The following is a 72089-nucleotide window of genomic DNA, read 5'->3' on the forward strand; positions in this document are numbered from 1 at the left end:
TCTCCATCACTCTAAAATTATTAGTGATCTTCAGGTACTTGAAAAAGTAAACTTCTGGCCAGTTGCGGTGGTTCACACCTGTAATCCCAACATTTTGGGAGGCCAAGGCGGGTGGATCACTTGAGGTCAGGAGTTTGAGACCACCCTGGCCAACATGGTAGAACCCCATCTCTACTAAAAGTACAAAAATTAGCCGGGTGTGATGGCGCGCACCTGTAGTCCCAGCTGCTTGGGAGGCTGAGGCAGGAGAATTTCTTGAACCCAGGAGGAAGAGGTTGTAGTGAGCCGAGATCACGCCACTGCATTGTGACAAAGCCAGGCTCCATCTCAAAAAAAAAAAAGAGTAAACTAAACTTTTTATTGAAATGTAATGCACAGAGAAGTATACAACTCTCTCCAAACCTTATTAAAAAAAAAAAAAAAAGTATATGTGCCCCAGCATGCTTCCTTGTTATGAACTGTGCACAGGTAGCACTCTGCTAACATTATGTAAATTATAAAACACATACAAACAGGACAGGAGAGAAAATGAGGAAAAATCAACAGAAATAGGAGTTCTAATTTTTACTTTGTATACTTCTTTTTTTTTTTTTGAGACAGAGTCTCGCTCTGTCACCCAGGCTGGAGTGCAGTGGTGCGATCTCGGCTCACTGCAAGCTCCGCCTCCCGGGTTTACACCATTCTCCTGCCTCAGCCTCCCGAGTAGCTGGGACTACAGGCACCCGCCACCACGGCCGGATAGTGTTGTGTTTTTTTTTTTTTTGTATTTTAGTAGAGACGGGGTTTCACCGTGTTGGCCAGGATGGTCTCGATCTCCTGACCTCGTGATCCGCCCGTCTCGGCCTCCCAAAGTGCTGGGATTACAGGTGTGAGCCACTGCGCCCGGCTACTTTGTACACTTCAATGGGCCAGTCTTGCATAAAACTTTAGAAATCACAGCTTTAAAGACAGTGGCAACACGCTGCATCCACAACCAGATTGACTGGAGGCTCTAGGAAGGGCTTGGTAGCTTCTGGCCTCAATTGTATGACATCAATTCAATCTCCAAAAATACACTGGACAGAAATCCAGGCTGTCCTAAAAGTTTAGAACTGTGGCCACCATGTCTGTGATATCCAAGGGTTGTAAATCACATTGCATGTCTTTATCTGCAATGGCAGTCTTCTAGGAAAATGGCGTTTGGGGAAGGAAGACAGTGGATACAAGTATACTTTCTTCCTCCTTTGTGATAATCTAAAATGAATTGCAGAAAAGGTATGGGTTGGCTCTTAACTGTTATTAAAGATTAAAATTATCTTGGTCCAAGGGAAATAGAAATTAGGTTCTCCAAACTTTTAAAACGTGTTTCTCAGGTTTACAGTTGAGGTGAAATAATTGTTTAGCTGACTGTGGATGAAGCAATGAAATAACTCTAGTTTTAACGCACTGGGTAACCATTAGGTAAATTTCTGCATCTGTAAAAACTGTGTTACATTGGATGTGCCTACAACACTGAGTATGATGTGTGACTAGCACCACCTAGTGGACATTCATATGGCAATACGTGATAAGGGAAGCTGCATGGCCAGGATGGAAAAGCTGCTGGTCACGGTAGCAGCATAGGGCTTAGCTAGTTCTTCCTGGCAGCCTCCTCAATAATTCATAGTTTACTGAGAATCATATATCAAATAGTTTTAACTCTTCAGAAGAAAATGAAATTTATAATTAACTGCATTGCCTGGGCGCAGTGGCTCACACCTGTAATTCCACCACTTTGGGAGGCCGAGGTAGGCAGATCACAAGGTCAGGAGTTCCAGACCACCCTGACCAAGATGGTGCAACCCCATCAAATACAAAAATTAGCCGGGCATGATAGCACACGCCTGTAATCCCAGCTATATAAGAGGCTGAGGCAGGAGAATGGCTTGAACCCGGGAGGCAGAGGTTGCAGTGAGCCAAGATCGTGCCATTGCACTCCAGCCTGGACGACAGACTCTGTCTCAAAAAAAATGTAACTGCATTATGACAGACTTTTTTCCTTTTAGCAATTGAAACTGGCATCCCAAGGATGCTGTAGATACAGTCATAAAGATAATGCTTACTGCATCTCTCATCACTGGCTTACTTGGAAAAGAACAAAAAAAAAAAGTTATAAAGAAAATCTGCCTGGATCACGAGCGATGGCTCACATCTGTAATCTCCGCACTTTGGGAGGCCAAGACAGGAGGACTGCCTGAGGCCAGGAGTTTGAGGTCAGCCTGGCCAATATAGCGAGACCCCAGCTCTATTAGAAAAAAAAAGAAGAAGAAAATCTGCCTGATATTGCCTGATAAAGAGCTAAAGAAGCAGCCTTAAGCTACTAGAGCCACAAGCACCCTTGGAACTGTGCACTCAAATGGCACTGTCTTTAGCACTAGCGTAACTGGGTGAAAGGAGCACCATCTCTGTAACCTATAACTTGAATGGTGCTTGCTCCCTTGGAGTTGTTCAAGGAGTCTAGACTGACCAAAGCAGGCAACCAGCCTGGCTTAAACTAACTATGCTTGGAGCTTTGGGCCTTGAGGCTAAGAGGTGTGTTGTACTATTTCAGCATGTTTTATGAATTAGTTCCACAGTGCTGTTGCAGCACAGCCAAATTTTATTCTTCAAAAATCATCCTGAGTAGGCCACTACCTGAAACAAATTAATGCAGGAACAGAAAACCAAATACCACATGTGCTCACTTATAAGTGGAAGCTAAACCTTGGGTACTCAAGGACATAAAAAGATGGCAACAACAGACACTGGGGACTACTGGAAGGGAGAAGTTGGCAAGGGTTGAAAAACTGTTAGGTACTGCGCTTACTATCTGAGTGACAGGATCACTCACACCCCAAACCTCAGCATCATGCAATACACCCAAGTAACAAACCTACACATGTACTCCCTGAATCTAATACAAATCATTCCTTCAAAAAATCATCCTGAGAGCCTATCTTGGCCACCCTCTGGATTTCAACATACTTTTTGTGCAGCTTAATTATATCTGGCACCGTTTCATGCCCTCTATACAATTTCCCAATCCTGGGATTCATGTGCTGCCAAAGCATAATAATCTTGTAGTGAATACATATTCTTCTTTAAGCACTGAAACCTAAGAAAGCTTTGAGCTTTTTTATGGGGGCAGGGGGGTGTTGCTGATGTGAATTGTTTAAGACCTTTCCTGTGTTCATCGTAACTACAGATCAAAAAAGTTTTCATTCTTAGCATATGCAATTAGACTTCGTTGCTAAAGATTAAAGAACAAATGAGGGAACAAGCTTATCATTAGGTGCTTATCACTGTGCACCTATTATAGGCCAGGCCCTCTATGATCCTCATTTTACTCTTACTACAGCTGTGTTTGGTATTATTTCCTTCACTTACAAAGGAAATGAGCTCAGAGAAAAATTATCAAAGATCATAAAGCCAGTAAGTAGCAAAACCAGGATTTAAATTCAAGTCTCCTGACTCTAATTCCATTGTTTATTCATCTATGCCCTGGTGATATTAACTAAAAAGGTCATGTGCCAAATACAACCCTTAACCCCTATCCACTACATACTTACTTCTGAATACAAAATAAAAGTCACGTGCAATTAAATGACAAGAAAAAAGCCCCACAATCTTAGTATGCCACGATTCTCAACAAGGACTTGATGATTCTAGCCACTTGATTTCTCAAGCATCAAGGGACTACTTAGAACACTTAGTAGGGCCTTGTACACAGGTGCTCAATGAAAGGTTGTTTTGAAAGTCTCACAGTATTACCCCACAGATTATTTTGTTCATTTACAAAAGAAAAGATATATACTTTAAAATGGAAAAAGATCTGGTGATCTTAACTCAGTGATTAATCTTAGCATCACCAACAGTGGGACTACTTGACATTGTGTGCTTCTTGACATGATGCAGTAACAGAGGCACCACACAATCTATGCTATATCCTTGCCAAAAGTAAAATCCAAATCCACTAAGAAAACAACCAAGTCTGGACAACACAGTGAGACCCCATCCCTACCAAAAAAGAAGTTAGCCAGGCATGGTGGCACAGGCCTGTACTCCCAGCTACTCAGGAGGCTAAAGTAGGAGAAATGCTTGAGCCCAGGCGTTCAAGGTTACAGTAAGCTATGATCATGCTGCTGCACTCCAGCCTGGGAAAAGAGGGATATTGTCTCAAAATAAAATATAAATAATAATAATAATAATGAAACATAGCCAGAAAAATCCAGGATAGGGGACATTATACAAGACAATTGGCTTGGACACTTCAAAATGTTCATTGCCATGGGGGGAAAAAAGCAGAGGACTATTCTAGATTAAAAGAGGAAAGATATAACCAAAAGTATGCCTGAACCTTGACTAGACCCTAGATGAGGAGAAAATGTTTTAAAAGACACTTTGGGACGATGGGGACAATTTATTCCATACGGATCTATCATATTGGATATTGAGTTATTATTAACCAGCTCACATATGGCAATGACATTATGGCTAGGGAGGAGAATATTCTTATTCCTAGATGAATGTGTATTCAGGGGTGAAGTATCATGATGTTACAATTTACTTTCAAATGATTCAGCAAAAGAAATTAGATAAAGCACATATGGTAAAATTTTGCATTTGTGGATCTAGTTGAAAGTTATACTATTATTCTTTCAACTTTTTGGTGTACTTAAAATTTCTTCAAAGTATTTTTTAACATTCTTGAATAAAATTCATCAAGACAGTTGAGATAAATTCAACTCTTCTATGAACATGATTTCTGAAAATACCAAGTTGTAAGCAAGTGATCAATAAAAATATTTATTGTGACCCTGCTATTAATATATCCTAATCAACCCCTCTGGGAGCTGTAGTGGTGACTAAACAGACATGCTTCATGCTCTCTTGGAACCCATGTAGCATGTTATTTTGTACGTGTGTGTGTGTTGGAAGAAAGAGGAATTATTCTGGAATGCTTCCCCAAGTGATGCCTCAGCTTAAACGTGAAGGATAAATAAGTAGGTGTTGCTTAGTTACAGGATGGTGGGGAAATGGGTCAGAGAAAACAAACAGAAGATGTGAAGGCACTAATGATGGAGTTGGCCAATCTGGAGAGTGAGAATATTTACTCGTACTGCTTCCTCCAGGTCCCCACTCTTTTTAGATAGCCTGTTGGTCTCCTGTATCCATTAACCAACTCCCTCTACTCAATCTTCAGACCCAGGAGTAGTAGTAACAGGACTCCAATATTACTAGTCCCAAGAACTGTACTCACCCTGAGGTTTCCCTATACCCTACATACAACTTTTTAAAGGTCCTTTTATTAAACTTTGAAATTATCCAATTTCGGTAAGCCATCTATTTCCTGCCAGCAGGACTGATAAAAATCTCTAGAGACAGATATGGGAGATGTCTGCATATTTCATATTGTATCTACCTGGGCCAGTGAGCATCTGAAGTCCAAGGAAAACCTGGAAACTGTGTTTTCAACCAAGAGTATTTCAAGAAAGAAACTGTCAATCGTATTAAGCACTGTGGAGAGGCTGGGTAAATAAGATAAAGGCTTTGGAATGTCCCATGAAGAAGCCATCAGTGACAGATCAACATTGAAGAGATTTGTAAAGTTAATTGGAGGCCAAGTATACACTTACTTGAGATTTAAAAAACACTATGGCCAGGCATGGTGGCCATGGGTCACGCCAGTAATCCCAGCACTTTGGGAGGCTGAGGCGAGCAGATCACTTGAGGTCAGGAGTTCGAGACCAGCCTGGCAAATGTGGTGAAACCCTGTCTCTACCAAAAAATACAAAAATTAGCCAGGCATGGTGGCACATGCCTGTAATCCCAGCTACTCGGGAGGTTGAGGTGGGAAATCACTTGAACCCAGGAGGCAGAGGTTGCAGTGAGCTGAGATTGCACCACTGCACTCCAGCCTGGGCTACACAGTGAGTCTCTGTCTCAAAAAAAAAAAAAAGGGAAAAAAACCAACAACAACAGTATAATTGTTCAGGTTTCTATTTTAACTCTACCAGGAACTTATTAAATAATTTAAGATTTTTTTAGTTTTAATTATTTTGAGATTTACATATAAACGTAAGCAAAAATGATCTTTCTCTTTTATTTGCAAAAAGCCGATACCGGCTGGGCGTGGTGGCTCACGTCTGTAACCCCAGCACTTTGGGAGGTCAAAGCAGGTGGGTCACCTGAGGTTAGAAGTTCAAAACCAGCCTGGCCGACGTGGTGAAACCCCGTCTCTACTAAAAATATATAATTAGCTGGGCGTGGTGGCGGGCGCCTGTAATCCTAGCTACTCGGGAGGCTGAGGCAGAAGGATGGCTTGAACCCAGGAGGCGGAGGTTGCAGGGAGATGAGATCGCGCCATTGTACTCCAGCCTGGGCGACAAGAGTAAGACTGTCGAAAACAAAAACAGAAACAAAAAAGGCCAATACCTGGAGCCACAGTTCAGCCAATATAAGCCATAGAAGTTTAGAGAACAAATGCTGTAAAACAGAATAAGTCATTTTCCCCTTTCAGACAAAGAGCAGACTTTGGCAAAAAAAAATCTTTTGTCTCTCTCTAAACTGAATGACTAAGTTCTTTTACACTAAAGCTTGCAACTGAGTTTGTCTAAGATTCCCTAGTCAACATACAATAACAAGCAGTTTCTAACCAGGGTGTAAGGTATTTGATACCTAAGGCATTCTCATGAGTACAATGAGTAACCAAACTCCACAGCTTGAGAAATTGTTAGACAGAACCCACAGATCCCTTTCTTTGAGAACATGAGCCTGTGAAATTATCTATCTTTGATCCAATTTGGCTTTCTCCTCCCTTCCGAGTTCACTGAACATCACACAAAAATGATTGCCTGGCCACTGCAATGCTAAATCTGGGGCACTAGGAAACTGTTCTAGGGACGTTGAATAAAAGAGGCTCCCAGGGTACCTTCTATTTGTTCACTGCAGAGCAGCTACCTTGATGAATTGTTTGAAGATACCGTTTCACTAAGCCTCCAGCAGTTTTCTCCACAAAAAGACAGATAATATGTACTTTGAACATTACCAAAATTAAAAAACAAAATTTGATTAAGTTATAGATCAAACTATCTGCAAAAGTTAAACTTGCCCCTCATTTCAGCCTTCAGAAAGAAGGGAGGCAAGAGACCCAGGAATAGTTTCCAATGAGGGTTAGGACAGCATTACTATAGCAGACAGGGGACAGTTTGGAGAACAAAGGCTTTCAAATAAGAAGAGCAGATTCTTTCATTCAGGTTACATGACCACCTGGCACCTCCACTTACCTGTAAATAGACTTGTTTTACTTTGCAGGGTTACTTAAACAAAGTTTAAAAGTGCCTGGCCCCACAGTAGGTCTTTTCCTTTCTTTTTTTTCTTTGGAGATGGAGTCTCACTCTGTCACCCAGACTGGAGTGCAGTGGCCTGACCTCGGCTCACTGCAACCTCTACCTCCCAGGTTCAAGCAATTCTCCTGACTCGACCTCTAGAGTGGCTGGGACCACAGGCGCATGCCACCATAACTGGTTAATTTTGTTTGTAGTAGAGATGGGGTTTCCCCATGTTGGCCAGGCTGAACTTGAACTCCTGACCTCAAGTGATCCACCCGTCTGGGCCTCCCAAAGTGCTGGGATTACAGGCATAAGCCACGGTGCCCAGCCAGGGTTTTTCATATTGTGAAAGCCATTTTTCTTTTTACTTGCTACACAAAGCATTTGCATTGTAGGGCGAGAGAACCAATTTAAAGAGATTCAGTTTAAAAAAAAATGCTGTGACAAACTCTAGGTGCCTTCCCATTAGCCCCACCCCCAGCTTTTGGTGTCCAGTCCTTTACATGAGCCTCTCCCCCTTGGATATGGGCAGGACCTGTGAAGACCCCTCTTGCTGGCAGCTTGGCTCTCGACACTTGGTGGTAGTGATAGTAATCATGGCAGTGGTCCAGTCAGCAGCAAGGCCATGCAGGGAGCACCCAGCTGGCAAGGAACTGAGGGGGAGCCTCCAGCTGACAACCAGTGAGGTCTGAGCACTCAGTCCTGCGGTGCAAGAACTGAATTCTGCCAGCTGAGTGAGGCTGAATGAGTTCTTCCCAAATCACCAGGTGAGAATGCAGATGAGACCAGGAGCTTTCTAAAGAACCTATCTACACCATGCTCAGACAGAAACTGAGACCCATTTGTTTTAAGCCACTAAATTTGTGGTAATTTAGGACATAGGAATAGATAATACAGGTACTGTCAACTTCCTTAGTTACATTGTTAATTTCATAGCAACTGTATTAGGTGGCAGCCAAATCATCCAGACTATCCCAAAGCAAATTTAAATACTAACAGTAGTATAAAAAGTCTGGACCTTTATTACCTTTCCCAGGTAATAAAACAACTGGTTTCTAAAAGTTTGATATGGATTACACCTCTTAGGATTCCTCATAATCCTGTGAAGTAAATATTCCCATTAATTATTTAACTCAAATGACTAACAAAGAGCAGCGCTAGGAACTTGAGAACCAGGGTCCACCCCCTGATGCCACTACCCTTCCAACTTTTCTAGTTTCCCTAAAGTCTCAACTATGTTTCCCATATGCCCATAGACAGTAATAAAACCACAGACAGTAAAAAGTACTGGGAACATTTTGTTCTTCCTTTTAAATCCATCTTATCCACTAGATTAATAATTGTGCACATCAGTTAAAATGTCTTTTATTCGAAAGTCTATGTCTCAGTACAGAGGAATTTATTCCCTTCATGGCTTGTTATTAATACTAAGCACTTAAACTGAGTATATGTGAAGGCCAAAAACATTATTCTTACTGAAGACCTGTCAAACAAAGCCACAAAACAGCTCCTTTTATTTTCTAATAAGACTAGATTTATTCAATACCCTAGTAAAAGTTTTGATTATAAGTATCCAACAGTATAAAAAGTACAAAACAGATCTGTAGATTTCTAATATATTAATACAAAGTGCATGACTACATACAGTACATCCTACAGGCAGAGAGGTGGAAGGGGAAAAAGAAGACTGTGGTTGAGGTCTAGTAATAAATAAATAAATACAGAAGTAGAGATGATCCATATTATAGTATATTCTACCACCAATACTGCAGCCAAAATGTACAAAAAAAAATCATTTCAAAATAACTCAGGAGGATGATAATGGCTGGACTTTTGTAATTCGCCTCAAAGACTGTGGGAGAGCCAACTCAACTCACTGTATAGTCTGTGCATATGGTGGCTTGTAGCATGTAGGTTTTTTCCAAAAGAAGGAATTATAAAATGTTTAGATTAAGAACTATAAAACTACAGGGTGCCTATAAAAGGTGGCTTACTCCTTGTTGTTATTATACTACCCAATTTTTAAAATGCAGTTTAAAAAATAAGCACTGAGTCTTGTTCTGACAAGGCAGGCAAATGCTTCTCCCTCATTCTGAAAAGACTGAACTGGCGATGCTTTTGCTGACTATTCAGAAAAGAGGCAGTAAGAGCACACTGTGGTTTGGGTTCCAGTGAGAGGCTTTTCATGGGTATCTTAGGATTGAAGAGTGCGAAGTTCAGGATATCTCAATGTTCAGAAAGCCTGACTAAAAGAAGCCAAACCAAAACCATTTAACATGAACACAAACCTCTTTTCTTTTAGTAAATTTTACTTTTAATACAGAGTGAAAGAAAATAATAAAAACTTAATAGGCTAAAACAAGTCAAACACCCATTCTACACAGATAAAAACCTTCACAAAGGTCAACGGAAGTAATCCAGAGCTGAAACTGAATTGTGCAGATTTTCAATGGTCATCAAAGTCAGGTAACACAAACAAAAGTCAATTATATTTACACACTCAGCAACCCCTCTAAGAAATGTGCCCCAAGAAGCATTAACCTTTGTTTTGTGCCATCCTGAAGACTTGCACATTTTATTTTTCAGATAGCTTAACATTTTTAATAGAGTGTGCTCTCTACCATGCGGTAATGCTTTGGTACTATTCATACAGGGTCTCGCCTGTCCTAAAGACTTGCCATTTCCCAAAGAGGAGCTTTTGATTCTGCTTTAGAAGTTTTACATAAATTAAAATCTTTATCAAATATTAATATGAAGGGAGGCACAGGATGCAACATATATAGTCAAGTTACCTCTCTGTACATTTAGAAATTACTTTCTCCTCCAAGGTATTTGCAACATAAAGCTCAGTCTGTCCTGCTTAATAATCAGTAGTACAGGTTTGAATCATCAGAAGCTTGGCAAGACGTTAATACTTCAGAATTATCAACAACTACCTCTAGGGGCAAGTCCATGTTACTGAGTTATGACAAATTTATTATCATGAGGGAAAACAAGAGTAGCCAGCCATCTTAAAAAATGCCCCAACCACTGCTTCTCAATACAGAAAGACTAAAAACTACATACAGTTTATCATACAACAAATCCCATCTCTGTCCCCTGAAATTCCCCTAGTTTCATTCATTAGAAGGGAATTTAAAAAAAAAAAAAAGACTTAAAGAGCACTTTACAGCAGCATTCAGCTTTCCTATGAAATACTCAGCATCTTAAATATTATGTACAACTCTTTTTTAGTAAGCTAGACACTGGCTTCAGAGTTTGTGGGACTGAGGGAAATCAACCCATTCAAAACTACTCTAGAAATTGTCTTTTGGCAGAATAGCAGATATCCAAGTTAAAAATAGGAGGGTCATTTGAGACCAGCCTGGCCAACGTGGTGAAACCCCGTCTCTACAAAAACTAAAAAATTAGCTGGGTCTGGTGGTGGGCACCTATAAACCCAGTTACTTGGGAGGCTGAGGCAGGAGAATCACTTGAACTCAGGAGGCGGAAGTTGCAGTGAGCTAAGATCATGCCAGCCTAGGCAACAAGAGCAAAACTCCATCTCCAAAAAACAAAAACAAAAACAAAAAAAAACAGAGGGTCAGTTTGTTGCTTTGTGGTCTTTTCAAAATTTAGATGTTTTTTTTTTTTGTTCCCCTTCTACAGAAAAACCTCAGTCACCACTCCTGAGTGGAGATGGGCAGGGGTTCTGGCCCCTGCTCCTCTGGCTTCTCGGCAGCTGCTTTCTTATTGCTGCAGCAAGGCTTGAAGAGATGTGTGTCAATGAGGACTTCCCCAAAACGGCCTTTATAGATGATCCCACAACATATCTTCTGTCTAAAAGAAAAAAATGGAGAACAAGATACATTAAAAAGGAAGAAAAATAGGAATACAAAAGAAATATATTATTATAACTGCTCAAATATAACCAAACAGTTGTGCTTCTACAATCTTGCACATTCCAAGTGAAAGGGCTCCTAGAATAACCCCAGTTAGCTAGAGAAGGGGAATTACCCAGGTCCCTTAAAGGCTGGAATCTTCTCAAATATTGAGGAAGATGGCATTTTGAGAGACAGCAGTCAGTTTCAAAAGCTGCCCCTGATGTTGTTAACTACAAAATCACCAACTCTTGAAAAAAAAATCAGCCACCATAAACAGGTTGATGCAGCTAGCAGTTTTTTTATATATTTAATTTTTTTTTCTTTATCCATTCCTAAGTGCTTGAGTGGTAATTTTTAATTAAATACTGACTAGATAAAAATACATGTGTGGGCCAGGTGCAGTGGCTTACACCTGTAATCCCAGAAGTTTGGGAGGCTGAGGTGGGCAGATAACTTGAAGTCAGGAGTTTGAGACCAGCCTGGCAGACATTGCAAAACTCCATCTCTACCAAAAATGCAAAAATTTGCCAGGCGTGGTGGCACGTGCCTATAGTCCCAGCTACTTGGGAGACTGAGGCAGGAGAATCACTTGAACCCAGGAGGCAGAGGTTGCAGTGAGCTGAAATCACACAACTGCACTCCAGCCTGGGAGACAGAGCAAAACCCTGTCTCAAAAAAAAAAGTGTGTGTGTTAGCAAAGGCATCAAAAATGACAACACAATAAGAATGCCCGCAGATCACATATTCTAAGGGAAAGAAGATCATTTCCTATGAAGCCCCCTGCAGGCCCCTCCCCAGTCCCATCCCACCTCATCTCATCCTCTCCCCACTTAATTTTAGGTTTATCACTCCCTTTTCTTTATACTTATGCTTTCACCATATGTTGGTATCTCTAATCATACTGCACAGTTATCCACTACACACACACACACACACACACACACACACACACACGCAGAATCACAATGTATTCTGCAATGTTTTGGTCAACATTGAGATCCATACATACTGTTATAGAGCTTTATTTCATTTTGACTTATGTATAATATTCTACCCTGTGAATATATAACACAGTTTTATTTAGCTACTCTTAATATATAAATCAGTGGATACATTCTAAAGTTTTTACTAGTTTATATTGCTACCATTTAGGAATGGGAACATCTTCAACTTTACTCAAAAACGGCCATTTATCTACATGGTTATAACTGTTTACACCTATAACTGACAGTGTTCTCATCATTCTATACCCTCTCTCCAACATTTGGTAATAGATTTTTTATTTTAGTTTTTTCATCAACCTAATGAGTGTAAAACGGTATCTCACTGAAATTTTAATTTCTATTTCCTTGATTTTCAAAAAGTTTGAACACATTATCATTTAATGAGTTATTTCGTGATTCCTTTCTAAGTGTGCCCATTTTTCTGTTGATTTATCTTTTTCTTCCATTGTAGTTGTCTGTATATTCCACATACTAACACTTTGTCAAATATATGTGCTGGATATCATTTCACTTTCTTTATGGTGTTATTTGATGAATTTAACTTCATAATTATAATGTAATCAAACCTGGAAGTTTTTTTAAATGCTTAGTACTTTGTCATAAAAAATCCTTTTCCACTCAAAAGTCATATTCTATTTTCTACTTTAATGCATCTGTAATTGGTGTTTGTCTACAGTGTGAGGTAGGGAACCAAGCCCAGTTTTTTTGCATGAATAACCATGTTGTTTTTAATATCCTAGCAACACTTATTGAACAGACCATTTTCGCCCATCAATCACCCCCACATCATGTATCACATAACAAGTGCTATATACATATGTGGGCTTGTTTCCAGGCTCTCTATACTATTCCACTGGTTTATTTTTCTATTCCTAGTCCCAAAACACATTAATTACTATGGCTTTATAATGTCTTGATTTCTGTTAGGGAAAGTTTATCGACATCTTTCTTTTTCTTCTGAAGATGCCTATTTTGGGCCTTTTGCTTTTCTATATAAATTATAAATTAGCTTGTCAAGTTCCATAAATATGTTGGGGTTTTGACTGTAATTACCCTGAATCTACAAAGTGATCATCTCCCTAACAGTCAGTTTAATAATATCTATGAATGTGCTATACCTCTCAATTTATTTAGGTGTCTTTAAATGTTATTCAATGGCCAGGCGCGGTGGTTCATGCCTATAATCCCAGCACTTTGGGAGGCCGAGACGGACAGATCACCTGAGGTCAGGAGTTCACTATCAGCCTGGCCAACATGGTGAAATCTCATCTCTACTAAAAATACAAAAATCAGCAGGGTGTGGTGGTGCACGCCTGTAATCCCAGCTACTCCGGAGGCTGAGACAGGAAAACCGCTTGAACCCAGGAGGTGGAGGTTGCAGTGAGCCAAGATTGCACCACTGCACAGCCTAGGGTGACAGAGCGAGACTCTCTCTCTCTCTCTCTCTCTCTCTCTGTATATACATATATACACACACACATATATATACACACACATACATACATATATATATGAATGTTCTTCAACAATATTGTATGATTTTTACATGACTCCTCCAAAGGGTTTTTGATATTTTACTACTACGTTATTTTATATTTCCTAACACTAGGGTAAAATGTATCATTCTAATGCCAAACTGCCTAGATTTAAATCCTGCTCTACTTATGGTGTAACCTTAAACAAAGTACTTCCTCTTTGTACCTCTGTTTTCACATAATGCTTCACAGAACTGTTGTAAAGACTAAGTAAGGCCAGGTGCAGTATCTCACACCTGTAATCCCAGCACTTTGGGAGGCCACGGCAGGCAGATCACTTGAGGCCAGAAGTTCAAGACCAGCCTGGCCAATATGGCGAAACCCATCTCTACTAAAATACAAAAGTTAGCCAGGCATGGTGGTGCATGCCTGTAGACCCAGCTATTTGGGCGGCTGAAATGGGAGAATCACTTGAACCCAGGAGGCAGATATTGCAGTGAGCCAAAATAACACCACTGTACTCCAGTCTGGGCTACAGAGTGAAACTCTCAAAAAAAAAAAAAAGATTAAATAAATGCATATATTTAAACCATCTATAAAGTACTCATACTATGCGCTAGGCACTGTTCTAAAGCGTTTACTACTACTGGTACTACCACTATCACTGCTACTACCAATATTGTATTGGTTAGAACCTTCTGTATAATGCTGAATAGAAATGGTAATAGTCAACACTCTTGATTTGTTCCTGATCATAGAGAAAATGCTTTCTTTTTATCACAGTTATGTATTATGTACTTTGGTACTTTTTGTAAGATTCCTGTTGTCTAAGTAAAAAAGTTTCCTTCTATTCCTATTTTGCTAATTGTTTTAAACCTTAAAGGAAAGTTCAGATTTGTCAAACTCCTTCTTTGCACCACTAAGAAGACAACACCTTTCTTTAGAACCTATCAATGTGGGCTGGGCACGGTGGCTCACGCCTGTAATCCCAACACTTTGGGAGGCTGAGATGGGTGGATCACCTAAGGTAAGGAGTTCGAGACCAGCCTGACCAACAATGAAACCCCTTTTCTACTAAAAATACAAAAATTTAGCCAGGCATGGTGGCATGCGCCTGTAATCCCAGCTACTCGGGAGGCTGAGGCAGGAGAATCACTTGAACCCGGGAGGCAGAGGTTGCAGTGAGCCGAAATTGTGCCATTGCACTCCAGCCTGGGCAACAAGAGCGAAACTCCATCTGAAAGAAGAAAGAAAGAAAGAAAGAAAGAAAGAAAGAAAGAGAGAAAGAGAGAAAGAAAGAAAAGAAAGAAAAGAAAGGAAAGAAAGAAAGGAAAGAAAAGAAAGAAAAGACAGAAAGACAGAAAGACAGAAAGAAAAGAAAAGAAAGAAGAGAAAGAAAGAAAAAGAAAGAAAGAAAGAAAGAAAGAAAGAAAGAAAGAAAGAAAGAAAGAAAGAAAGAAAGAAAGAAAGAAAGAAAGAAAGAAAGAAAGAAAGAAAGAAAGAGAAAGAAAGAAAGGGAAAGAAAGAAAGAAACTGTCGATGTGGTAAATTATATTAGTTGATCTTCTCATGTTCAAAAAACAATCTTACATACCTAGAATAACCCTAGTGGTAGATGATGTATTGTTTTGGTATCAAATTTATATCAGCCTTAAAAATGCTTGGGGCCTATGCCCTACTTTATCCACAGTCTGGAAAAGCCAGTGCATAGGCCCCAATCATCTGTTCCTAGATGTTTAGTACAACTTGCATATTGTGTCTTTTTTTTTTTTTGAAATAGAGTCTTGCTTTGTCACTAGGCTGGAGTGCAGTGGTGCAATAATAGCTTACTGCAACCCTAACCTCCTAGGCTCAAGCAATCCCCTCACCTTGGCCTCCCAAAATGCTAAGATTATAGGTGTGAGCCACCACGCCTGGCCCGAATCAATTTATTATGAGATTATCTCGGTTTTTCACTTTTTCTTGAGACAGTTTTAGCAAGATGCCTTTTTTCTAGTACTGTACCCGCTTCACCTGTATGTTCAAATTTATTGGCATAAAGTTGTCTATAATATCCTATTATTTTTTAAATGTCTGCTTTATCTATACCTAAGTCTCTTTTCTCTTTCCTAAAATTGCTTATGTGTATCATCTCCTTTTCCTGATCCACTTTATCTCTAGTACTTTTTTGGTCACGTCTTTTTGAAGGACCAACTTTTAGTTTCACTGATTCTCTCCACTGCATATTGTCTTTCTACTCCACTTATCTATCAATAGGAAATGTAGGTACCTTGATGTGATTTTTATTTTAAATAAATTTTAATAGGAAGAACATACAAAATCCCACTTCTCTGCTCAATTCCTGCTTAATCCACTGCAATCGTGTGTTACCAACTGTTTGCCAAATGCCATTTAATTGCTAAGGAAGTAGGAAAACACTGCCTGTAATTAAGATGGTTTGCTGGTTAGAGAGATATTTTCTGTTTCTTTTACCTTTTCCAGTATGTGAGATCTAAAAAGGAAAAAACTGGTGTTCTGTTAGAACCAGAAGCCATCTCTGTATCTGAGCCGTCATCTGACTGGTTACTGTAACAAGGAGATTGAGCTGGGGAGGCACTTGAGGTGGTACTGTGAGCATCAGAATCTGCAATAAAGATTAAAAGAAAAAATAAAATTTTCAATTTCATTACGTGTAATTGCAACTAAACCTCAGCATAAGACACTGTGAATCAGTTGGTAAAAAAGAAAAAGAAAATTATTCATTTTCTATGCACTACTGGTATTTGAAGATATTCACACTAACATGTTTTTTTTTAAAGTGAAGAAGATGGAATAGACATACCCTTTCCTATTCCTCCTGCTTATACAACTAAAATCTCAGGATATTATATATAAAACAAACTTAAGACTCCAAAAGGTGACGACCATCTAGGGAGCTCAAGACCCAAGGCAAGCCATGGTGGTGGGTTCCTTAGTTTTTCTGGATTTTCCTTTTGCCTCATAATCCCCAGCTTTGAAAGTGACACAGTAGCCACCCAGAAATGCCAATGGGTACAGACAATCAAAACAAAAACAAAACAAAAATCCAAAACCCCAGTTAAAGCCTGATCTCTCTAGCAAAGAACTAGGAAAAGGGCAGCCTAGCCAGACAGAAAACGTTTCTAGACAGTAACCTTCCTGTTCCCGCCAAACCCACGGAAAAAACTGTGGACGCCTTTCCTAACCCCAGCAGAGGCTGAGGTGAAGAGCCTACATGTCCACCCTCACAAGACTTGGAAGCACCCCGACACCTACACCAGGGTGGTGTCAGAGGAAGCCTAGTTAAGTCAGGATTTTCGTTATGGCCCACTAACTACAAGGCCACCCTCACCAAGTGGGAGCCTGAACTCTCCTGACACCCAGTAGTAACAAGGAGCCTCCCCCTCCCCTCAATCTCAGAGGTCAATGGAGGATGAGAGAGAAACCAGAATTCTAACACCTGGCGGTAACAGGGTGGTTATGCCCCTCCCTCTTTCCCTGCTCTGAGGGGTGTCAAAAAAGCCAGTTAAAACAGAAGGGTTAAATAAGACCCAGAGTCTCACAACAAAATCTGAAAATGTCCAAGTTTCAATAGAAAAATTACATCAGTCCAAGAATCAGGAAGATCTCAAACTAAATGAAAAGGCCAACATTAAGATGACAAAGACATCAGAATTATCTGACCAAGATTTTAAAGCAGCCACAACAAAAATGCTTCAGTGAGCAATTATGAACATGTTTGAAATAAATGAAAATACAGCCTTGGCAAAGAAACAGGAAGCCTCAGTAAAAATAAGATAGAAAACTATAAGGAAAAAACAAATGGAAAATTTGTAACTGAAAAAAATACAATAAAGAAAATAAAAACCACAGTGGATGGGCTGAGCAACACGGAGGGGAGGCAAAAAACAAACAGTGAACTGGAAGAAAGAACAACAGAAATTACCCAGTATGAACAACACAGAAAACAAATGAACAGAGCATGAGAAACCTGTGGGGCTTAGTCAAACACACATCTACATTCATGTCAGTGCAGTCCTGGAGGGAGAGGAAAAAGAGAATAGAGGCGAAAAAGTACTCAAATATAGTGGCTGAAAACTTGTCAAATTTGGTGAGACATAAACCTAAGATTCAAGAAGCTGACCAAAGCCCAAACAGAATAAACCCAAAGAAATCCATGCCAAAACACATCATAATTAAACCTCTATAAACTAACCCAAGAGAAAAATCTTGAAAGCAGCCAAAGAATAATGACATTATACCTATAAAGGGAAAACAAAAGATCCTGATTTAATATGAAATAAAAGCAGTTCATTAGATGCAGAGCTAATGCTGATTTAATACTTTGCCTGTTTACATGAAGAAGATGTCACATAAATGTGCAAGTCAGAAAATAAGTTTCTTGGTTAACAGTCATTGTGCTATAAGGCTGTTATACTGCCACGTCACAGGAAGAGCAGTATCATAAACCTCATAAACACAGGTGGGGCCGACCATACACCTTGCCCGTCCCAGGACAGATGGACAGAGCAATCCTTCAATTCAGATAACCAATCAAGTACTTATTAAATATTTTTAAGACATCAAATCCTATGTTTTATGCTGCATGGAAAGAAACAGACTAAAGAAAACTTTGAATTTTTTAAAATTTTTATCTTTTGGTTTTCCTTGAGACCGGATCTCACTCTGTCACCCAGGCTGGAGTGCAGTGGCATGACCACAGCTTCCTGCAGCCTCAACCTCCTGAGCTCAGGCAATCCTCCTGTCTCAGTCTCCTGAGTAGCTGGGGCTACAGGCACACACCACCATACTCGGCTCGTTATTTTTTTAATTTTTAGTAGAGACAAGGTCTCATTATTTGCCCAGACTGGTCTTGAACTCCTAGCCTCAAGCAGTCCTCCCACCTCGGCCTCCCAAAGTGCTGGGATTACAGGCATGAGTCACCACACCTAGCCAAGAAAATGTGTTTGTTTTTGTTTGTTTGTTTAAAACAGAGTCTCACTCTGTCGCCCAGGCAGGAATGCAGTGACACGATCTCAGCTCACTGCAGCCTCCACCTCTTAGATTTTCATGCCTTAGCCTTTTGAGTAGCTACAACTACAGGTGTGCACCACCACACCCAACTAATTTTTTTGTATTTTTAGTAGACAGGATTTCACCATGTTCGCCAGGCTTGTCTTGAACTCCTGGCCTCCCAAAGTGCTGCGATTACAGGTGTGAGCCACCATACCCAGTCAAGAAAACGTTTTCTGAATAGAGCTCACAAATATTTTATATTAACAAATATTTACATAAAACAGCATAAAATTAGGTATCCAAAACAAAGAAAGCACCGTTAGTATTTTTAATATGTTAACTTAGCAAACAAACAAAATCCTCAAGAGTAGCAGGCTTTAAAAGAATGAGTCTAGTGGGATGTTTAAGACTTCCTAAATAACTAACATCAACAGACACCTCTATGCTGCTGAGGAAAACTCACTCCCCTAGGAAGTACTTAATAGCTTTAAACTATTTGAAATTTCAATTATCTGACCATTTTTTGTTTTGTTTTGGGAGACGGAGTTTCACTCTTGTTGCCCAGGCTGTAGAGCAATGACGTGATCTCGGCTCACCACAACCTCTGCCTCCCGCGTTCAAGCAATTCTCCTGCCTCAGCCTCCCCAATAGCTGGGATTACAGGCATGCACCACCACGACCAGCTAATATTGTATTTTTAGTAGACACGGGGTTTCTCCATGTTGGTCAGGCTGGTCTTGAACTCCCAACCTCAGGTGATCCTCCTGCCTTGACCTCCCAAAAGTGCTGAGATTACAGGTGTGAGCCTCCACGCCTGGCCCAAACTGCAATTTTAAGTCTTAAAAATTACGTAGGATTTGGAAGGCACCAAGGAGTGATTGGATGGCATCAAGTTGGTAGGGACAACAGGCAAAGTCAACAAGTAAAGTTGTGGAAGCCAAACACACTCCAGGAACTGACTCAGCTCAAACAAAAATAGGACCTTCAAACACTTTCTAGGAATTCTCAACTATATTTTACAGCAAGCAGAAATCACTGCAGATTTTGGAAAGGATGACACAAAAAGAATAGCTAACATTTATAAAGGAATTTATTTTGTTTTACAAAGCCATTTTTTATTTGATTATCCCCAGTTCTCTGATTAGAAAATCACAGTTAAACGTCAAGTGACTCCAGAATCACACATCTGCTAGTGAGAAGAGCCAAAATTCAAATCCAGATCTATAACTCTAGGTCCAATGCCTTTCCAGTACACCACAAAATGTCTCGAAAAGAGAATACAGGGCTGGGCACAGTGGCTCAGGCCTGTAATCCCAGGACTTTGGGAGGCCAAGCAGGGCAGATCACCTGAGGTCAGGAGTTCAAGACCAGCACGGCCAACATGGCAAAACCCTGTACCTACTAAAAATACAAAAATTAGCTGGGCATGGTGGCAGACGCCTGTAATCCCAGCTACTCGGGAGGCTAAGGCAGGACAATCACTTGAACCCAGGAGGCGGAAGTTGCAGTGAGCTGAGATAGTGCCAGTGAGCTGAGATAGTGCCACTGCACTCCAGCCTGGGTGACAGAATAAGACTCCATCTCAAAAAAAAAAGAACGAAAGATAAAAGAATACAGGCCAGGTATGTGCAGGATGCACAGAAGCAAACACATAACCAGAAGCGCAGACCATTTAGTGGGTGATATATAAAAATGCACTGCTTCAATGCAGGTGCTAGCAATTTATAATGTACCTGGTGAACAGCCTGTTTCAGTTTCAGCCTCCACAATCTACACACCTTATTATCAAAGGAACTTATTTTCAGTCTCCAACTACTACACAGCACAGTTTCACAATAAAAATCTAAAATTGCACTGAATATATTGCCTTAAGTAAGGCAAAAGTGAGATATCACTTTCCCTATAATTAAAGGAAAGGGCTAAGAATATACATATGAATAATCAGTTCCTCCGCCTTCAAGTGATAAAAGAAAATTAGTGTTTCCCAAATGTTCATTAAAACATCTAGTGAGGACCGGGTATGATGGTTCATGCATGTAATCCCAGCACTTTTGGGAAGCTGAGGTGGGTGGATTGCTTGAGCTAAGTTTGAGACCAGCCTGGGCAACATGGCAAAACCCCAGCTCTACTAAAAATACAAAAAATTAGCCAGGCACGGTGGCGCATGTCTGTAGTCCCAGCTACTCAGGAGGCTTATGCACAAAAATTGCTTGTACCCGAGAGACGGAGGCTGCAGTGATCCAAGATCACACCACTGTACTCCAGCCTGGGTGACAGAGCAAGACCCTGTTTCAAAAAAAAATAATAATAATAAATAAATAAATAAATAAATAAAATAAAATAAAACATCTAGTGAGAAAGGAAGGTAGAGTTAAATCTTTAGGGAGATGCGGGGTTGAGAGCTGGTTAGGAAAGGGAAATGTATAATTAACATGCATATACACATTTATATTACCTAAATATATTACTACATCTCTACCACTTATTAAGTGGCCCAGATCAAGGTTAAATCACCCCTTCGTGCTTCCTATTCTGAGCTCTAAAATGGAAATAAGTGAGATCATTACATATGTAAAGTGCTTAGTATACCAAAATGCTCAAAAAATGTGAGTTCTCCTGTACTCCTCACTTTACTGTCACTAAACTTAAATGTCTTTTTCCATTATTCTAAAATAAGCATGATAACCATTTGTCTTGATTGATAATGTTTTCTCTAACAGGGCCCTACAGATTTTTATAAAGTACTGAGAGCTACAATACAGGTCCACAACCCCTAGCAGCAATTCTGAGAAAGCTCTGGAAACACAAAGTGTATTCCTAACCTATCTGGCCACAAAATCTGACATGACCTACACTACGATTATAAGCAAACAAACCTGACTAGCCTATGTACCATCTATTTATTCCACTAAATGTGAATACTGCTACTTTTTGCTGTAAAAATACTAATGTATTTGGTTCAATAATGCTCCTTCAAACCCCAAGGGTAATAGAGATATTTATTAGACAGTAACATTATATGCAGTGTATTTCCTTTTCAAAATCTAAAATCTAAATTCCAAAATACAGACGTGCCACTACAGCAATCCCCCAAAACTTCCAATAATAGCATGTGACCTGACATTAATTAGACATTCCTTTCTTATTCTATCAACACCACACACACTGCCCCTTAAACCTGAAAGCAAGCCCTGAGGTTGGCTGTATTTCAAAATGTGAGTTATGATTTCTAAAGTTACTTTCCAGAAAACCTGAGATTTGGTCTCAGATTGTCCCCTAATTATTTACGTATTTTCTTGCACATCTGCAGGACTCGATTTCCTTATGGATAAAAATCAAGTAAATGAGCTAGAAATGCACCTCCTAGAAAATTAAGATGTCAATAAAGACATCAGAGTGGTCTCAGTACAATCTGAAGTGGTTAGCTAGTAGAAATACTCTCAAGACATCAAAATCAGAGAGTGCCAAGATTTCACAGAAATAAGGTAACATCTCTACCAAGTCAACATTGCCTTCCAGTGCTCTTTATGAAAAGCAATAAAGGAAAAAATGATCCACACATGCCATACACCACCCCCAGCCAAAAATAACAAAACAATTATTAAGTACTAATGTTGTAATATCAAACTTACTATGACGTTTAAATTCCTTCTGCAGTTTACTGATCTGGTTGCTTTTTATCCTGTTCCCAGATAGAGTTTTCACTTTCTTTGGTTTCAATGTAGTCTTTAGACTGGGTCCAGCCCTTGCATCTACCACCTGGAAGAAAATACTGAATATTTAATAATATTTTTAAAATGATACTAGTGTATCCCTTTGGTTCAGATCCGTGCCTATTGAGAACCACAGCTTTACACTGAAAAGAGGGTGAAACTCCTCCATGTGCACCTTTCATCATCACATGACATAAGGAAATAAATAATATTTATCTAGTGGGGTTTTTTAAGATACTCTTTTCTGTGAAGTGGGTAATAGTGGGAGTCTGTTGGAAAAAAATTTAAATAGATTTGTATATGGGATAATCGTTACTGGATGACCCAACTAGGTTAAGAATCAAACCTAAAAACAACTCCATTTCTACAGGATAATGTTTTGCAGTTTATGAAAAGCTTTCACATACTTTTTATCTTCAATACAAAGCAATAAACGGGGCTATTTTTGTTACTCCAATTTTAGATGGAAGGAAAACAAGGCAAAGAGAAATTATGCATTTTGCCTTATTTTACCAAGCAAGTAAATGGGTTAAGAGGGGTGGAGAGGGGAAAAGACTGGAATCAAGGTCTTCAGGTCGTTATGCTTTTTTCACTACATACCTTAATCTCTGAGGTGAGTTATATGACAGCAATAGCATGTTCTCCCACAGTCTAGCCCAGCCATTGATCTCGCCTCATATGGCCCTATTTCTTAGGTATTCATTCACATTTATTAGTTGCAGAGTTCTACCCCATGTAAAAAGGAACGTTGTTACCATCTTCAAAATCATGACCTATTATAATAGCATAACACTGTCATCAAAGGACAATGTAAGGCTAGTGTGAATGATAACTATGTGTTATACCTTCTACATACCATCTCATCCAGTTCTCACAGCTGCTCTGTAACAGAGCTATTATCTTTGCACTTCATAAATAAATGTAACCTGCCCAAAGTCCACAACTAGTAGTGGTAAAGGTAAATTCAAATTCAAGTCTGATCCTAAAATCTATGTGCTCATTAGTACCAACCTGAGTTCAAAGGATGATGTTATCCAAAGAGATTTAAGAAAAAGGATTCACGTCTAATTAACTCTGGGAATTACTGAGTTAAGCCTAAAAATAGGTGAATGCTTACTGTGAATCTCCAAAAGGGAGATTTTGGATACAGTCTTAAGGAAATGCCATACCAGGCTATTCTGTTCTAAAGATGCCAAAATGTTAGGCAATTATATCTGAGCAGCAGCTAGTGTTTTTCTTTATTCTTTTCAGACTTTTCTACCCTAGGGATATATTACTTCCTAAATTAGGGGGAAATTAATGTTACTTTAAATATAATATAATGTTACTTTAAATATAATGTTACTTTAAATGAAAAAAAGAAAGATGGACTAACATGATTCCAGTTTTTTTTTGATCCTGCTGGCAACTTCTTCCATCTTTTCACAAGCAGGACACAGGCATTGCAGATGTCTCCTGAACGAGTCTCATGCAATCTGATAAGAAAACAATCAAACCTTTATCAGTCTCCCTTACCTTAAAGAATTCATGCAAGCACATTTCCTTTGGGAAAAAAACTGTATCTATATATGGTTTATAGATACAATTTAATAATCCTGGATGATCCCATTCCATTGTTTCTATAGAATATTTCAGAAATAAAATTATCTTCTAGATTCAACAAACCAATTCTACGTACTGCAATTTGGTTATTTTGAAATAAGAAATGCTTTTAAAATTAAATAGGCCAGGCTGGGTGTGGTGGCACACGCCAGCAATCCCAGCACTTTGAGAGTCTGAGGCGGGTGCATCACCTGAGGTCAGGAGTTCGAGACCAGCCTGACCAACATGATGAAATCCTGTGTCTCTCCTAAAAATACAAAAATTAGCCTGGTGGCACACACCTGTAGTCCCAGCTACTCAGGAGGTTTAGGCAGGAGAATCGCTTGAACCCAAGAAGCAGAGGTTGCAGTGAGCCAAGATCACACTACTGCACTCCAGCCTGGGCAACAAGAGTGAGACTCCATCTCAAAAAAAAAAAAAAAAAAAAAAAAATTAAATAATTAAATAGGCTGGTGCGGTGGCTCACACCTGTAATCCCAGCACGTCGGAAGACTAAGGTGGGAAGATCACCTGAGTGCAGGAGTTCGAGACCAGCCTGGGCAACAAAAGGAGACCCCCCCCCCCATCTCTACTTTAAAATAAAAACAAAAGAAATTTAATTTAAAAATGCTTTTAAAATTAAAGAGTAAAACTCAAGACCTAAAAGAGATTCTGATTATCATGGTTTTAAATAATGCTGTTTAATCAATCTTTCTTGAAATGTGTAGATATATTTCTTTTTTGGTGAGGGCATTGAGGTGAATAGGATCTCACTCTGTCACCCAGGCTGGAATGCAGTGGTGGGACTATGGCTCACTACAGCCTCAACTTCCCAGGTTCAAGTGATCCTTCCACTTCAGCCTCCCTAGTAGCTGGGACCACAGGCACATGCCACCACGCCTGGCTAATTTTTCTATTTTTTGTAGAGACAGGGTTTCACCATGTTGCCCAGGCTTTGTCTCCAACCCCTGGGCTCAAGTGATCTGTCTGCCTTGGCCTCCCAAAGTGCTGGGATTACAGGTGTGAACCACCGCACCCAGCCTGTGTAGTTATTTCATAAGTATCAAAATGCTACCCTTTGGCAAGTAAAATAATGTGTCATAATATTCTAGTTTCACAGCAAACAAAACCAGAGAAGGATTGTAGTTTTAAAAAATGAAAATGGCCAGATGAGATGGCTTATGTCTGTAATCCCAGCACTTTAGGAGGCCGAGGCAGCCAGGAGTTCGAGACCAGCCTAGGCAACATGGCAAAATCCTGTCTCTACAAAAAAATAAGAAAAATTAGCAGGGTATGATAGTGCATGCCTGTAGTCCCAGCTACTCAGGAGAATGAGGTGGGAGAATCACCTGAGGCCAGTGAGGTCAAGGCTGCAGTAAGCCATGAGAGTGATACTGTACTTCTGCCTGGGTGACAGAGTGAGACTCTGACTCAAACAAACAAACAAACGATTATATTGCTGGTGCACACCTGTAGTCCCAGCTACTCGAGAGGCTCAGACAGGAGGATCACTTGAGCCCAAAAGTTCAAGGCTGTAGTGCACAATGATCACACCTGTGAACAGTTACTGCACTCCAACCTAGGCAACACAGGAAGACACTGTCTCTTTAAAAAAGAAAAGAAAGAAATAATGATTTCCCCTGTTAGAAATTACTTTCACCACCTTTTCTTTTTTTTTTTTTTTTTTTTTTTTTTTTGAGACGGAGTCTCGCTCTGTCGCCCAGGCTGGAGTGCAGTGGCCGGATCTCAGCTCACTGCAAGCTCCGCCTCCCGGGTTTACGCCATTCTCCTGCCTCAGCCTCCCGAGTAGCTGGGACTACAGGCGCCCGCCACCTCACCCGGCTAGTTTTTTGTATTTTTTAGTAGAGACGGGGTTTCACCGGGTTAGCCAGGATGGTCTCGATCTCCTGACCTCGTGATCTACCCGTCTCGGCCTCCCAAAGTGCTGGGATTACAGGCTTGAGCCACCGCGCCCGGCCTTTCACCACCTTTTCTTATCGAAACATTTGTTCATCATTTATTGTTAATCCTGGACTTTGTAATTATTCTGAAGGTTGTCAAAAAGGTCTGTGCCAACCATTCCTTTTTAAATTTTATTTTTATTTTAGTATCTTCATTTCCTCAACCTCCCAGGCTCAGGTGATCCTCTCACTTCAGCCTCCGACGTAGCTAGGACTACAGGCAAGCACCTCCACATCCAGCAAATTTTTTTGTTTATATTTTTTATAGAGATGGGTTTCGCCATGTTACCCAGACTGGTCTCAAGCTCCTGGTTCAAGTGACCGACCTGCCTCAGCCTCCCAAAGTGCTGGGATTACTGGCGTGGGCCACTGCACCCTGTCAAGGGTAATTTTTTTTTTTTTTTTTTTTTTTTTTTTTTGAGATGGAGTCTCGCTCTGTCACCAGGCAGGAGTGCAGCGGCATGATCTCGGCTCACTACAACCTCCGCCTCCTGGGTTCAAGCGATTCTCCTGCCTCAGCATCCTAAGTAACTGGGACTATAAGTGTGCGCCACCACGCCCAGCTTATTTTTGTATTTTTAGTAGAGGCGGGGTTTCACCATGTTGGCCAGGATGGTCTCGATCTCTTGACCTCGTGATCCACCTGCCTCAGCCTCCCAAAGTGCTCTCAGATTACTGGCGTGAGCCGCTGCACCCAGTCAAGGGTAATTTTTTTAAAAGCCTTTTTAAAAATTAACCACAAAAGGAAGTCAACAACAAAAGGATTTGTCTAGCTACAACTGTAAGGGGCTTCACAATTAATGTGGTAGCTCCTCATAATCTGGAAAAAAGTAGGCTGTCAGCGTTGTTTGATACATTTAAAAAGCAGGAGACTTAAACAGCCTAAATTAGAATAAGTGATTTTTATTATTAGCACATTGTTCCAATCACCTTGCTTACAAATATTTCTGTATGCTGTGGTATTTTTTCACTCTAAGAATAGTAAAAACATCAGGTGATCTTACCCAAAACAGCTCTGGAAGTCCTTTTCATAGCGTTTACTGTCAGTGAATCGAGAACTGGAGGACTTAGCTCTGCAAATACAGCAGCCCTCTATACTTCGGTACATCTTTGGCTTGTGAAAACCAAACATCTTTTCTTCTGGGCAATAGTCTGTAAAGCCAAGGGAATTGACACATCTTTGTTGAGGGCTGTAACAAGGAACCATTAAAGAGTTCTCTCTGCTCCACCCCACCCCCAAGCAACTTGGTATTATATGACCAAGACAGGCAGGCAGCTCAGGGGAAGACCTCCTGGATCTACCTCCATTCTTGGCACTATCATGGCAAGTGTATAAAACACAAAGAAAAGTTTAGCTACTTAAGGAGGACTCTACTACCTCCTACCTCGCCTAGCAAACACGCACTCTAAAAATGGGGAAGAGGAGCATTTTTAAAAATCAGGTTTTTAAGTAAGAAATGCCACAAACAATCCTGTAAAATAATGAAGCTGTACACAATCAAGGATGTATCCTTAAACTTAAGACACACCTTTTTATTTTGCATCTTTGCATTAACGTGATTCCCCTCTGGGGAAGTTTTGAGCATTTACCATGAACACTATTTGATACTAAGTACACAACTAGCTCACTATGCATAGCCCATACTACTTTGCCTAATGGGAATTCAGAGGGGATTTCTTCTGTGATAAACGGGAAGTTCTAAGCAACAGGGTCAAGCTTGGCCCTGAATTGAAACTGCTGAAAGGAAGATGTAAAATTCACAAAAATCCAAGGTTAGAATTTAATAATAATAATTCCATGTATCATTAAGACAAAAAAAGAACGAGCTCATGTTGTCTGACCACTGATCTGCCCCTTAGTTGTTAGAGGTTTGTGGACCTCTTCTATGAGGCTTTGTGCTGAGAGTAGTAACAGTGGGAGGCAAGTGTCCCAGAGATGCAGAGTGAAATAAATTGCAGTCCTTCTGTTAAAAAAAAAAAATCTCAACATCAAGGAAGGAATGAAGAAAACAGCTCTGGAGCTGGATGCAAATATGTAGCTGGCAGTAAATCTGTACCTTAGGAAAAGTAATTTGGAATATCCAAATCAAGGGCCAGCTCACCAGAACATCTGGACTAAGAGAGGTGATGAAAAGGCAAAGAATATAGAAACTAAACTCCAATGGACAAGTCCAGAGGATGCTTGTATGTATGAGGGTCTAACATAAATTATCACATAAAGCAACAATAAAAGAAAAAAAAAATTTTTTTTTTTTTTTGAGACAGAGTCTTGCTCTGTCGCCCAGACTGGAGTGCGGTGGCACGATTTCGGCTCACTGCAAGCTCTGCCTCCCGAGTTCAAGTGATTCTTCTGCCTCAGCCTCCCCAGCAGCTGGGACTGACTACAGGCGCCCGCCACCACACCCGGCTAACTTTTTGTATTTTTAGTAGAGACAGGGTTTCACCGTGTTAACCAGGATGGTCTTGATCTCCTGACCTCGTAATCCACCTGCCTCGGCCTCCCAAAGTGCTGGGATTACAGGCGTGAGCCACCGTGCCCGGCCAAGAAAATTATTAATACCACTTTTGTGTCCATAGTTTTAGGAGTTATAACCACAGAACAGTATCTTTTTAACGTTGTTTTAGACATAAACTCAGATGACTAAACCTAAAGCTTCAGTACAGTCATGTGTTGATTAACAATGGGGACACAGTCTGAGAAATGCATCATTGGGCATCCTGGTGCAAACATCAGCATCCTCACACAAACCAAGATGGCAATAGCCCACAACACCCCTAGGCTATATGGGATAGCCTACTGTTCCTAGGCAATAAACTTATACAGCATGTGACTGTACTGAATGCTGTAGGCAACTGTAATACAATGGTAAGAATCTGTGCATCTAAATACAGAAAACGTACAAAAAAATATGGTATTATAATCTTTTGGGACCAACATCATATATGCAGTCTATGGTTGACCAAAAAGTCCTTGTGTGACATATGGCTGTATTGTCTTTGGATTATCTCGTCTGATCCCATTCCATTCCAATTCTGGTTAGTATAATATATAGCAAGTATTAATGAAAATGATTCAGAAGGAACCAAATATCCAGGCTTTTAATGTGTATTTTTTTGGTATTGAGGGGTTTTGAAAGATAGACAAAAGTTTTACAACTTTTAAAAGAAAGTATTTTTAAAACTTTTATTAGCAAATAATTGCTTAAAAATTGAAGCTTCCCTTTCAAACAGGCTATTGTTAATATAACTGTTCCTCTGCAATGTTTTTGTTGGTGAGAGAGGCAGGCCAAAGAGTGACATGGGGGCAAGGCAGAAGGCCTTGATGCATTTCAATAATTAGGTCTAAACAGTTACCTCTAAGAATTGTTCAAAAGGAACATTTTTAGTTGATAATAATTTTAGTTAAACGCTTGGGAATCTGCTGTCTTTGAGAGGACGAAAAATGAGAAAGTACCCTATACACAGTCATAAGAAAAGGTCTAGAGAGGCCTGCTCAAATGAGGCAGATTTTTTTTTCTCAATCCAACAACAAACCCATATGATAACTGAAAAGAAAATCCTGAAGAAAATGGTTGCACGTTGCTTTGGAAAAAACAATGTCAAATGACAGAAGATTGCAGAAACAAGAAAGCAGAGTAGCAGTTATTGTTTTAATACATATATTCCTGTTTTAAGGCACAATGTAATACGAACCTCGTCCTCACACCACCCTGTGCTCTTCTCCAAACTCACCCAACAGCTTGCATTACCATTAAGAAGGTCAGAGAACAGTTTCTCTCTAATACTCTACAACTTCATCCATAACTCTTGAAAACTTCAGCCTCCCTTCTCAGCAAGGATAAATGAAGCAGAGCAAAAAAGGCCAGTTCATTCCATTAATACACAGACCAAATCCTATTACGACAGATAGATTCCTATCTCTACCCTCACAATCTCTTTCCCTTCCCTCAAATAAACAAGTCCTCAAAGCTATCAGCATTCAGCTCATCTCTAGGATATGAACTACCTTCATATCCTGAGGTTGGATTTGACCAAGACGCCACAGTTTGTGCCAGTTACCACACTGGCGAGCTGTTAAGGATGTTAGGGTTATAGGTGAATACTGGGGCTTTCTTTTTCATCAGCGGCCATTGTGGATTAAGTGTCCCTCTTCAGTGATTTTTTTCTGCTGGTGGGGACCTCCACAAAACTTACCCACCACCCCCTAGCAAGACATTCCAGTCATCAGCTGAGGAATATTCTTCTCAGACATGGGGGAGAATAGGCTGATGTCTTAGGATTCATAATCCATTTTTATATAGCTCCGTGACCTTACTTTTGTCCTGACTGACCTTACTTTTGTCCTTACTTTTGATCTGAGAGGGATCTAAATCCTAGGGCTTACCCTCTCCTAGGCAATGCTCAGTGAGAAATGCAATGAGGTGGCAGACACCTGTCCTTATGCAACACACAAGGAGCATGTGAACCTTTTAATAATGGATGACAACTTAATACATCTATTAAGCCTTTTCTGAGCTTATCCTCACACGTAAGAGGCACCTGGGAATCTGCAGTAAATACACAGGGGTTTCAATTTGGGCTTTGTTTACAGCAACCAAGTTAAGCAGTGATTGGTGTTTAACCATTTTGAGATTTGGGGATCCCTGAGATTAACTGATAGTATTTTCAAAAATCTACAAACCCATGAAATTTTTACAAAAACACTACTTAATCTCTAGAGGAAAACCAAGGACACAAAATGGTCTCTAAAACCAAGTTACTTTATATATTTAACAAAGTAGTGGGTGGGCATGGCATAACTTGATTTTTTTTTTTTTTTTTTTTTTTTTGAGACGGAGTCTCGCTCTGTCGCCCAGGCTGGAGTGCAGTGGCAGGATCTCTGCTCACTGCAAGCTCCGCCTCCCGGGTTCACGCCATTCTCCTGCCTCAGCCTCCCGAGTAGCTGGGACTACAGGCGCCCGCCACCTCGCCCGGCTAGTTTTTTGTATTTTTTTAGTAGAGACGGGGTTTCACCAGGTTAGCCAGGATGGTCTCGATCTCCTGACCTCGTGATCCGCCCGTCTCGGCCTCCCAAAGTGCTGGGATTACAGGCTTGAGCCACCGCGCCCGGCCAACTTGATTTTAAACTGGACATTTGTTTTTTCAAGTAACCTGGTGGTTCTTTAGAATACTGCTTTCCTAGTACCACATTTGTGCAATATTAAATGATTCCTCCAGTACAATCTATCTTATTTGTTCAAATGACACCATCAGCTCTGAAACTATCTGTGAATTTTGCCTCTATTCTCATAGGCATCATATCACTCAGCACTATGTTTTAAAGGAAGAAAGGTAATACTATCTGCTTTCTAACTGATTAATAGTTACAGCTGAGAACAGACCCATACAATCTCACCCTTAAGCGTGTGTCTGGAGAAAGAAGAGGAAAATTAAGCTGTGAGATTAAAGCCAAAAATCAAGAAAAACTTAAAATACTGATTATGAACTGTTATTTGTCTTCTAAAATTAAATAGTGGTATGGTTGCAAAACTCTGAGTATACTAAAAGCCACTGAATTGTACACATTACAAGAGTGAATCTTATGGTATATAAATGAGTGAATTTTATGATACATGAATGATCTCAGTAAGCCTGTTTTTGAGATATTTACAAATAAAAATAACTGAGGAATTCACTCGTCTTATCATCTTTGTAAGCTCAGCATCTAAGATTCCAGTCTCATAGTAGGTGTGTCAACCCAAATGAGAGGACCAAGATGGGAATCTCAATCAAACAAGGTTTATTAGGCCGAGCTTGAGGATGTGCACCCAGAGAGCACAAGTTCCAATAGCTTATAACCTGTGTTTCAAAGCAAGATTACACGAGGCATGGTATTCATACATTTTTTTAAACAGGGGGATACGTGCAGTACAGTGAAGCAATAATTACATTCTTGTCGATTTGATTGGTATTCACTGATGGTACACATAAGGTAAAGTAAGTATGCGGCTGGGTGGGTAGGAGAGAAAGGTTAATAATTGCGTAGGCATCTCAGGGTCTGGCGGAAGGATGATTGATTCCATCCTGCCTTTGTTCTAGATCTGACACACAAGTTTACAACCAGTACCTGTTAGTAAAACATTTAACAAACTCCAGTTACAAATGCACAAAGGGTCAGCCTCAGTAAATAGGCCATGGTTTTATTACCCATATGTCCAAACTGCAGCCATCTTGTCTCACTTTTCTCTTTTCTTCTGACACTATCATCATCATCTATCTGTCTATCTACAATATGTTTTCTTAAGGTCCTTGAAATAGAAAAAAAAAACATTTCAAGATGTTTTTCAAGATTTGAGGGGTTACAGTTAAAACATGCCTATTTATGGGAGGTTCTAACACTGATCTAACTGACATAGCTGCCTTTGCACATATACATTCTTCAGCCAGAACAAATATTTAGAAGAGGCTGTGTCAATCCACTTTTCTTTGTATTTCCACATTTTCTCCCTTTTGATCAAAATTTCTCTTTAGAGAACACAAATGATCATACTTTATGTCCTTCTGTCTTCCCAGGAAGGCATGTCCCACGTTGGAGGGAAAGAGGTGAGATGAGGTTGATGTAGGCCTGAGACAGACACTCCAGGGGTATGTAGTGGAATCTGCTGCTACGCTTACAGGATAATTCTATCTATATTGTGCTACCAAAATGGAGGGGAGGGTGTTAATTTTTTTTTTAAATTAAGACAGGGTTTCACTACATTGCCCAGGCTGGTCCCACACTCCTAGCCTCAAGCAGTCTTTCCACCTTGGCCTCCCAAGTGCTAGTGTGTGGGCCACTGCAACTGGCCTATAATTCTGGTTTTAGCAATAGACTTACGTAGGTTGATTATAAATACCATGAGTAATTTAACTGATAGTAAGAGAAATAGGATAGACACTACGATTATATCAAGGTTTGAGATCCTTCTGTCATTTATAAGTGTGATGATTGGACATTCACACATGTGTGAGATGCACCTCCCTCAACCCTGTTATGACATTGGTACTTTACCCATGAAAAAGGGTTTGAATTGCAGACTGGAAGAAATAGGAAGCCAATTAAACAGATCATTGAGAAGATCGGTAGTTTGTGCCCCTTGTAACCACTTAGCTTGCTTGAAAATTCTTTCCATGCAAGTCTCTACTTCACCTGAGGTGTTGATGTAAGTGAAGCAGGCAGTGTGAGCTACTGCACAGACTCCTTGTCCCAGCTACTCGACAGGCTAAGGTAGGAGGATCACCTGAGCCCAGGGAGGTCAAGGCTGTAGTAAGCCATGATCACACCACCACACTCCAGCCTAGGTGACAGAGCGAGACCCTCCCTCAAAAAAAAAAAAAAAAAAAAAAAAAGCTCCTTTCAATTTGCCAGCTATTTTGCCAGTTATTTACACTATGTGCCCATCCTTGGGTTGGTGGGTGTGGCCCAATGCCACCTACCAAAATGTATCTATTAACTATTCATTCATGGGTAAGTTGTTTAAAACATGAGTGAGCCATGGATTGGTTTTACTGCAGGTCTTACAAAAGCCTGCATAAGCATGATACATAACAAACAAGACGTGCTGGTACAATTTGCTTTTGCTTTTTCTCCTTTGGACATTCAGTTGCCAGTTATGACAGTAACGGTGGGAAGCCAGGAATGTGCAGGGACAGCGGCCTGGAAAAGATGAGGAATTAAGTTTGTGTTCCAGATAAGTTAGAGAATTTGTCCCTGATTGGCTTCCTGATAGACAGGCCTGGGGGCGGTGGGAAGGGGTGAGACTTAGGGAATATAATTAAGCACAGAATGAAAATATGGCCTGGCTTTAGAAGCTGAATTTGAATTTGGAAAGGGACACTTGGAGAGAACTGGTGCAAGTATATGGTAACATTTGGAGTGTCAGAAAAATCAATCACAGGTGCAACAAGTAGCATGTAATGATACTGAATGGCCCTAGGAAGCTGGTGACAAATCCAGCAATCTGAGAGACTGCCTCTATCTGCCACACTTTGGAAAAGTTTAGCTCATGAACTATTTTTCCATCACCAGCAGAGACCCTGAAAAGTCAAGTATATATATATATTGGTGGCCATCATGTGTATGGAAACATTAACCAGGTTATATATCCTATAATCTGAGTCAAAGCAGACAAGGCCAATAGTCCCCAAAGTAAATATAATACTCTAAGAATGTTTAGACAGGAGATCATACAGGCCTGCTCTGAAGTCTTGGGTCAATTAGCTGTCCATTCAGATGTTGTCAACTTCTCGTCCTGGTTTCAGGGTTGAAGCTGTTTGGTGAATCAGAGACAGGGATCTCTGGTGGGAGTCATGGTCCATTCAGGAAGTTGTGCCTTTTTAAGGTGAGAGATATGGATCCGTGAGTCTACACCCTTTAACTCTGCTGTGCATGGATTACTCAACGGTACCTGGCAAGGGCCCCTCCACCAAGGCTGGAGGGAGTCCTTTATGAGATGTCTTTTCCAACAGACAAAACTTCCAGGTTGGAGGTCATGACCAGAATCTTCATCTCCCAGGAGTACACTGTGGGACGTGTCTTGCACTAAGGTCTGCCTTTTCATGAGTTGGTGAATGAGTCCCTTAAAATAGTGCAAGATGTCCCCATTCAGTAAATTTGGATCAGTCATCTTGATTCCCACGTGCCTGGGTCTTCCAGTTACAATTTCATGAGAAGGGAGTTGATAAAGGGATGGATCAAAGGTTGAACAATACCAAGGGAAGTGCCTTCGGCCAGCAGAGGCGAAAAGCCTCCATAAATTTAGCCAATTTTTTCTATTATTCCATTGGTCCATTGCACCAATCCAGGGACTTAGCCAATTGTGTTATTATTCCATTGCTCCATTCTACCAATCCAGAGGACTAAGGGTGGTAGGCACAATCAAAATACTGAAATATAGGCCAATTTTTTTTTTTTGAGATCAAGTCTCGCTCTGTCACCTAGGGTGGAGTGCAGTGGTGCGATCTTGGCTTACTGCAACCTCCGCCTGCCGGGTTCAAGTGATTCTCCTAACTCAGCCTCCTGAGTGGCTGGGACTACAGGCACGCGCCACGATGACCGGCTAATTTTTGTATTGTTAGGGGAGACAGGATTTCATCATGTTAGCCAGGCTGGTCTTAAACTCCTGGCCTCAGGTGATCCGCCCACCTCAGCCTCACAAAGTGCTGGGATTACAGACGGGAGCCACTGCGCCCAGCCCCAAATTTTACAAATGCTCAATGACCTGGGCAGTAAAATAAGTTCCCCTACTGCTGTGAAGTTCAAAAGGGGACTCCCCACAATGGGGTAATCCTTTCTAATAAGATTTTACCCACTACCATTGACCATCAGCAGGATGGGCAATTGCATTACCCAATGCAAAGACATGCATATCATTACCAATGCATGTTTATATGCTTAAGATGGTGGCAGCTGGATAAAATCAAGCTGCCACATCTCAAAAGGTGTAGGTAGAAAAAGAAAATGACCCTGAGCCCCATAAAGGGGTTTTCCAGGATTGTGTTTTGGGTAGATGGTACACTGTGAATCAATCTTCTGTGCCATGATGACAGTTTCCAATAATATTGTTTATAATAGGATATCATTTTATCTGAATTCCAATGGGTCAAGCTGTAAATGTGTTCCATGAAGGGCATCTGACACCCCACTAGGATGATGGGTTTATCATTAGGTCCATACCATAGTTCAGTTTGGGGGAAAAAGTACCCCCACTTTCATTTCCAGGTAGATCTTTCTTCGGTGGAAGCTAAGTCTTGGATTTCCTTTAGCGTAGACTTAACTGTTTAAGTCTCACAGTCATTCCAAGGATCGGACTGGTGTCTCAAACACAGCTCTCTTAGCTACTGCATCAGCAAATTGACTACCTTGATTCTATGTTGTGTCTAATTCAGAGCGGCCTGGAACCTTTATAATTGCCAAAAGCGAGCTCCAAGACTAGTCCGTTTTTTATGGGTTGCCCTGAGAAGGTTAAATACCCTCTCTCTTTCCATAGCATTCCCAAGTTATGAGCACCACTTGATGCATAGGGGCATAATTTTTGCCACTTTATTCTTTGCTAGTTGACAAGTTTGAGTCACGGGAATCAGTTCAGCCAGTTGGGCTGACTTAGCCTGAAGAAGACCAGCTTCAATGACCATGGCACATCCTGCTTTAAACTTACTACCTTCTCCCCTCAAGTAAGATACATCTGTAAACCATTCTGTCTAGGCATTATCTAGTGGTGATTCTTGTAGGTCTGTCCTTGGGGTAAAAAGTTGGGTATGTCATCAGGATGAAGTCATGAGAGATCTTGTCAGAAGACTGGCCAGGCCTGGTGCAGTGGCTCATGCCTATAATCCTAGCACTTTGTGGTCTGCTAAATTCATATTTGGGAAAAGTAAGTGGGGCACTGTATATCCCTGTGACATCACATTTAAAGTATCCCGTCATTCTCTCTAGGTAAAGGCAAACAAATACTAACTACCTGGATATATAGGGATGCTTAAAAAGGCACTACAGAGATCCACAAGTACCACTCAAGGTGGGCAGATTGCTTGAGCCCATGAGTTCGAGACCAGCCTGGGCAACATGGTAAACCTTGTCTCTACAAAAAATACAAAAATCAGCCAGGTGCAGTGGTGCACACCTGTAGTCCTAGCTACTGGGGAGACTGAGGCAGGCAGATTAACTGAGCCCAGGAGATCGAGGCAGCAGTGAGCTGTGATCATGCCACTGCACTCCAGCCTGGGTGACAAAGCAAGACCCTGTCTAAAAAAAAGAGAGAGAGAGAGAGGCCAGGTTAGAATAATTGCAACAAGAGACGGTAACATTAGAGGATAGTAAAATTAAGACCTAATAGGAAGTCAGTCTATTGAAAGGTAAGTGTTAAGTTATGATGAGAATTCAGAAGTAGCTCAACTGAATGTGGAATGAAGGCAGTAAGGGAGGGGACCCCAAGACTGTCTGTCCAACAATTTTATAGAGAAGGGCTGTAGCTGATATTGCCCTTACACAAGGGGCAGCCCTTGAGTCACTGGATCTAACTGCTGACTATAATAGCCTATAGGTCTTTGCTGGTCACCATGTTTGAGTCAACATACCAAATGTGTTTCCCCATCTTCATGAAGAGAAAGAAAGTTCATAGTTTGGGTGTCTTATTGCTGGGGCATTTATTAATCTTTTTTTTTTAAAAAAAAAAAAACAGACTCCTGCTCTGTCACTCAGGCTGGAAGGCAGTCAGCTCACTGCAACCTCTGCCTCTTTCAAGCGATTCTCCTGCCTCAGCCTCCCACGTAACTGGGACTATGGACGTTTTGCCCCCATATCTAGCTAATTTTTGTATTTTTAGTAAAGACACGGTTTCACCATGTTGCCCGGGCTGGTCTTGAACGCCTGGCCACAACTATTTGCCTGCCTCGGCCTCCCAAAGTGCTGGGATTACAGGCATCAACCACCGCACCTGGCCTACTAATCTTTCTTCAATTTGTTGCACAGCTGGTTGTCCCTCACGAGTCCACATGATGGGACCAGGCCGGTCATTCTTTAAACAGATATAAAAGAGTTGAGTCGCACGATAAAAATTTAGTATCCAGCTTCTACAATAGCAAGCCAACTCCAAGAACCCTCTAAGCTATTTTTTAGTAGTAAGCATCAAAAAAGCTAAGATTCCTTTGATTCTATCAGGATTGATGCTCAATCCTTTGGCTGACATGACATGTCCCACATGTCTGACTTGAGAAAGACAAAATTAAAGTTTACTCTTAGACACCTTGTGCCCTGTAATGGCCAATTGTTGAAGTAAGTACAAGTTTTCTTCTTCAGAGGAAGAAAGTGTGTCAGAGCAAAGGAGGAGGTCATGCACACACTGGATGAGGGATGAGGATCCCCTGAGAGAAGTCCAAGTCTGCTAAATTCGTATTTCAGTATTTGGGAAAAGTAAGAGGCACTGTATATCGCTGTGACATCACAGTCCAAGTATCCCGTCATTCTCTCCAGGTAAAGGCAAACAAATACTGACTACCTGGATGTATAGGGATGCTTTAAAAAGGCACTACAGAGATTCACAACTGAAAAATATTGTCAGGGACAGGCACAGTGGCTCACATCTATAATCCCAGCACTTTGGGAGGCTGAAGCGGGTGGATCACTTGAGGTCAGGAGTTCGAGACCAGCCTGGCCAACATCATGAAACCCCGTCTCTACTAAAAATACAAAAATAAGCCGGGTGTGGTGGTGCACGCCTTTAATCCTAGCTACTTGGCAGGCTGAGGCAGGAGAATCGCTTGATTCCGGGAGGTGGAGGCTGCAGTGAGCTGAGATTGTGCCACTGTACTCCAGCCTAGGGGACAGAATGAGATTCCGTCTCAAAAAAAAAAAGAACACTATCATCACTGATGTTTGGTATGGCAGACAGGAGTATGAAGGTTAAGAAGCACTGGATATCTAGGTATTATAATACCGTCTACAGCCCTTAAGTTCTGTACAAATCTCCATCCCCTTCCCATTTGGTTCTCTGACAAGGAAAATGGGGGTGTTGCAGGGACTGGTGCAGGGAATAATAAAACCTCTCTCAAGATAATCTCATGATTGGGGCAACTCCACCTAAGGCTTCTTGCCATAGTGGCTATTATTTTACGTTAAGCAAGGGATTCATAGTGTTAATCTCAACCTTTATTGGAGCAGCTGAGAGTATCTTTCCTATGTCTGTGTTAGACTGGGACCACAGCTGGTAAGACATAGTTTCAAGTAAACGCTCAGCTTCTGGCATTAGTAGAAAAGCTGAAGTTTAAAAGGAGCCTTATGGTTTCCTTCCCTTTATTATATTTCTTTTTGTTTTCCCATTTTCCCAATCACATGAGGGTGTCTTTACACCACTAACATTAATTTGTGATTTTTTTTTTTTTTTTTTTTTTTGAGACATAGTCTCACTCTGTTGCCCAGGCTGGAGTGCAATGGTGTGATCTCGGTTCACCACAACCTCCGCCTCCCAGGTTCAAGCAACTCACCTGCCTAAGCCTCCCAAGTAGCTGGGATTACAGGCATGCACCACCACGCTCGGCTACTTTTGTATTTTTTTTAGTAGAGACGGGGTTTCTCCGTTGGTCAGGCTGGTCTCAAACTCCCGACCTGAGGTGATCCGCCCAACTCAGCCTCCCAAAGTGCTGGGATTACAGGTGTGAGCCACCGCGCCCGGCCAACTTGTGACATATTATGAGAGCATTATTTGGTTTGCTTTCCCTAATCCCATGGTTCGAGTTCCAGAAACATTTCCCACTTTGAGGAAAAAGAGATGAGCATTATGGATGTTGTGGAAATTTCAATCCAGAAGGTTAAACAGGCACTTCTGGGCATATCTGGAAAACACGGGATTGGCTGAGGGTATCATATTCATAGCCCTTGGGAGAAAGCCAAACCCAATGAACCAGTAAAGCAAAGGTGTGAATTTAAAGCAAGAGATAGGTTTATTAGGTATACCCACCATGTTAACTTTTTCATTCCTCTGAGAAATGGGGTTTTCAAGTAAGGTGGAATTTATAACTGATACAGCAGCTCCGGTGCCGATTATTGTGTTATTTTTTCCCCAAAGAGTGAGTTAAAGCAGCATACTGGGAGAAATGAAAACCCCCTATTTCCTCAGAGGATTCCTAGTTTTCCAGTTTATCATCCTGTTGTTTCCATTTCAGTATCTTGCAATTCCTTTTAAAATGCCCTAGCTTCTTGTAGTAGTGACAGACAAAGGGAGAAGAGCTCTTAGGACCAATAGACTTAATTTTCTTCTTCTTGGCCTGGGAGTTTTAAGAGGTTAACTGTTGCCATTGTTAAGTATACAGCCTTTTGATTTTCCTTTTTTATAACTGTACAGGACAACTGGTCAGCTAAGTTGACCTGTCATTAGTTCTGGCCATCACCTAGTCAGTCATGTGACATTTGACAATAGTGGGTAGTGCATCATCCAAATTGTTTGGGAAATCTTAATTTAATAATGTGTCATTTTTATTGTTTTCCAAGTTGTCCACTGACATCTGCAATATTGTTTTCATGTTTTATCAAAGTGGGTAAAAAAAAATCTACAACAGGCCCATCCGGATTCTGGCAGCATTGCTGGATTTTAATCCAATCTATGATCTTTTTTTTTTTTTTTTCCTGAGACAGTCTCACTCTGTCACCCAGGCTGAAGTGCAGTGGTACAATCTCAGCTCACTGCAACCTCTACCTCTGAGGTTCAAGCAATTCTCCTGCGTCAGTCTCCTGAGTAGCTAGGATTACAGGCATGTGCCATCACGATTGGCTAATTTTTGTATTTTTAGTAGAGATGGGGTTTCACCAGTTGACCAGGCTGGTCTCGAACCCCTGACCTCATGATCCACCCACCTCAGCCTCCCAAAGTGCCCGGCCATAATCTATGATCTTTTGAAAAAAACAAGGGAATGGCATTTAACAGAGAAGCGGCTCATACCCACTCATCTTTGAGCCATCTTCTCAAAGTTGGGGAGCTGGCTGCAGCAGAGGTCATACTGGATTTTCAGGAACAAGATCTGTTAGGGGATCCAACCACACTGTGCTTTTTCTACCTATTCCTTAGCTTAAGCAGCTGAAACCAGCATGTAGAGAAGCCGATAAATGTCAGAATGACCTGGGTCATAGATTTTAATTGTGAATTCAAATTCTTTGGTAAAGCAAATCCGATCTTCATAAGGGTCAGGAAGTTCCTTAACTATGGCCCATAATTTGACCTTCGACTAGGACTGATAAAGAATCAGGACTCCAGACAGGCTGGGCACACACACTGCTGGTACTGGAAGTGAACCACTGGGACCGAGCACGAGCAAGCCAGTGAGTAGCTCCCGCAGCCCCCTGGACCCAGGGCCATGCATGGCAGCTGCCAAGGTGGCTTTAACCAAGGGAGCAGATCCAACTGAGCTTACAACAACATTTTTGAAGTATGCAAGCACTGAGAAAAATGGTGAATTTTTCATGTCTCCCAATAACTTTATCACTCCATACTTGAACATTTTTGGAGAAAGCCAGCCTAATCCAAAGATGGTGGAACTTTTAAGTGGAGTGGTGGGTCAGACCGAAGATGGGAGGAATGTTGTCCCAGCGTTGGTGATGCTATGTTTGATAACTTGATGAAGGTGGCATCCACCAGATATTTCCACTGTAATGACTAATATCTTTTCAACAGTGTGTGGCCTTTTAATTGGCCCTGGGTGCCCCTGATACTTTGTTTATGGTAGCCTTTCAGCTGTTTGACAACGCTGGCAAAGGAGAAGTAACTTTTGATCAGAAAGAGGATGGTACCAACAGTCTACAGGTCTCATCCCAGTCACTGTTCCCTGGTCCCAATGGTAACAACTGACATTTATCACCATCAACTGGTTTTGCCTGTTTTTAAACTTAATTGAAACTATACAGAATGTACCCTTTCGGTCTGGCTTCTTTTATTCAACATTTCTGAGATTAATCCATGCTGTATTTTTTATTTTTCTTCACTGTATAGAATTCCTTTGTGTGACAGCATATCCATTCTAGGGTTGATAGACATTTTGAGACATTTTCAGTTTTGGCTACTACAAATAATGTGTTTTCAACATTGTTTTATGTATTTTTTGGGTGGGTGTGTGTGTGTGTGTGTGTGTGTGTGTGTGTGTCAGTATTTCTAGGAACAGAACTGCTGAGTCATAGAAAATGTGTAAATTTACCTTCAGTAGATCTTGCTAAACTGTTTCCCAAAATGATGGTACCAGTTAACACTCATACCATCAATGTATGACGGCTCCACATATTTCAGATCGTTGCCAACACTTGGTATCAGCCATTTTTATTTCAGTGATATCTCACTGTATGGTTCTGATGAGTATTTCCCTGATTCCAAATGGGTCCTAGACCTTTCTTTCATATTTATTAGCCATTTAGGTATCCTCTTCAGTCATGTGCCTATTTTCTGGATACAAGACCTTTGGTGGTTACATGTTTCACAGATGTCTTTACTCTGTGCACTGTTACTCATTTAACTGAGTCTTGAGGAACTTCAGTTCCTAATTTTAATGTAGTACAAATTATCAGCATTTTCTTTTGTAGCTAGCTCTTTTTGCGTCCTGATTAGGAAACCTTTGCTTTCCTCCAGGTTCGGAAAATAATCTCTTTTATTATCTTCCAGAAGTTTGTTTTCCTTTCAAATTTAGATTTTAATTGTTCTAGAATTTGTGATATTTTTACATGGTATTACAGGTAAGGGTCGAAGATTCTTCCCTGGCCCTCTTCCCCACGGATATGTAGATCACCCAGCACCATTTAATGAAAAAGATCACTCTTTTCTTTTTTCTTTTTTTTTTTTTTTTTTTTGAGACAGAGTTTTGATCTTATTGCCCAGGCTGGAGTACAATGGCACGATCTCGGCTCACTGCAACCTCCACCTCCCAGGTTCAGGCGATTCTCCTGCCTCAGCCTCCCAAGAAGCTGGTATTACAGGTACCCGCCACCACGCTCAGCTAATTTTTTGTATTTTTAGTGGAGACGGGGTTTATTGGCCAGGCTGATCTCGAACTCCTGATCTCAAGTGATCCACCCGCCTTGGCCTCCCAAAGTGCTGGGATTACAGATGTGAACCACCAAACCCAGCCAAGATCACTCTTTTCTTTATTGCACAGCAGTGGTACTGCTGTCAAAAATCCAATATGGGGCTGTATCTGAATGTTCTATTCTTTTTATATAATTGTATATTATACACTAATAATATACTATCTTAATTACTACAGCTTTGTAAGTCATACCTGATAAGTCTTTCAACTTTATTCTTTAAGATTATCTTCGCTATTCTTGGCCCTATTCATTATCAAAACAATTTTAGAATAAGTTGTTAATTTCCACAAACATCCTGCTGGGATTCTGAATGCTATTGCATTGAATATGTGTAATATCTGTGTGTATATGTATAATTAAATGGTTTTTTGTTTGGTTTCGTTTTCTTTTGAGACAGAGTTTCGCTCTTGTTGCCCAGGATGGAGTGCAACAGCACGATCTCGGCTCGCTGCAACCTCCACCTCCTGGGTTCAAGTGATTCTCCTGCCTCAGCCTCCCAAGTAGCTAGGATTACATGGGCCATCATCTCACTCGGCTAATTTTTTGTATTTTTAGTAGATATGGGGTTTCACCATAATGACCAGGCTAGGCTGGTCTCGAACTCCAGATCTCAGATGATCCACCCTCCTCAGGGTCCCAAAGTGCTGGGATTACAGGCGTGAGCCACCACGCCCAGCCAATTAAATGTTTTAATCCCTTAAAAAAAGAGAAAGAGAATTAGGAATCCCCCAACTGTCATAGGCTGTTCCCAGAATGATGCAACCACAGGAAGCATTCCTGTAGAGTTCCTGTCCCTCACTTCTGCACAAGAGGTTGCTGCCAGGGTAGGTGGAAGGACAACAAGAGCAGGGGCCTTTGGAGCCATGTTCCCTGTCACAGTCTGTTTGACAAGTGACAGACAAGGAGAAAGAGATGGGAGAAGAAGAAAAATTAGATCCAGCCTGGGGAGTTAGAAAGATGTAGAGCGAAGGTGTAGGTGGTGAAGGAGGCACCAAAGAGTAAAGAAGGTACTTCTGAAGATTGTTTTTTTAATAAGAGAGTATATCTGAGAGCTATCTGTTACCACCTCTAAGTTGTTTATTAGCATTCTGTAAGGAAAAAAGATCATCCTACCCACTTTTACTACTTTCAAGATACCACTGGAAGTAGCTTCCCCATTCTGGTTGCTTAATTTTTGCACTAGCACCTTCCATCCTGGTCTGCATGTATGCCAATTTTGGCATATCAAAGGATCTGCATTTAGGCCACTGTGATGTAGAGTCATTCTTAAGTTGTTGTAGTCCATTTGTTTAAGTGATTACACAATGAAGCACCCTAAGTACTCTATATTAACCCAGCTGGGGTTTCTAAAGGTGGAATCAGATGTTCTGCAGTTGCAGGGGATTTAGTCGATTTAGAGGCTCTGTTCTCCATAATTTTTAATACCTTCTCATTAGATTGACTAAGTCAGGAGGTGTTCTGAATCTGAATGTGCTGCTTGCAAACACAAAGCTTGAGGATGCGCACCCAGGAAGCACGAGTTCCAGTAGGTTATTATCTGTGCTCTGAAGTAGACTGCATGAGGCACAGTCTTTATACACTACTTTAAACAGGAAAATATGTGAAGTATGGTGAAGCAATAGTTGAGAATTTGGTTCATATTCAGTGATGTTATGCCTAAAGTAAATATGTGGTTGAGTGGGTAGGAGAGAAAAGTTAATAATTGTGTAGGCACCTTAGAGTCTGGTGGAAGGATGATTGATTCCATCCTGCCTTTGTTCTATATCTGACAAACAAGTTTACAACCAGTATCTGTCAGTAAAATATTTAACAAACTCCAGTTACAAACCCAAGGGGTCAGCTTTAGTTTGTAGGCGGTGGTTTAATCATGCATATGTCCAAACTGTAGCCATCTTGGGCCAGTTTTCTTTTCTTCTGACACTATCTATCATCATCTATCTGTCTGTCTACAGTATGCTGTCTGAAGTTTCTTCAAATAGGACAAACATTTTGAGAAGTTTCTCAGGATTTGAAAGGTTACAGTTAAAACATGCCTACCTACGGGAGTTTGTAACGCTTATCTCTGACATAGCTGCCTTTGCATGTATACACATTTCTGGGCCAGAAAGAAATTTAGAGGAGGACTGTGTTGATCAGTTTTTTCTTTTATTTGTTTTCACAGGTGTAATAAATGTGTTGCTTAAATTTTAAATTGTCATTTGTATAGCACTTTACATTTTATAAAGCACTTTCACTGGCATTCTTTCTTTGACTACTATTAGCCAAAAACCCAAAAATTGTTTTAATACTGTAACAGTTAAAAACAATCAACCATGGCCGGGAGTGGTGGCTCAAGCCTGTAATCCCAGCACTTTGGGAGGCCAAGGTGGGTGGATCACCTGAGGTCAGGAGTTTGAAACCAGCCTGACCAACATGACGAAACCCCATCTCTACGAAAAATAAAAAACTCTGCCAGGCGTAGTAGTGGCAGGCGCCTGTAATCCCGGCTACTCAGGAGGCTGAGGCAGGAGAATTGCTTGAACCCAGGAGGCGGAGTTTGCAGCGAGCTGAGATTGCACCACTGCACTCCAGCCTCGGGGACAAGAGCGAAAATCCATGTCAAAAAAAAAAAAAAAAAAAAAAAAAACCATGCTATAATTATAGTTCTGACCAAATTAATTGAATATCCCAAAGTTAAAAAGATTAAAGGTAATAGCTAAGTGAGCAAAAGCAATTAAGAAAGATAACTGTAATTACATGGACAAAATGTATATAAACAAAAAAATAAAGTTTTAAAACACGACAATCAATTCTAAATATCTGTTCTGGTTGATTTGTGGGGTTTTCTTCTACTTTAAAGCTGTGGGTTTCATATAAATTTAATGATCAACTTAATGAATCTAACCTTGGTGCTGATGAGTCAAGAAAAGGATGAGATAACCACGATATATCAAAGATATAAAAGGGACAATTATAATCTCATCTAATGAAATTGGGAAGCCAAAGATCAGGAATAATGTCTAATTAAACACATAAGTTTACTGAATATAATAATATACATAAGAAAGAAAAAGAGTTTCACAGCAATAGTTTATATTAAAGATGCTATTTATGAAAAGTTTTCTGATAAATAAGATTAAAGATTAACTCTTATAAATCTCAACATTACCAAATACTTGTTCATTTTAAGCTCCAACCAGGAAACAAAATGAAAAATACTGAAATGCAAATTTTAGAGCTTTAGTAACCTTTTTAATATGGAATCAGGAGACAGTGAAAAGGCCATGAATTTAATTCAACTATTTTCTTGTCTTTTTAAATCTTATATGGGTGTTAACTCACATTTAAGGATATGGAGAGGGTTCTTATCATGATAAATTTAACATCTGTTAAACTCTCCTTAGTTGGTATGCATGCTCTGAAGGACACCATTAGTTACTCTAATATAACTTCCACTTCCACTCTCTAGATTCCTTCTTCTGGCTTTTTTATATATTTAGAAGTAAAGGGTTATTTTTATATTCAAAAGTACCTTTCGAAACTCAATAATACCACCGGGTGGACTAGATGGAAGAAAATTGAGAGCAATAGTCAAATGTGGTAAATCAACAGTTAACTTCACAACTTGTCCAAGTCATCTTGGGAACTGAAATTCTGATATGCACAAATTAGGGGAACAACCTCCCAAATGAAACTATCCTTAAGTTTCCAATAAACCAAAATCCTAGCTTCTAATTATCATTTTTTCTTTCTAAAAATCAACTGGCCTAAGTCTTTAAAAAAACACACACACACAAGGTAGTTGAGGTGACTTAAATGTCAATGAAATTTTCAGACTGGTTAAATTATGCTTGAAACACCACAGAATGCTGTTTCAACCTTTAAAGCAAGTTGAACAATAGTAATACAGTATAATCTCACAGGATGTTTTTAAAATGAGACTGTGAGTACACAAACTTCTTTTAAAATTGGTTTTTAAAAATAGTAAATAGTGGTTGCCTCTGAGGAGTGCAAGCATAAAAGAAGCTTACTTTCACTTTACTACCTCCTGCTTTTTTTTTTTTTTTAACCAAGAGCATCACTCCCCAATAACCTTGGTTATCAAGACGCACCTTAAGAGTCATCTAAAAAAGCACAGAGCTTAAATAAACTTCCTCAAAGACATACAGATGGAGAGATACAAATTAGAAAATACACTCCATGGGAGAGACTACGAATTAGACTGGTAAGATCAAAATACACACAGAGCAGAATGGGAAGGAAACTGCAGAGAGGAGACAAGCAAAAGATTTGTAAAGTGGGAAGGAAGCAGCAGTGAACAAAGACAAAAAGAACTAAGCAACCAAAGACAACTTTGAAGTGAAGGAGATGCATGTCTTTAGAGTCAAACTAGAAATGGCAGGATGATGGGAAAGGAAAAGAAATAAACAAGAAAAAATACTCGTGATCACAAACTGTGGGGGGATACTTGAGTTCCTGTAACTGGTAATGCCACCACTGACACCATTTTAGTCAATCATATGCTATCATGAATCACATTTAAGTACAAGATCCAGTAAACACTAACAGTGTAACTGGAGCAACACTTTTCACAAAGGGTCAACAGGACTAAATGCTTTGTATTCTCCCGCTGCTAGGCCACTTGGCTGCAGTATTCCCCAACAATGAGACATGTTTCATCAGCAGTTAAGGAAAGCCATGGAGCAGTAAGACATTATTTCCTCTTACCCGCTTCTAGATACCAGCCTACATCTCAGCAAAATGCCTGAATTTAGCTTACTTTAAGGGACAAATGTAAATCTGTCTGTAAGAAAACTCAGAAAGGGTAGCAGACCCCACTTGTTTGCCAACAGCCTCTCCAAACACGTGCCCTGTCTCTGAGAAATTAGATGGTAAAGCATTTATAACTGTGGCTGTCTATGGAATCCACATTTGGCAGAAGAGCCTAAAACTCATCCTATATAGGAAAGAGGTCAAACTCAGAAATAAGTCTTCAACTGAAGTGGCATAGGTTAAAAATAAAATTACAAATTCAAGTATCTGGGCTTTAGATAGTATAAAAAACCATCAGGCCCCTCCCCAATTTTGGTAGAGTTAAAAAAAAACTAGGTCTCCCAATTCTAGATTAAGAGGAATTCCAGTGGATGAAAAAAAATTCAAAGTGTCAGAAAGAATATTTATTCGCTTTAAAGGGATGATTATGAGTTAGAAAATATAACTATACTCAGGCCGGGCGCGGTGACTCACACCTGTAATCCCAGCACTTTGGGAGGCCGAGGTGGGCGGATCATGAGGTCAGGAGATTGAGACCATCCTGGCTAACACAGTGAAACCCCATCTCTACTAAAAATACAAACATAACTATACTCGAGTCTGCAATGAGTCAATTTGGAGTCTATTTCTGCTTCTGTCTTTACAACTAAATAGGAAGTCACCACTAATTTTATTTGCCCTTCTGTAATATTAGGAAATTCCGTTTATTTCCTTGAATTTATAAGAGCTGCACATTAAAGAAAAATAAACGCTATCTATCCCAAGATACGTACAACAAATTTAATTGAAGATAAAACTCTGATTACTAAAGATTTTAAGCCCAGGTCTGTGGGAAAAGAGGAACTTAGCCTTTTCAGGGAGACTTTAAGGTCATGAAATGGGCCCATATACTCTTCTATGAAGCTGTTCTCCCATTTTCAAACTTGATAAAAATGTTAAGAAAATGGATACATGGTAGTATACACACCTGATTTGACCCAAACCTCAGGAAAGTTCCTTAACCTCACTAATTCGGTTTCCTCATCTATAAAATAATGACAGGCCGGGCACAGTGGCTCACACCTGTAATCCCAGCAATAAGCGAGGCCAAGGCAGGTGGATCACCTGGTCAGGAGTTTGAGACCAGCCTGGCTAACATGGTGAAACACCGTTTCTACTAAAAATACAAAAAATTAGCCCGGCCTGTTGGCACACACCTGTAATCCCAGCTACTCAGGAAGGTAAGGCAGGAGAATTGCCTGAACCCAGAGGCAGAGGTTGCAGTGAGCCGAGATCGTGCCATTGAACTCCAGCTTGGGCAACAAGAGCAAAGCTCCATCTCAAAATAATAATAATAATAACAAATCCCAAATCTCCTGAATAGTATCTGTAAAGCATCAACACAAAGACTGGCACGAGGTATGCACTCAGCTCTGACAATTCTGTTTACTCATAAATCTTTCTTCTTTCTCTCTTTTTTCCCCCTTACATTTCAGGTATCATTTTGCTTTCTGTCTTTGAGCAATTCACTCACAGGAAGTTACTAACAATCTTATTGGTAATAACCCAATATTATTCATTTCCTGGTCCAATCTCTCCCCTTAGCTCTAGGATAAATATGGCCAACTGATCACCAATCCATTTCAACCTTTAAATACCCTGAGAATTGATTATACAATCTTCCGTCCAAATCTGCCCTTCCTCTGTTTACCTATCTTGGTTATCATCCACAGTCACACAAAAACAACTTGGAAGCCAACTGAGCTCTTCCTTCACCCTCTGCATGGCCCTCCATCAAATTTATTGTGAAGTCCTTAGAGATTCTGTTTCTTCTTTCACTTCCATCCCCACTGCCTGTTTATTCCTCATCATGGTGCATGAACTCCTGTCAGAACCTTGTAACTGACTTCCCTATATCCTTTAAACATGTGATATCTTCCTAAAATTCAACTATTAATCTTCCCTTCCAAGGTACCAACGCTGGCCTCATGATAGTATCTAAACTCCTTGGCAAGGAATTGGGATCTGCTCCTGCCTACCAGCTGCTCCTAACTTGGAATTCTGATATTCTAAGAGTGTCAAACCAACTTTAATAACTAGCCACCCTCTACTCAGGCTATTATTTCTGTCTGAGACAGCTTACCCTCCATCCCCTTGACCTGGGAAATTCTCTTAAGAATTACTTCTTTTACAAAACCCTGCCATACCTTTATTAGGACACCTACCACATAAGATTTCACTTCTTGTTTACTGCATTATCTCCTCTACTCAATAATAAACCGCTGCAGAACAGAAACTAACTCTTGTATTACAACCAGGTTGTACATAGTACACGGAAACAGGTAGAATTTGCTAACTACTCAAAGAGTTTGGCAGCCAAGATTAATACAGACAGTATATTTTAAGGGCATGGAATGGGAAATGGTGTCTACAATAAAGACGTGAATTTTAAAAACTAATGTTTTGAAAGGAGTCATTGTTTGCGCTATTGATTATAGAAATATTTTTAATGTTTTCAAAAAGGAGTCATTTTTCTTTAACATTTGGTCTATAGACTTTTGTAGGAAAAAAAGCTTGAGGTTTTAAAAGCTATAGGAAAAAATGTTTCTTGCTTATTTCAAGCAGGACCGGGGGAAGGAAATTAGACTAGTGTGGGGAGAAATGAGAAATGAGAGCTACTTCAACTCAGCACAGTTAACATTAACCAAATTAAAACAACATTAAGCCAAACCAAACTTGTAATAGGTGGAAAACAACTAAATACAAAACTATAAATAAATTATTTTAGTTGAACTGCAACTTTCATACTGAATATGTAACAGCAATGTGCCTGTGACATTAGTATTTCTGGGGCAAAGAGAAAACCTCCCTACCTTGAAAACAAACTCCCTTTTTGGACTAGATGCATTTCCAGATTATTTCCATAATACAGAAAAATCCTAGTTGCAGATTCAATTAAAAAACTGGAGAAACAAAAGACAACAAAAAAAGTCTCAATTTGTAACACTCCAAAATCAAAACTAAGTGTGGACAAGAGAAATCAGGAAGAAAGAAAAATGACATTTTCCAGGTTTCCACAGGACTTTCTGATGTAAAATGGTTGAATCAGAATTGAAAAGACAACCAAGAGTCAAGGGCAGGGTCTTCCCAGAACTGCTTTCATAAGGTAAGGGAAGAGACCAAAGACACTCATTCTTTCCACTAAAAATTTACTTAATGTTTCCCCAGAAACAACAACTGACCCAGGCCTCAGTTTTACTTTATATAGAATGTCTATTTCCCAGTGTCGTGAGGACAACAGCAGCTAGTATTTATCAATCATGTCACTTGCTTAATTATTTACAACTTATTTACAATACGTATTACTACCATTTTACAGATGGAAAAAACTAGATCACAAAGTGACTATAAGATGATGACAGCTTTGAAACCCAAGCATTACTAACTCAGAAACCTCTGAACAGCAAAACTTTGTGCCTCAATCCTTGTGTTCCTTTTCTGCTCAGCCAATTATATTCCTACCATCTCTTAAGAAAAAACGAAAACAACATACTTTTAAAGCAACCTACTATGTGCCTGGCATGGTAAATTGATTAATTTATCCTCATAAGAGCCCTGTGTAGTTGGTTTACACTTTTCCCAGTGAAAAACTTTTATTTTACATGTAAAATGGTTCTTAAATCGCTTCTCTTACATAAATATGTCTGAGTTTGAGCCCTATGAGTCAAGATTTCCCAGGACTTGATAACCACTGTGGGGGGGGGGGGGGGGAATTGATCATTCAGGTTCCAGATATACAGCATTAAGAAGACTGTGCAAGGACAGACAGACTTGGGGCCTGCTGTCCACCAGTGATCTAGAATATTCTACCAATTGAACTTCGTATTTCCAACCTCTCACAAAAGCAATACAAAGAGAAAGCAGTAGAGACCTAGTCTGTGGATCTTTCCCACCCTGAATTCATTCACATTGATAATCCAAATCTGTGTTTTACATCATCTAATTAGTAAAACAAAAACCAGCTCTGTATGTAGTATATGAAATCTGCTAGGAAATGGAAATTCTAGCCATAACTTAGCTATGAAATACTAATTAAGAAAAACAACTCAAATAATCTCAGCGTATTTGCAAAGCACGTCATATGCATTTTAAATAACGACCCAGGGAAATAGCTGCCAAAGGAAAGTCAAAGTTATTAAATCCAAAGTTTTTCATTTTCTTGACATGCTCTTTCTATTTACTACAGAAATGTACTAATGTTGGTTGCCTTTTGGTATTGTAATTTGGTCAACCAAAACTTGGGAAAAATAGGTTTATTAGTAACAAAATAATGAAAAGAAAAAAATGAATTTCAACTAGTATCGATTTTTCGGTGTGTGGGGGCAGGGCATTTAAGGGTATTATTTCCTAGTAATGATCACTTAGATTCTAAGCCTTAAACATGATTCAAATGCAGCAGAAATCAGGAAAGAAGCAACAGATACGGTGGTGCATATCGAATGTCTAGACTACAGGCAAAACCCAAATACCAAAGAAGCATCCATGTGTCAAACCAGCATAATTTCTAAGCTATGCCTGGGGCCACATACAAAAAAAAAAAAAAAAGGTTAGTTTGAAAGAAAAATCTAGGAGGGGTAACCAGAAGGTCAACCCCAGTTCACAGGAACTGGGAAGAAGCTAGCCGTTACCCTGTGACATCTTCCTGAGCAGCTTCCTCCGCAGCCAGCTCCCCAGCCTCCTTACAATGTTTCCAAAAGGCCCAACTCCCTAAACATTTGCTTCTTCAAGGTCATCCTAAGATAAGGCAGTGAATAACCACCAAACACTGAGTCACGGATACCTTTCGGCTAAAAAAGATCCCCCTTCCCAAAATCATTACATAAATACTTTAAATGCCAAGAGGGTTTTCTCCGGAACTCCACCAGAAACTCCCAGACTTTAATTTAGATTGGGCAACTAAATGTGTTCAATTTTGCGCCATAAAATATTAAAAGGCTTTTCAAGTCTGGCAAATTCCAGTTCAAAAACAGGTGCTTTCAGTGTACGCTGAATAACAAGGTCAAATTCATTTTTAAATTATTAAAAGAAAAAGAAAAGCTTTTCTTAACCCTCCTTAGGACAACATAAGGAGGGGGAGAAAGGATTGCTGGGGTAAAACTGTCTCGGATAGGGTCCCTGTTTAACTCAACAGTAATTCCTAATCTTCCGAGTGCCTGAAGTAATGGAAGGTTACAGGAAGAAAATAAAAACAAAGAAACTGACTACGGTCATAGTTACCAGAACAAACTGCACCGCCCTACCACCTCTATAAACCAACTCCCCCCACATCAAAACAAACCTTGCCCCTCCCCGCTCCCCCCACCCCCTAGAAACACACAAAGAAACTGGCCGCACACAGTCCTCACTTCCCTTAGTAGGGCAACTGGGAGCCCCGGAACTTCCCCACGGTGGTTTATCGGGCGTCGTCGGGGCTGGGTCCCCTGGACTTGCGGGCCACAGTTCGGCTGGGGAGAGGTGCTAGCCGCCCTCGACCGTTTCCCCGAAAGCAGTAAAATGCCTCCCCGCTCCTCCCAGGGCCCTCGGGTCCCCACCTTCCGTAAATCGCGCCTCCACCTCGGGCACTCTGGTGACCGCCGAGAGAGACGCCGAGCCAGCAAATAAGAATGCTCCCTGGTGGATTTGTTGATAAATAAGACATCTCGCGTCGGGAGGAAAGTTCCTGCGGGGGCCGCTCGCCAGGGCGAGAGCGAGGGCGAGGGCAGCGGGAGGTGAACCGCGTCGCTCGCCGCCACCTCCCTCACCTGCGCCGGAACAACGGGCCCCGCGCCCGCCCGACCCGGCGCCTCCCGCAGGCCGCGCCTCCCGCACGCCGCGCTGCCGGGGCTTGTTCCTCCTCATGGCTTTGCCCTGACGTAATTCAAACATGGCAACAGTTCGACTTCAAAGGCGAACCCACAGACCTCCCAGACACAGGCTCCCCGGCCACAAGGAACCGGCCGAGAAGTCCGGGCCACGCTCTCCGGACCCCTCGGCCGTCGCAGCCCCCGGTGCCAGGGCTGGAGCGCCGGGCACTGCCGCCTCCCTCGCCCGCCCGCACGCCCCGAGCGGGGAAGCACGCCGCCTCCCTACGCACCAGCATGGCACCTCGCACAAGTAGCGCCGCCAAAGTTTCCCCACGAGGGGGCTGAGGGACAAAAGCCCCTCCCGAAACTCTCCCGAACTTCGAGGGCCTCCGACCCGCACGTCCCTCCGCCCAGGCGGCCGCCCCGAGCGCCGGGGGCCCGCACGGGCACATGCAGCCCTTTGTTTTCTGTCCAGCCGGGCGCTGCCTACGTGCAGCATCAGAGATGTCGGAGCGTTTCGCAGGGGCCGGACACTGGACGATCACCCCGGGTAGGGGTCCGGACCCCGCGCCCGGAAGAGTCCGGAGCCTGGTCCCCCGGCCCTCCCCTTGGGAGCGGGCCCATTTAATCAAAGTTTTGCAGTGTCCTTGATGAGAAACGCCCGGAGTACCCGCCCCGCACGGGCGGAGAGTTGGCGACTTTCACTCTGCTTTTTAAACTGGCAAGACGCCATCATCAGCAAACCACATTGTCCTGCCGGCCGGACCTGCCTGACGGCGGCCGCATCCCACGGCTCACGCGGGGCTGGACATTCGGACAAGGACCAGGGTCGCAGCCCGAAGCACGTGGTCTGTCACGTAGAGCACAAAAAGCAGTGCCCTGCGGAGTTCACTGACTCCTGCGGCGTAGACAACGCCGCCGCCTCCGTCCCCAGCCAAGTTGGCTTCCCTGGCCATCTTACAGCGCGGACGGCCGCCCACAAACGGGAAGCCCTCGCCGTGGCGCCCACACCTACGCTACAGGTGAACGCACGGGGAGCAAAACTTCGGGCTCCGAAGGCACCCCGGACACCAGACGCTCTTGAGCACGGTCCGAAGAGGGCAGGAGAGTGGAAGACGGGCTGTTTTTAAGCGACCGCGTGTTGCTCTCATTGTCGCATCCGCATCCCTCCGGAGTTGAGCAAACAACGCCACGCCGCGTGCGCTCCGGCAGAGCCCAGCACTGACCCCCAAAGGCCGATTTAAAGACCCTCGGCCGCCAGCTTGGAAGCGGACGGCAACTTAGTTTCCGAGCGAATGGCGTTTATTGTCCACCCTAGCCCGGGGGCTGCAGTCAACTAAACCACGAGGTTTCACAACGGCGCCCGACCCTGCCCGCGCCTCGCGCCCACGCGGACGCACCGACCCCGGCCGCTGCGCGGTGGCCAGCCAGTCGCTTTCCTCTCGGGCCTTTCGGCCGCCGGGCTCCTTTCCGCGAGAGAATACTGCGGCGGAGAAAAGTCATTGTCACCTTCAACGTGGATCCCTCAACTCCGGCGACTCCTCAATTATGCCTAGGCTCCACTCACTTCCCCCGCCCCGAGACTTTCGGTTTGCCTCAAATACCCTCCCCAATTAATAAATACACACTAAACAAGCGCGTACCAAAGAACCTGGGGTCTGAAGATCACGAAAACAGCGCTCCCAACAATGCCACCTCCAAGACAAAACTTCCTGTGTGTATGTGGAAGGACGGGGGGAGGTGGGTGGAGGTGAAAAGAGAGAGAAAAAAAACACTCTGAAATCAAAGCCTCATGAGACAGTTTTGCACTAGAGGCTTGGTGAGAGTCACTCACCTTCCAAAAGCAGCCGTTCCACGCGCAATAACGTCCCCGAGGTGCGGAGTGCACGCCAGACCAGTCCCCCCTCAAGCGCTCCCTCCTCCTCAACTGCCTTGTCTAGAAAGATTGTCTCCTGCAGTTCTGCAGTTGCTACCGCTGGCCGAGAAGGTGTAGATTCCGCTTTCTCTCTGCGCACGCGCGGCTCCCGGCACAAAATTCTCTTGAATCGAACTTATTTGCATACGGGCGCGCGCACGTCGCGGGCTGGGAGGGGGAGAAGTCCCGGCGACCGCGCGCGCTCCCGAGGCCTCTATTGTCCTTTTAAGGGGAGAAGCTCCGCGGCGCGGGAAACGCGGCGGCCAGAGGGAAACGGGGGCGGGGACTGCTTACTACGGCGGACGTCACATAAACAAACGCCCCCCGGCTGGCGGCCGCGACGGAGAGGGAGTGGCGAGGTGGGAAAGGGAAAGGTTAGCAACCGAGGGGAAGTCTTCGCTGCTTGGCGTGTTTTCCACCCCCGAAGTTCTTGGGGCACCATTGAGCGCCGAAAAATTGTTCTGAAAGCTGCTTTTGCAAAATTCTCACACCTGTGTCCACTTTCGGTGACAGAGGAGGTGGTCTTGTAAGCACCCAGACTGAACTTATACTAATCCCACGTTTCCTAAATTTTGTTTGAAGTTAGGTTTTTGAAACTTTTAAAAAAAAAAAATCCTCTGGGGCCAGCAAAGGTTTAGTTTTTGTGCAGTTGTAATGAGTCATTTAATAAAGTCCCATTTTAACACCCTATCCATTCGCTAACTCCCGCTTGCCCTTCTCAAATAGTAACCCAACCCATAACAATCCAATTTTTTTCTCACTTCGGCCTTAAGATTTCGAGTCTCTCCAAACGGAATGATTGTTTATTTCCGTGGGAACAGTGCCACTTTCTATAAAAGACTAGGCAATGGAAAGCCAATAACCTAGGGACAGGCATACCTCCTCTAGCAGCTTGTAAAGGGTGTTCCACTCACCCAGAAATAATTCCACTAACTGGTGGTCTTGGGAATTGAAAAAATAACAAGTGATGTACAGACTTTTCCATGCAGAATATGTAATAATTCAACAATCAAAGCGCTTTCTAGACTCCGGAAGAAAAAAACTGAAGTAACTCTTCTCAGATTAATAAGAGGAAAATGAAAACCGAACTATTATGATTCGCCTTTATCCCAAGGACACACTTAACACAACAGGCAGAAACCCGGGGTTAATGACAGAGGGTGGGGAGAGAGGAAGGATGTTCTTCCCAGAAACTTGATATTGGTCCCAAGCTACAAAAGTGTGAAAATCAACCATAAAACTTAATCATCTGCTGACAAGTTTCGCTGCTTTCACTGCAGTGTCAACAATACAGATTTAAATAGTTATTTCTGAAATGTTAATTCAACAGGCAATTCCTAGTACATACAGTATAAACCCACTTCCAAACTCAACTAATACTTCTTTTTTTTTCCTTTAGGTTCTGTAACATACTATTCCTGTAACTGTATATGAAAACTATATTAAAAACACCTGAAAAGATAGCCTGGTGTGGTGGCAGGCACCTGTAATCCCAGCTATTCGGGAGACTGAGGCAGGAGAATCGCTTGAACCTGGAGGCGGAGGCTGCAATGAGCAGAGATTGCGCCACTGCACCCCAGCCTGGGCGACAGAGCAAGACTGTCTCAAAACCAAAAACAAAAAAACCAGAAAGAAAAGGGACACTGCTCATTAAATATGAGCTCCTTAAAGACAGGGATTTTATCTCTTTTTTACCCATTTTTGTATTCCAGTGCCTGAAACAGTGCACAGCAGAGGATATATACTGACATCTTGCACGCATTGGTTGGCTAGGAAAAATTTTTTTTAATATAATAAACGGCCGGGCGCAGAGCCTCACACCTGTAATCCCAGCACTTTGGGAGGCCAAGGCAGGCAGATCACATGAGGTCAGGAGTTGGAGACCAGCCTGGCCAACATGTCGAAACCCTGCCTCTGTGAAAAACATAAAAATTAGCCGGGTGTGGTGGCTCACACCTGTAATCCTAGCACTTTGGGAAGCCAAGGCAGTGGAGGTCCAATTTGCCACCAGTGGAACACAGAAACAGCTATTAAGCTTATTCATGTTTATTGTCATAAGGACAGGGATGGCATCATATCAACCAATGTGAACACTATAACTTCCAAACTCATTTTAGGTCAAATGCAAAAATTATAAACTAAAGTTTTGATTAGCAATAAACCTATAATAACCTTGAAAATGTCCATTAATTTCTTTAAATTATATTTATATATTTATTATTATTATTATTATTATTATTTTGAGACAGAGTTTAGCTCTTGTTGCCCAGGCTAGAGTGCAATGGCTTGATTTCGGCTCACCACAACCTCCGTCTCCTGGGTTCAAGGGATTCTCCTGCCTCAGCCTCCTGAGTAGCTAGGATTACAGGCATGTGCCAGCACGCCCAGCTAATTTTGCATTTTTGGTAGAGACGGGGTTTCTTAATGTTGGTCAGGCTGCTCTCGAACTCCCTACCTCAGGTAATTCACCCACCTTGGCCTCCCAAAGTGCTGGGATTACAGGCATGAGCCACTTTGCCTGGCTATTATTATTATTATTATTATTATTATTTTATTTTTTATTTTTTGAGATGGAATCTTGCTCAGTCGCCCAGGCTAGAGTGCAGTGGGGCGATCTCGGCTCACTCCAAGCTCCGCCTCCCGGGTTCACGCCATTCTCCTGCTTCAGTCTCCCGAGTAGCTGGAATTACAGGTCTGCGCCAAAATGCCCAGCTAATTTATATATTTTTATATATATATACACATATATATACATATATATGTGTATATATGTGTGTACATATATGTATACACACACACACACTTTTTTTTTTATATGGAGTCTGGCTCTATGCCCAGTCTGGAGTGCAGTGGCATGATCTCAGCTCACTGCAACCTCTGCCTCTCGGGTTCAGGCGATTCTCCTGCCTCAGCCTCCTGAGTAGCTAGGATTAGAGGCATGTGCCACCACACCTCAGCCTCCTGAGTAGCAGCGAGTACAGGTGAGTGCCACCACTCCCCTTTAATTTCTGTATTTTTAGTAGAGATAGGGTTTCACTATGTTGGCCAGCCTTGTCTTGAACTCCTGACCTCAGGTGATCTGCCTACCTTGGCCTCCCAAAGTGCTGGGATTACAGGTGTGAGGCTCTGCGCCTGGCTGTTTATTATATTTTAAAAATTTTTAAATATATTTATTATAATTATAATAGTATAAATATTAAATAATTATTTAATTTTTTAAATATTTGGTGCAGACCTGTAATTCCAGCTACTGGCGAGGCTGAAGCAGGAGAATGGCGTGAATCCAGGAGGCAGAGCTTGGAGTGAGCCAAGATCGCAGCACTGCACTCCAGCCTGGACGACTGAGCAAGATCCCGTCTCAAAAAAAAAAAAAATTAATAATAATAATAATAATAATAATAATAGCCAGGCAAAGTGGCTCACGCCTGTAATCCCAGCACTTTGGGAGGCCAAGGTGGGTGAATTACCTGAGGTAGGGAGTTCGAAACTAGCCTGCCCAACATGAAGAAACCCCGTCTCTACCAAAAATGCAAAATTAGCTGGGCGTGGTGGCACATGCTTGTAACCCTAGCTACTCAGGAGGCTGAGGCAGGAGAATCCCTTGAATCCAGGAGACGGAGGTTGTGGTGAGCCGAAATCAAGCCATTGCACTCTAGCCTGGGCAACAAGAGCTAAACTCTGTCTCAAAATAATAATAATAATAAATATGTAAATATAATTTTAAAAAATTAATGGACATTTTCAAGGTTATTATAGGTTTATCCCTAATCAAAACTTTAGTTTACAATTTTTGCATTTGACCTAAAATGAGTTTGGAAGTTACAGTGGTCACATTGGTTGATATGATGCCATCCCTGTCCTTATGACAATAAACATGAATAAGCTTAATAGCTGTTTCTGTGTTCCACTGGTGGCAAATTGGACCCTAATCATAAATTTCTGCCTTCTTTCTAAAGAGAATTTCAACAGTTGTCCTGGGTTGTCTCAAATATTTATTTGACTTATGACAGATCCTCCAAAAATAATTTCAAATTATATATGCCTCTGAAGGTATGAAAACTGCAAATACCGGCTGGCGTGGTGGCTCATGCCTGTAATCCCAGCACTTTGGGAGGACGAGGCGGGTGGATCAGAAGGTCAGGAGTTCAAGACCAGTCTGGCCAGCATGGTGAAACCCCATCTCTACTAAAAATACAAAAAATTAGCCGGGCATGGTGGCACGCACCTGTAGTCCTAGCTACTTGGGAGTCTGAGGCAGGAGAATCACTTGAACCCAGGAGTTGGAGGTTGCAGTAAGCTGAAATCACACCACTGCACTCCAACCTGGGTGACAGAGCAAGACTCCATCGAAAGAAAGAGAGAGAGAGAGAGAGAGAGAGAGAGAGAGAGAGAGAGAGAGAGAGAGAGAGAAAGAAGAGAAAATTGCAAATACCATATATTTTTTAAACTCCAATTATGGTTTACAGGAGTATATATACACATATATATAAGTGTGTACACACACATATACCTTGAATGCTTTTTCTCTTGAAAGTTTATGTAAAGAATATTTATTGTAATACAGGGATGGAATAATAAACTCAAATGTGCAAGCAATGCAGGAATTACAGTACTTAGGATATACTGTTCAGGTAAGAAATTACCTAGAAGTTGCAGAGCTACTGAGTTAATGTAGCTAGATTTCCTCTGCTCTCAAAGTATAGGTCAAGAAGTAATCTGGATAAGTTTTATAGGAAGGGTAGCTACAAAATTTTTTTTTAATTTTTTCATTACTTTTTAATTTTTCTTTGATAATCCTATTGCAATAAACAAAATTCTTAAAGAAAAATCTGAATTCCATAGTCTTTTTTTTAAAGCAACCACCTGCTATTTTTGAATAACCAAGTGCATTCCAAAGCTTCTTTTGTCCATTTTGTTGCTTGAACATGTCATTATGGATGGCCATACCTAGGCCCAATAGCCCATATATGGGCTACTTTTAAATACTACTACCTAAATTGCCCAAGTGAGGTTTTCAATGTGAAAAAGGAAAGAAAGAAGTAATTTATAATACATCAATTTGTATTACAAGAGACTGAACTACATCATGCTAGGAAAATATCTGCAGGTTTTTTTGGTTTGATTTGGTTTGGCTTGGTTTGGCTTTGTTTGTTTGCTTGTTTGAGACGGAGTTTCGCTCTTGTTGCCCAGGCTAGAGTGAAATGGAGCAATCACGGCTCACCACAACCTCCACTTCCCGGGTTCAAGTGATTCTCAGCCTTCCGAGTAGCTGGGATTACAGGCACGAGCCACCATGCCCGGCTAATATTGTATTTTTAGTAGAGATGGGGTTTTTCCGTGTTGGTCAGACTGGTCTCGAACTCCCAACCTCAAGTAATTCACCCACCTTGGCCTCCCAAAGTGCTGATTACAGGCGTGGGCCACCACACACCGCCCTGAGTATTTTTTAATGACTACAATACTATGTTGAATTCATAAGGAGTTTTCAAACATCTTAAAGTTGAAAGCTAACTACTTTGCTTATAATGTATGTCTCACTGTAGAATTATCCCTAATACTTGAATTTTCATTCCTTTAGCAGACATTTAATGATCATCACTATGTGCCAGATAGTGAAATCATTTCAGAACTCGAGGGCCTCAAGCCTCTCTAATTCTTTTCTATATAATTCTATTTTATTTGCTCCTTTTTCTTCTGTAGAATGTGTTGCCTTCTTTTGAGATTTATTGTCAGCAACTTTAGAATTTAATATTCTTGGAATGGAGGATAAATTATATATAAAGGATTGTAGAAGAGAACAAATCTTGCTTGGTTATGAAGGACATTGCTAGCAATTTAGTCATGTTTGTAATGACAAACTAATGATTGTTTTTAAAATAAAGGCAGATACCCTCATCAGAGGCTGGTACCAACCACATGAAAACATGTTTGCCAAGCCCAGGAAAGAGTTGATTATTATTATTAAGCATAAGGTTTGGTTCCTCTTTTTCTCACAACAAAACAAGTACAGTGTTTTATTAATTTGTTTAAATTTCTTTGAAGTTCAAATAGTAAGTGGTCAAAGCAAGGCAGATAAGTTTACACTAGAAGGTATAGCCTGGATTATGCCATCTAAGTTACCCCAGTCCTTCAAAAAGTGTCGACAGCTGCCAGAAGAAGTTATTTATTATTTAATCAAAATTAACTTTTCAAATTTCTGGGCATAAAAGCTTAAAGAATTATCAAAAACTTATTCTTAGAGTACCCTGAACTTACAGAGATCTTAAGTTTTATAATAGTATCTTATGACATTTGAACAGCATGATTTTATTTTATTTATTTATTTTATTATTATTACTTTTTTTGAGACAGAGTTTTGCTCTTGTTGCCCAGGCTGGAGTGCAATGGCATGATCTCAGCTCACTGCAACCTCTGCCTCCCAGGTTCAAACCATTCTCCTGCCTCAGCCTCCCTAGTAACTGGGACTACAGGCGAGCACCACCACACCCAGCTAATTTTTGTATTTTTAGTAGAGACAGAGTTTCACCATGTTGGCCAGACTGGTCTCAAACTCCTGACCTCCAGTGATTCGCCCACCTCGGCCTCCCAAAGTGCTCGGTTACAGGCGTGAGCCACCACACCCGGCCAGCATGCTTTTAAAAAATAAAATTACCAGTAACAAAAATAGTTTTTCGTTAAGAACAACATTGAAAAACTAGAATGAGTTCACAGGAGAGTAGATCAGGACAATGAAGAAGGATGGAAACCACAGCATAAAAGCAATAATAGAAGGAAGGCTGTGTTACGATTGAGTAAGAGGGCAATCTTTGACTATCTGAAGGATTGTCCTTAGTAGAGGGATGGAGTTGTTGTTTTATCCTTTGGAACAAAATTAGTCTTGAAAATCAGAAGAATGGTGCTAAACATGATAAAATATCCCAAACACACAAATAGTCCAAGGATGGTTCAGGATACTTCCAAAGGCAACTCCTCATCACTAAACAAACAGATAAAAACAAGATCATCCGTTTAAAAATTCATTCAGTGAATTGTATTACTTAACAATATAAAGCTAGCTAACCTCTCTAAACTCCTGTTGAATTTTATGAATCTTTGATTGCATGGAATAAGCTACTGGTACCATCAATAATGTCTCAAGGTCATGAGGTATTTACATCACTGTGGCCACAGAATAAAGTGTGAGAAATAAAGGAAAAAAAGGTAAGTACCAGGGACTTAACCATGTATGGCAAGAGGATCAGATGTAATCTGGAGGTAAGAGAAGGCTTCTTTGAGGAAGTGACATTGAGATACTAGTAGCATTCGATGGGGAAGTGGGAGAGAGGGAAAGAGTGTTGAACCGGTGGCAACCTCAGGAACAATGCGTGTTAGAAAAAGATATGACTGGCCGGGCGCGGTGGCTCAAGCCTGTAATCCCAGCACTTTGGGAGGCCGAGACGGGTGGATCACGAGGTCAGGAGATCGAGACCATCCTGGCTAACCCGGTGAAACCCCGTCTCTACTAAAAAATACAAAAAACTAGCCGGGCAAGGTGGCGGGCGCCTGTAGTCCCAGCTACTCGGGAGGCTGAGGCAGGAGAATGGCGTAAACCCGGGAGGCGGAGCTTGCAGTGAGCTGAGATCCGGCCACTGCACTCCAGCCTGGGCGACAGAGCGAGACTCCGTCTCAAAAAAAAAAAAAAAAAAAAAAAAGAAAAGAAAAAGATATGACTAAGAGAAAAAAATGTGTCTTTGACTAAATAAAAGTCAGAATAAAAGATGGCATATGAGTCCTGTTTGAGGGAAAAGATGATGTCAGCTGCTGGAGACAGAGATTTAAGCCCTATGAATTTGGAAGTTACATCGGAGTTGGACATAATTATATGCCAAAAGCATAACTCAGAGATGAACCCCTATAATTAGGTTACAAATGGTTTAATCAATGTATGTTTCTTCTACCAAAATTTAGTTTTCTAAATGTCAATAAGAAGTTGATCCCTGGTCGGGCGTGGTGGCTCAAGCCTGTAATCCCAGCACTTTGGGAGGCCGAGACGGGCGGATCACGAGGTCAGGAGATCGAGACCATCCTGGCTAACACGGTGAAACCCCGTCTCTACTAAAAAATACAAAAAACTGACTGGGCGAGGTGGCGGGCTCCTGTAGTCCCAGCTACTCCGGAGGCTGAGGCAGGAGAATGGCGTAAACCTGGGAGGCGGAGCTTGCAATGAACTGAGATCCGGCCACTGCACTCCAGCTCGGGCGACAGAGTTGATCCCCACCACTACCCCCTGGCCAGGTGCCGTGTCTCAGGCCTATAATCTCAACACTTTGGGAGGCCAAGGAAGGAGGATTGCTTGAGCCCAGGGGGTTGAGGTTGCAGTGAGCTATGATAGCACCACCACACTTCAGCCTGGGTGACAGAGCCAGACTCTGCCAAGAAGGAGGAGGAGGAGGAGGGGGAGGGGGAAGGGTGGGGAGGGGGAGGGGGAGAGGGCAAGGGCGAAGGAGGAGAAGGAGGGGAAGGGGAAGGGGAAGGGGAAGGGGAAGGGGAAGGGGAAGGGGAAGGAGAAAAGAAGAAGAAGTAAGAAAAAAAGAAGTTGATCACCCAGACATAGAGTTCACTTCCTGGAAAACCCACTGTTCTAACTATTCAAGGCATTACTAAAAGCAAGCATGCTACATCATCAACAGATGATGAACAAGTGAGTGAGTGGACACCTAATAGTCAAAGAAACATGCTGCATTGCCATTTCTAAAAGCTTTGGTGATAAAATATTGAGGAATCTGGAAGAATTTATTTACTTATTTAATTTTTTTTAGTGACAACATCTCACCCTGTTGCCCAGGCTAGACTGCAGTGGCACAATCACAGCTCACTGCAGCCTCCAGTTCCTGGGCTCAGGTGGTCCTTCTGACTTAGCCTCCAGAGTAGCTGGGACTAAAGGCATGCACCACCACACCCACCTAATTATTATTATATTTTTTGTAGAGATGGGGTCTTGCTATGTTGCCCAGGCTGTTTTCCAACTCCTGGCCTCAAGCAACCCTCCCACCTCAGCCTCCCAAAGTCTTACAATTACAAGTGTGAGCCACCATGCCTGACCAGGAGAACTTAATATATTGCTGACAGTTAATTTAAAAACTTTCAGCCAGGCATGGTGGCTCACACCTGTAATCCTAGCACTTTGGGAGGCCGAGGCAGGCAGATCACTAGAGTTCAGGTGTTGGAGACCAGCCTGGGCAACATGAAAAAATGCCATCTCTACAAAAAATCAAAAAATTATCTGGGTGTGGTGGCACATGTCTGTAGTCCCAGCTACTCGGGAGGCTGAGGCAAGAGGATCGTTTGAGCCCACAAGTGCAAGGCCAGCTTGGGCAATATGGCAAGACCCTGTCTCAAATATTAAATACTTATATCAAATAATGTTTTTAGCATGGAATGAGGGAACTCAAAGAACTTAAAAGATTAATAAATTTAACTACATAAAAATATAAAATTTGTAAAATAGGAGAAAATACCATATAGTTAAAGACCAAAAAGTCAAACAATTAAAAAAAAAAAAAAAAAAACCCACTGCACGGTAAAGGGATAATTTCTTTGTTGCTGTTGTTGTTGTTTGAGACAGAGTCTTGCTCTGTCGCCCAGGCTGGAGTACGGTGGCATGATCTCGGCTCACTGCAGCCTCTGCCTCCCCACCTCAAGTGACCCTCCCACCTCAACCTCTGGAGTAGCTGGGACTATAGGTGTGTCCCACCGTGCCAGGCTAATTTTTGTATATTTTGTAGAAACAAGTTTTCCCATGCTGACGAGGCTGGTCCTGAAATCCTGGGGCTCAAGCAATCCTCCTGCCTCGGCCTCCCAAAGTGCTGGGATTACAGGCGTGAGCCACCACACCAGACCCAATAATTTCTTAATATCAGTAAAGTATAAGTGATAAAGTATCAGTGAAATTAGTTTACCCAAACAAATATAAATGGAAATAAACATGTAAGAAGATGCTGTCTTTATTCATAATAGTTTTGGCCAGGCGCAGTGGCTCATGCCTGTAATCCCAGCACTTTGGGAGGCTGAGACGGGTGGATCACGAGGTCAAGAGATCGAGACCATCCTGACCAACATGGTGAAACCCCGTCTCTACTAAAAATACAAAAATTAGCTGAGTGTGGTGGCACGCACCTGTCGTCCCAGCTGCTCGGGAGGCTGAGGCAGGAGAATGGCTTGAACCCAGGAGGCAGAGGTTGCAGTGAGCCGAGATAGCACCGCTGCACTCCAGCCTGAAGACAGTAAGACTGTGTCTCAAAAAAAAAAAAAGATGCTGAACTTTATTCATAATAGTTTTATATTAATAAAATTGTTGCTAAACTTTGTAACTTAATGCATTATTATTATTATTTTATTATTTATTTATTTATTTTTGAGACGGAGTCTTGCTTTCTCTAGGCTGGAGTGCAGTGGCTCGATTTCAGCTCACTGCAAGCTCTGCCTCCCAGGTTCACGCCACTCTCCTGCCTCAGCCTCCCGAGTAGCTGAGACTACAGGTGCCCGCCACCATGCCCGGCTAATTTTGTATTTTGTTTAGTGGAGACGGGTTTCACCATGTTAGCCAGGATGGTCTCAATCTCCTGACCTCGTGATCCACCCACCTCAGCCTCCCGAAGTGCTGGGATTATAGGCGTGAGCGACCGTGCCTGGCCTCTTAATGCATTATTTTAATGTAAATTGAATTGACCACTTTTTAAATGATGGAACACCTATAAAATGGAATTCTATACTGCTGTTACAAAGAATAAGTCTGCTTTATATATGCTGACATAGAAAGATAGTCCCAATATAGTAAGTGGATAAAAAGCAACTTGCAGGCCAGGCGCAGTGGCTCACGCCTGTAATCCCAGCACTTTGGGAGGCCGAGGTGGGCAGGTCACCTGAGATCAGGAGTTCAAGACCAGCCTGACCGACATGGAGAAACCCCGTCTCTACTAAAAACACAAAATTAGCCAGGCGTAGTGGCACATGCCTGTACCCAGGTACTCAGGAGGCTGAGGCAGGAGAATCACTTGAACCCGTGAGGCGGAGGTTGCAGTGAGCCGAGATCATACCATTGCACTCCAGCCTGGGCAACAAAAGCAAAACTCTGTCTAAAAAAAAAAAAAAAAAAAAAAAAGCAATTTGCAAGCTGGGCATGGTGGCTCGTGCCTGTTATCCCAGCATTTTGGAAGGCCGAAGTGAGTGGATTGTTCGAGCCCAGGAGTTCGAGACCAGCCTGCATCATGGTGAAACCCCATTTCTACAAAACAAATTAAAAAAAAAAAAAATTAGCTGGGAGTGATGTCGCAGGCCCATAGCTTGGGAGGCTGTAGTGGGAGGATCTCTTGAGCGTGGGAGGCGGAGGTTGCAGTGAGCCGTGATTGCACCATTGCACTCCAGCCTGGGGGACAAAATGAGAGCCTGTCTCAAAAAAATCAAAACAAAACAAAAAAGCAATTTGCAGAACAGTAGGTAAAGTGTGATTTCATTTAAGGGGCAAAAAGGAATATATGTAATATAACATATACATACAGGTAATATATGTACACATGCATATATGTCATGTGTTTGCACATAAAAAGTGATTGCAGGAGGAGACATATCAGTGTTAATCACAGTTGCTTCTGAGGATAAAAGAAAGAGAGAAAGTGGGAAAGGAAGGAGTTACTTTTATTTCATATAATTTTACCCACTTCGGGTTTTTGTTTATTTGTTTTGAGACAGAGTTTCGTTCTTGTCTCGCAGGCTGAAGTGCAGTGGCAGCCATCTCGGCTCCCTGCAACCTCCACCTCCTGGGTTCAAGCGGTTCTCCTGCCTCAGCCTCCTGAGTAACTAGGATTACAGGCACCCGCCATCACACCCAGCTAATTTTTATATTTTTAGTAGAGATGAGGTTTCCATGTTGGCCGGGCTGTTTTCAAATCCCTGACCTCAGTCTCCCAGAATGCTGGGATTACAGGCATGAGCCACCACCCCTGGCCCCCTCTTCGGGATTTATGAGCTTTGGTCATTTTGGTAATATAATTTTTTTTTTCTTTTCTGAGACAGAGTTTCACTCTTGTTGTCCAGGCTAGAGTGCAGTGGCGTGAGCTCGGCTCACTGCAACCTCCACCTCCCGGGTTCAAGTGATTCACCTGACTCAGCCTCCCAAGTAGCTAGAATTACAGGCACCTGCCACCACACCCAGATAATTTTTCAGTAGAGACAGAGTTTTGCCATGTTGGCCAGGCTGGTCTCAAACTCCTGATGTCAGGTGATCCGCCCACCTCGGCCTCCCAAAGTGCTGGGATTACAGGTGTGAGCCACCACACCTGGCCAGTAATATAAAATACTTTAAGGTAGGAAAAAACCCTATTAAAATATGTAGGCTGGGCATGATGGCTCATGCCTGTAATCTCTGCACTTGAGGAGGCTGGGGCAGGAGGATTGCTTGAGGCCATAAGTTCAAAGACCACCCTGGCGAACATGGTGAGACCTTGTCTCTATTAATTCAAACACTCACACACAGAGCACATTAGGAATACAAGCAACAGTATTTTTTTAAGGGTGTTTGTATTAGTTTAACAAATGAATTACTGAGGTAACATTAGCTTCTTGAACCCAGGATTCACATGTTTTGGCTTTAAAGCTTCCACAGTATTTTGTACACTACCTGCTCATGTAAATAGTACCTACTTATATAAATAAATATGCAACCAAGAAGTCCATAAAAGCTCTTCTTTCCTCTACCCAGAACTCTCTTCCCCCTCATCTTTGAATGTTTAAATCCCACCCATCCTTCGAGGCCTGACTCGAATGCCAGCTCTCATCAGTAATGGTCATGGATTGATTGCCAGCTCTGGATCCAGTATTACTCTGCACGCCCACATAGTTTTTCTTCCTTCACAATAATCTTCACAAGAATCCTGACATAGATGCTGGTCTTTCCTATTTACATAGGAAAAAAATGGGCCTTTACAGTTATGAAGCTTATTCAGTGTCACATGTGTCATCAATTAGTGATGGAGCTAAGAAACCTCACCTCCTGACCCGGTTCATTCTGAATTCATCCCGCTTTACTCCATGGACTTCGCCTTAATCTCTCAAACAGGAAACAATACTTTCTTCCTCTCAAGTCTTCTAACATTTGGTGAGTGCCTCTTAAAGCACATATTAGTTTCTGCTTTATGTTTCGTTTATCTGTGTATAGCCTCACATCTCTATATGAGAATAAGAGCTGACTCTAATCATTTCAATCCACAGATGGCATAAAAATCACCTGTGAACGTTTAAAACACATTTATGCCACAGACTGAAGGAATCAGAATTTCTACGCTTGGTACCTGGTTATCTGCATATTTTTAAACCTGCGTAGTTGATGCTGATGCACACCAAGGGCTTAGGACAGCTAGCTTTATCTAAGCTTGATTCATCTTTGAATTTCCATAGTGCCTTCAAATAGCAAATGCCGGGTGGGGCACGGTGGTTCACGTCTGTAATCCCAACACTTTGGGAGGCTGAGGCAGGTGGATCCATTGAGCTCAGGAGTTCCAGACCAGCCTGGGCAACACGGTGAAACCTCATCGCTACAAAAAGTACAAAAATTAGCCGGGTATGGTGGTGCACACCTATAGTCCCAGCTACTTGGGGGCTGAGGCAGAAGGATTGCTTGAGCCCAGGGGATCCAGACTGCAATGAGCTGTGATGGCATTACTGCACTCCAACGTGGGTGCCAGAGCAATACCCTGTCTCAAAAAAATAAAAAAGAGCAGGCATGGTGGCTCACGCCTGTAATTCCAGCACTTTAGGAGGCTGATGTGGGCAGATCACAAGGTCGGGAGATCGAGACCATCCTGGCTAACACAGTGAAACCCCCATCTCTACAACAAAATACAAAAAAAAAAAAAAAAAAAAAAAATTAGCTGGGCGTGGTGGCGTGCACTTGTAGTCCCAGATACTCGGGAGGCTGAGGCAGGAGAATCGCTTGAACCCGGGAGGCAGAGCTTGCAGTGAGCCAAGATCATGCCACTGCACTCCAGCCTGGGCGACAGAGTAAGACTCCGTCTCAAAAAAAATAATAAAAAATAAAAAAGAAAGAAAAGAAAAGAGAAAAAGCAGATACCTTGTAAGTATTTGTTGAATTACCTATAATCATTAATTATTTTTGTAAATCCAAATATGGAATCAGAGCTGCCTTTACTGGAAGAAAAGTCTAAGTGTTTGGGTAATGGAGACACTATGAGGATCAGGTAGTTTAAGCAACTGGGGGGTGGCTAGTAGGTAAACTATATGGATTAAAGGTGCCGGCCGGGCACTGTGGCTCATGCCTGCAATCCCAGCACTTTGGGAGGGTGAGGCGGGTGGATCACCTGAGGTCAGGAGTTCGAGACCAGCCTGGCCAATATGGTGAAACCCTACCTCCACTAAAAATACAAAAATTAGCCAGGCGTGGTGGTGAGCGCCTGTAGTCCCAGCTACTTGGGAGGCTGAAGTAAGAGAATCACTTGAACTCAGAAGGCAGAGGTTGCAGTGAGCCAAGATCCACCACTGCGTTCCAGCCTGGGTAACAGAGCAAGACTCCATCTCAAAAAAAAAAAAAAAAAAGGTGCCACAAAGGTGTGCTCAGAAACAGCGGTAAGAAATGAGGAGACCGGGCTGGGCGCGGTGGCTCATGCTTGTAATCCCAGCACTTTGGGAGGCCGAGGCGGGTGGAATATGAGGTCAGGAAATCGAGACCATCCTGGCCAACATAGTGAAACCCCGTCTCTACTAAAAATACAAAAAATTAGCCGGGCGTGGTGGCGGGCGCCTGTAGTCCCAGCTACTCTGGAGGCTGAGGCAGGAGAATGGCATGAACCCAGGAGGCAGAGGTTGCAGTGAGCCAAGATTGTGCCACTGCACTCCAGCCTGGGCAACAGAGGAGACCCTGCCTCAAAAAAAAAAAAAAAAAAAGAAATGAGGAGACCAGGCTTATCAGGTCATCCCTTAGGCTAGTAGCTGCCCTTTCAAGATGGCTGTGTGCTTTCTTTTCCTGTTTTTTGTTTTTGTTTTTTGTTTTTGTTTTTTTTGAGACAGGGTCCTGCCTTGTCATTCAGGCTGGAGTGCAGTGGCACAATCACAGCTCACTGCAACCTCCACCTCTCAGGCTCATGAGATCCTCCAACCTTAGCCTCCCAAGTAACTGGGACTATAAGCATCATGCACCACCATGTTCAGCTAATTTGTAATTTTTTTGGTACAGACAGGGTCTTGCTATATTGCCCAAACTGGTCTCAAACTCCTGGGCTCAAGCAATCAGCCCACTTCAGTCTCCCAAAGTGACTGGAGTGGAGTTACAGGTGTGAGCCACCACACCCAGCCTGGCCTTTCTCTTTTTTTGAAGATTACCCTAATTTTCTTACTTTTTTTTCTTCTTTATCCTTTTTTTGTTGTTGTTTCTAATAAACATTGAGACAGCCTTCAAAGTTACCCTCATTTTATCCAGATTACATCTGCTTAAAAATTGTATGATATATTGGAAAGGTAAAGAGTTTGCCTTGGCTCACTCAAATTCTCTCTAACTTGAAGATAGTGAAACAGGACTAGATCTTACTGGCAGTGCTTTGAGAAAGAATGAGTTGATATGTGAAGGGGAAGGAGACTTAAGGGGACCACGGCTGGAATGTGGTCAAACAGGACGGACTACATATGCACCACAAAGGCTGATATTCCTAATCTGAGGAATTGCCTATTCAAGGAATCATTTTTGGTGGTATATCTGCCTAGTAGCCAAATACTCTTATGATAAGAACAAAAATCTGTGTGTGTGTAAGATTAGCTGATACTTCACTTTTCTCAATCTTTTATATTACATATTATCATAAGAAATTTCATCGGATCAGGCCGGGTGCAGTGGCTCACGCTGGTAATCCCAGCACTTTGGGAGGCCGAGGCAGGTGGATCACCTGAGGTCAGGAGTTTGAGACCAGCCTGGCCAACATGTCAAAACCCTGTCTCTACTAAAAATACGAAAATTAGTAGGGTGTGGTTGCGGGCACCTGTAATCCCAGCTACTCAGGAGGCTGAGGCAGGGGAATCACTTGAACCTCTGCAGATGGTGGAAGTTGCAGTGAGCCGAGACTGTGCCATTGCACTCCAGCCTGGGTGGCCAAGCGAGACTCCATCTCTAAATAAATAAATAAATAAATAAATAAATAAATAAATAAATAGATCAGTTAACAGGGTTGAAACAAACAAAAATGTAAATAAATAAAAAGAAACAAAAATGAAAGAAAAGAAATCTCACTGGAGATTTTTGCATAAATTTGATCCAAAATGGACTGCTCTTATTACATAAGGATTACAGAGCTGAGCCACAATTAGTAAAGTATATGCTCGAGTTGTTTTTCCTAATAATATTATTTCGTAATATCATTAATTAATATATTTGTGCACATACTCTGCTATATGATAAGGACATACAATGTTATGAAATATGCTGCCTAGACTGGGTGTGTTGGCTCACACCTGTAATCCCAGCACTTTGGAGGCCACGGCAGGAGGCCGTGTTCGAGAGCAGCCTGGGCAACACAGAGAGACTGTGTCTCTACAAAAACTTTAAAAAATTATCAGGGCATGATGGCACGGGCTTTTAGTCCCAGCTACTCAGGAGGCTGAGTGGGGAGGACCCCCCTGCTTGAGCCCACAATGAAGAGGTTGTAGTGAGCTGTGATTGTGCCACTGCATTCCAGCCTGGGTGACAGAGCCAGACCTGTCTAAAAAATAATAGAGCAAAATATACTTCCTATCCTTAATAGGCTTCCAGCCCCAAGAGGGAGACATAACAGTTACATAAAAAGTAAACACCAGCTGAGCACAGTGGCTCATGCCTGTAATCCCAGCACTTTGGGAGACTGAGGCAGGCAGATTATGAGGTCAGGAGTTCGAGACCAGCCTGACCAACATGGTGAAATCCATCTCTACTAAAAATACAAAAATTAACCAGGTGTGGTGGTGACCGCCTGTAATCTCAGCTACTCGGGAGGCTGAGGCAGGAGAATTGCTTGAACCTGGGAGGCAGAGTTGCAGTGAGCCGAGATCGTGCCATTGCACTCTAGCCTGGGCA

At 41.8% G+C, this 72089-nt stretch overlaps 2 protein-coding genes and 1 non-coding gene across 3 annotated transcripts; 2 read left to right on the forward strand and 1 right to left on the reverse strand.

Annotated features, from left to right (window-relative positions):
- Positions 1-8839: 8839 nt before the first annotated feature.
- SINHCAF (SIN3-HDAC complex associated factor) lies at positions 8840-53008 on the reverse strand. The gene is made up of 7 exons (XM_037990168.2): positions 52837-53008; positions 34148-34289; positions 26943-27090; positions 23772-23871; positions 22316-22442; positions 16143-16293; positions 8840-11147 (listed from the first exon to the last, which is right to left on the reverse strand). Exons 3-7 carry the CDS (start codon positions 27068-27070, stop codon positions 10988-10990), a joined length of 666 nt encoding a protein of 221 aa, XP_037846096.1. The 5' UTR covers positions 27071-27090; positions 34148-34289; positions 52837-53008; the 3' UTR covers positions 8840-10987.
- Positions 32878-32976, forward strand: LOC119621329 (small nucleolar RNA U13). The gene has a single exon (XR_005237879.1). It is a non-coding gene; the product is annotated as a small nucleolar RNA U13 (small nucleolar RNA).
- A 730-nt stretch (positions 53009-53738) lies between the features above and the next one.
- Positions 53739-54246, forward strand: LOC103218821 (uncharacterized). Its single transcript, XM_073020601.1, has one exon. The coding sequence runs from the start codon at positions 53739-53741 to the stop codon at positions 54216-54218; it is 480 nt and encodes a 159-aa protein (XP_072876702.1). The 3' UTR covers positions 54219-54246.
- The last annotated feature ends 17843 nt before the right edge of the window (positions 54247-72089 follow it).

Source organism: Chlorocebus sabaeus, chromosome 11 (assembly GCF_047675955.1).
Source record: "Chlorocebus sabaeus isolate Y175 chromosome 11, mChlSab1.0.hap1, whole genome shotgun sequence".
NCBI classification, from domain to species: domain Eukaryota; kingdom Metazoa; phylum Chordata; class Mammalia; order Primates; family Cercopithecidae; genus Chlorocebus; species Chlorocebus sabaeus.

Bases quoted from the DNA above. Each gene is read 5' to 3' on its own strand.
- SINHCAF (XM_037990168.2), bottom strand. From the start codon at position 27,070: ATGTTTGGTTTTCACAAGCCAAAGATGTACCGAAGTATAGAGGGCTGC. The intron at 22,443-23,771 runs GTTAGTCCATCT...ATTTTCTTCCAG, and splicing joins CAAAAAAAAACTGGAATCAT to GTGGTAGATGCAAGGGCTGG. The intron at 11,148-16,142 runs GTAAAAGAAACA...TTTTTCTTTTAG, and splicing joins GATCTCACATACTGGAAAAG to ACAGAAGATATGTTGTGGGA.
- LOC103218821 (XM_073020601.1), top strand. From the start codon at position 53,739: ATGAGAAACGCCCGGAGTACCCGCCCCGCACGGGCGGAGAGTTGGCGA.